Below are 65,248 nucleotides of genomic sequence, written 5' to 3' on the forward strand. Positions count from 1 at the left end.
TATTCCTTCCCTTCTCTTTGTTCTTCCATGGCCCAGCCGGCTTCACATTTCTCAGGGAAGAGCGCCACCTGCAGGATCATTTTGAAAAGTTTTATATCCAAATACATTTTATTCCTTCTCCTGTTTCCGTCTTCCTTTAAACCAGTGTTTCTCAACCTTGGTAGCTTGAAGATGGGTGGACTTCAACTCCCAGAATCCCCCAGCCAGCGGCACTCAGACAAAACGGCCATCAACGGGCACATAGAGATGGACCACATTTACACACCATTCAAAAGAGACAATCCAAAAGCTAAAAGATCACTGCACTTCCTGGCCAGAAATAAAATACCCACAAGAGCAGAGATTAACACAGTGTTTCTCAACCTTGGTAGCTTGAAGATGGGTGGACTTCGACTCCCAGAATCCCCCAGCCAGCGGCACTCAGACAAAACGGCCATCAACGGGCACATAGAGATGGACCACATTTACACACCATTCAAAAGAGACAATCCAAAAGCTAAAAGATCACTGCACTTCCTGGCCAGAAATAAAATACCCACAAGAGCAGAGATTAACACAGTGTTTCTCAACCTTGGAAGCTTGAAGATGGGGGGACTTCAACTCCCAGAATCCCCCAGCCAGCAACCCAAACCTAATCCACATATCGAAGGAGAAGGGGAATGGAGGATAGAACATACGAAGGACGGTTGCAGGAATCAATGGTGGGATTCAACCGGTTCGGATCGGTTTGGGTGAGCCAGTAGTTAAATTGCTGGCTGGCCCCGCCCTGGTCCGCCACTTCCAGGAGTCCCCATGCTCTCCATTTTGGCTCCCAGGTAAGTGCAGGGAGGCCTCCTAGGCCCAAAATGGAGTACGGGGTGGTGGTGGTGCAGTGCGCCCCCCCCCACCCTGTTTTCGCTCGCAGGAGGCTGCAGGAGGCCTCCTAGCAGGGGTGAAATCCAAAATGTTTCCCTACCGGTTCTGTGGGCATGGCAGGGGAAGGATATTGCAAAATCTCCATTCCCACCCCACTCCAAGGGAAGGTTACTGCAAAATCTCCATTCCCTCTCTTCCTGGGGGAAGGATACTGCAAAATCTCCATTCCCACCCCACTCTGGAGCCAGCCAGAGGTAGTATTTGCCGGTTCTCCAACTACTCAAAATTTCCGCTACCAGTTCTTCAGAACCTGTTAGAACCTGCTGGATTTCACCCCTGCCTCCTAGACCCAAAACGGGGTGCGGGGAGTTGTGGCGCAGCCCCTCCGCAGCCTGTTTTTGCTCCCAGGGGGTTGGGTGCAGGAGGCCGGGTGCTGCCTGTCACACCCTCTGGCCACGCCCACCATGGCCACGCCCACCCAGCCGGTCCTTAGGGCAGAGAACCGGTTGTTAACTTATTTAAATCCTACCACTGAATTGGATATGTCTAGTTTAATGAAAAGACTAGGGGGAGGACATGAGAGCATATTCCAATATTTGAGGGGTTGCTCCGAAAAAGAGGGAGTGGGGGTCAACCTATTCTCCAAAGCGCCTCCATGTAAAACAAGAAGCAACGGATCGAAACTAATCAGGAACAGAAACAGCCTAGAACTGTGATGGCGAACCTAAGCCACGAATGCCACAGGTGGCACGTCGAGCCATATCTATGGGCACACGAGCGTTGCTCTAGCTCAGGTCCAGCCGTGCATGGGCACGTCAGCCAGCTGATTATTGGGCCTTCTGGGCCCACCGGAAGTTGGGAAACGGGCCGTTTCCGGCCTCCTGAGGGCCTCGGTGGGGTGGGGAGGCTCTTTTTGCCCTCCCCAGGCTCCAAGAAACCTCTGGAGCCTAGGGAGGGCGAAAAACAGGCCATTGCATGCCAAAAGCGGGGAGAGCATGGGGGGGTTGCACGTGCATGCGCGGGGGGGATGGGGCACGGGGGGCATTGAATTATGGGTGTGGGCATGCATGCATGTGACCGCCCCCATTCTCCCCTCGCTTTTGGCACGCAATGGCAAAAAGGTTAGCTATCACTGGCCTAGGATAAAGGAGAAATTTCCTGGTGGTTAGAACAATTAATCAGTGGAACTCCTTGCCACCAGAAGTTGTGGGAGCTCCATCACTGGAGGTTTTATAGGAAGAGATTGGACAACCATTTGTCTGGAATGGTGGAGGGTTTCCTGCCTGAGCAGGGGGTTGGACTAGAGTTAGGGTTAGGGTTAGAGTTTGGAGGATTACGTAACCCTAACCCAGGAATGAAATCCAGCAGGTTCTGACAGATTCTGGAGAACCGGTAGCGGAAATTTTGAGCAATTTGGAGAACCGGTAGCGGAAATTTTGAGCAATTTGGAGAACCGGTAGCGGAAATTTTGAGCAATTTGGAGAACCGGTAGCAGAAATTTTGAGCAATTTGGAGAACCGGTAGCGGAAATTTTGAGCAATTCAGAGAACCGGTAGCGGAAATTTTGAGCAATTCAGAGAACCGTTAGTGGAAATTTTGAGCAATTCAGAGAACCGTTAGTGGAAATTTTGAGCAATTTGGAGAACCGGTAGCGGAAATTTTGAGCAATTCGGAGAACCGGTAGTGGAAATTTTGAGCAATTTGGAGAACCGGCAAATATCACCTCTGGCCATCCCCAGAGTGGGGTGGGAATGGCACGCCCACCAAGCCACACCAAGCCACACCACGCCCACCAAGCCGTGGGCCCAGAACCGGTAGTAAAAAATTTGGATTTCACCACTCCCTTAACCCTCCAAAGCCCCTTCCAACTCTGTTATTCTGTTATTCTCTTTTTTTACTTTTACTTTTGCGATTGTCTTATCATCCCTTGACTTTTCTGTTCCATTTTATCCAATAAAGGAAGCAAAAGGGGTTTTGTAACGCTAGACGTTTTTGCTGCCAACTCCGGGACGGACAGAGGGCACCATCTCAGCCAGGTTTAATCTCTGGAAAGGATTGAAAACAGTTTCCGCTTTCCTCATTTCCCTCCTCACTCCTAACAAGGTTCAAACTTTTTCTCACCTCCACTCTAATTAACCAAGGAGAAATATTTTGTGCTACTGTTTTTCTTAGTTCATCCTCCGGGGAGATTTAGTGCTTCGGGTAGGGGAGCAATGGATCCATTACTCCGCTAATGAGTAAATTGGAGTCACCAAAACAAACAGCTCACCATGACGCCAAGGAACTTGGCACCGGCGTTCTGGCTGCCTCTTCTTCTCCACCAACCCAGGCCAGCCATGGGGCAACCGTTAACGCTTAAGCGTGAGTCCTGCCAAGACGAACCGGCCCATCATCCTTTGCAGGTGCCGAGGGGGACACTCGGCCTTCTCAATTTAACTGCTACGCCAGTGGCAAGTTACACCAAGGATGTGTGAAGAGTCGGCTGCGGGGTCCTGGGTGCTTCTCTGGGTTTGGGGCAGGGGTGGGTTCTAAATTTTTTTACTACCGGTTCTGTGGGCGTGGCTTATTTTGTGGGTGTGGCTTGATGGTCATGTGACAATTCTTTAGGATTTAGCAGCGGTACTGGTCTTCCAGGCTTTTAACTGCTTGCAGAGCTGTACCAGTCTACCCATTTGTTTTTGCAGGCATCGGTCTACTCATTTGTTTTTGCAGGCACTGGTCTAGTCATTCATTTTTGCAGGCACTGGTCTAGTCATTCATTTTTGCAGGCACCGGTCTACCCATTTGTTTTTGCAGGCACTGGTCTAGTCATTCATTTTTGCAGGCACTGGTCTACCCATTTGTTTTTGCAGGCACTGGTCTAGTCATTCATTTTTGCAGGCACTGGTCTAGTCATTCATTTTTGCAGGCACCGGTCTACCCATTTGTTTTTGCAGGCACTGGTCTAGTCATTCATTTTTGCAGGCACTGGTCTACCCATTTGTTTTTGCAGGCACTGGTCTAGTCATTTATTTTTGCAGGCACTGGTCTACCCATTTGTTTTTGCAGGCACTGGTCTAGTCATTCATTTTTGCAGGCACCGGTCTACCCATTTATTTTTGCACGCACTGGTCTACCCATTTGTTTTTGCAGGCACTGGTCTAGTCATTCATTTTTGCAGGCACTGGTCTACCCATTTGTTTTTGCAGGCACTGGTCTAGTCATTCATTTTTGCAGGCACTGGTCTACCCATTTGTTTTTGCAGGCACTGGTCTAGTCATTCATTTTTGCAGGCACTGGTCTAGTCATTCATTTTTGCAGGCACCGGTCTACCCATTTGTTTTTGCAGGCACTGGTCTAGTCATTCATTTTTGCAGGCATCGGTCTACTCATTTGTTTTTGCAGGCACTGGTCTAGTCATTCATTTTTGCAGGCACTGGTCTAGTCATTCATTTTTGCAGGCACCGGTCTACCCATTTGTTTTTGCAGGCACTGGTCTAGTCATTCATTTTTGCAGGCACTGGTCTACTCATTTGTTTTTGCAGGCACTGGTCTAGTCATTCATTTTTGCAGGCACTGGTCTAGTCATTCATTTTTGCAGGCACCGGTCTACCCATTTGTTTTTGCAGGCACTGGTCTAGTCATTCATTTTTGCAGGCACTGGTCTACCCATTTGTTTTTGCAGGCACTGGTCTAGTCATTTATTTTTGCAGGCACTGGTCTACCCATTTGTTTTTGCAGGCACTGGTCTAGTCATTCATTTTTGCAGGCACCGGTCTACCCATTTATTTTTGCACGCACTGGTCTACCCATTTGTTTTTGCAGGCACCGGTCTACCCATTTGTTTTTGCAGGCACTGGTCTAGTCATTCATTTTTGCAGGCACTGGTCTACTCATTTATTTTTGCAGGCACTGGTCTAGTCATTCATTTCTGCAGGCACCGGTCTACCCATTTGTTTTTGCAGGCACTGGTCTACCCATTTGTTTTTGCAGGCACTGGTCTAGTCATTCATTTTTGCAGGCACCGGTCTACCCATTCGTTTTTGCAGGCACTGGTCTAGTCATTCATTTTTGCAGGCACTGGTCTACCCATTTATTTTTGCAGGCACCGGTCTACTCATTTGTTTTCTTTTAACACTGATCAGCTGTAGGGCGGCCCTTTGAAGCCCCGCGGCAAGAGTTTAAACAGTTTTTTTCCCTCTAGCCATCAGCTGGGACTCAGGAGGCAGCACTAGGTTGGGGGTGGGGCCAAATAAAAGATAAGAATAATGCAGGGAGGCCAGGAAGGCGGGGTGGGGGGCAGTGGGGGCAGAACTGGTTCGGTGACGTCATATCGTCACCGCTACCGGCTCGGCCGAACCGGACCGAACCGGGAGGAACCCACCACTGGTTTGGGGGGTTTTCTTGCAGACATTTCTTTACCCAGCTAGTGGACCTCATCAGTACTAGAAGGGAGCGGAGTCTTGTTCTCCTGGAAGATCCTGGATAGGGTTAAAGGGGTTGGTCGGACTAGAACCGTGAGGGCGAACCTATGACACGCGTGCCCAAAGTGGCATGCGAAGCCATGTCGCCCGGCAATCGCGGCCTTGCCTGTTTGTCTTCCGGGTTTCTGTCGTACATGCGCGCGGGACAATCAGCTGTCCTTGGCGCGTGCCGCAGGGCCAAAAACCAGTTTGCATGGCGCGTGCCGGCCAGCTGATTTTCAGGTGCGCATGTGCACCAGAACCCGGAAGTTCGGCTTTTCTGTAGCGCGATCCCTTTGTGCGAGCAGCAGTGCCGAAAACCAGCCTGCACATGCGCGCCAGCTGGCTGATCGTCACGCACACATGCATGCCAGAACCTGGACGTTTGGCTTTTCTGGAGCGCGGTCGCAAAGAGCGTGCATGTTTCCATGTGACTTTCCCACCAACCCTATGATTCTGTTCTATTCTATTCTATTCTATTCTATTCTAATCTATTCTATTCATTATCTATCTATCTATCTATATCTATCTATTTCTATTCTATTTTCATTCTGTTCTATTCTATTTTATTCTATTTTCTATTCTATTCTAATTCTAATTCTAATTCTATCCTATTCTATTCTATCTGATTCTATACTATTCTATTCATTATCTATCTATCTATCTATCTATCTATCTATCTATCTATCTATCTATATCTATTCTATTTTCATTCTGTTCTATTCTATTCATTATCTATCTATCTATATCTATTCTATTTTCATTCTATTCTATTCTATTTTCTATTCTATTCTAATTCTATCCTATTCTATTCTATCTGATTCTATACTATTCTATTCATTATCTATCTATCTATCTATCTATCTATCTATCTATCTATCTATCTATCTATCTATCTATCTATCTATCTATATCTATTCTATTTTCATTCTGTTCTATTCTATTCATTATCTATCTATCTATATCTATTCTATTTTCATTCTATTCTATTCTATTTTCTATTCTATTCTAATTCTATCCTATTCTATTCTATCTGATTCTATACTATTCTATTCATTATCTATCTATCTATCTATCTATCTATCTATCTATCTATCTATCTATCTATCTATCTATCTAATTCTATTCTATTCTATTCTATTTTTATTCTGTTCTGTTCTATTGTATTCTATTTTCTATTCTATTCTATTCTATCTGATTCTATCCTATTCTATTCATTATCTATCTATCTATCTATCTATCTATCTATCTATCTATCTATCTATCTATCTTATTCTATTCTATTCTATTCTATTTTCATTCTGTTCTATTTTATTCATTATCTATCTATCATCTATCTATCTATCTATCTATCTATCTATATCTATTTCTATTCTATTTTCATTCTGTTCTATTCTATTCATTATCTATCTATCATCTATCTATCTATCTATCTATCTATCTATCTATCTATCTATCTATCTAATTCTATTCTATTTTTATTCTGTTCTGTTCTATTGTATTCTATTTTCTATTGTATTCTATCGGATTCTATACTATTCTATTCATTATCAATCTATCATCTATCTATATCATTCTCTTCTCTTCTCTTCTCTTCTCTTCTCTTCTCTTCTCTTCTCTTCTCTTCTCTTCTCTTCTCCTCTCCTCTCCTCTGCTCTGCTCTGCTACACTACACTACTCTATTCTATTCTATTCTCTCCTATCTTAACCTAAATTTATATTCCCGCATAGAATATAAATATAATGTGACTTCCTTCCGCAACAAAATCAAATCCTTCCCCACCCCCCAACCCCTCACCCCCAAAATGTCTCTCTCCTTGGAGAGATTAACTTGATAGGGAATTCAAATTTTACTTAATTATATGTTGTCATAATCAAGATTAATCAAGTCAACCTATTCCGAGACACAATCAGGAGGCAGAGGTTTTAGTTCATTCGCTCCACATACGTACTTCCTAGAAGTTCATAAACCGTGTGGTGCCCGTTTGGCAAGGGGGAGAAACTATTATTCTTGAAATACATTTATCAGTATTCATAACTTGTTACTAGGGGGACAATTTACATGTCTGTTCTTTCTTTTTATGCACATTTATTTTCTTTCTTTTTTTTCCTGTTTTGTCTTGCCAACTTCTGCTTTGCTTTTGAAATTTCTTTTCCCCTCCCCTTTTTTGGAACTTGTATTTTAATATTTGGAATTTTTTTGAAAAAAACACCAAATGGTTCACTCATCCACACCACATATAATTACAGGGAGTCCTCGACCTACGACCAAATTGACGCCAACCTTTCTGTCGCTAAGCGAAACATTTGTTGAGTGGGTTTTGCCCCATTTGATGACCATTTCTTGCCACCGTTGTTAAGTGGATCGCTGCAGTGGTTAAGTTAGTAACACCATCGTTAAATGAATCCAGCTTCCCCATCACACTGCAATGGTCGTAAGTACATGCCAGTTGCCGAGTCCCTGAATTTTGCTGCAACGGTCGTAAATCTGAAAAAAAAATGGTCATAGATCTCATTTTTCAGTGCCATTGTGACTGGTCACTAAATGAACTGTTGTAAGTTGAGGACTTCCTGGACTTCTATTGGCCCAAGAGATCCTCTTTGATCCTACATTTGATAAATTACCAGATTTTAGTTCATATTTTGTGGTGTTGCGTAATAGCGGTGAACTAAATCACATTGGTCATAGATTTGGAGAGTCTGAATGTGTCCAGTTTAATGAAAAGAAGGACTTGGGGTGACATGTTAGTAGGGTTCCAGTATCTCGGGGGCTGCCCCAAAGAAGAGGAGGGGGTCAAGCTATTCTCCAGAGCACCTGAGGATAGGACAAGAAGCAACGGATGGAAGCTAATCAAGGAGAGAAGCAACCTGGAATTAAGGAGAATTTTTTCTGACAGTGAGGACAATTAACCCGTGGAACAGCTTGCCACCAGAAGGTGTGGGTGCTCCATCACTGGAAGTTTTTAAGAAGAGACTGTGGACAGCCATTTGTCTGAAGTGATATAGCATCTCCTGCTTGAGTAGAGGGCTGGACTAGAAGACCTCCAAGGTCCCTTCCAATTCTGTAATTCTGTACCAGGACAAGGGTTGACATGACAGCACGCTTGAGGGGCTGCCCCAAAGAAGAGGAAGGGGTCCATTTAGCCTCCAAAGCCCCTGAAGGCCGAACAAGAAGCAATGGATGGAAAGTCATCAAGGAGAGAAGCAACCTAGAACTAAGAAGAAATTTCCTGACAGTGAGGACAGTGGAACAGCTTGCCACCAGAAGCTGCGGTGTGCTCGAACACCGGAGGTTTTTAAGAAGAGATTGGACAGCCACTTGTCTGAATGGTAAAGGGTCTCCTACCGGAGCAGGGGGTTGGACTAGAAGACCTCCAAGGTCCCTTCCGACTCGGTTATTTTGCTATTCTGTTAAAAGATTTCTGATGCCAGAGGCAAGGAACAGCTGTTGGGGAGGGGGAGGCAGACAGTTTTCCTTCCTCTCCCCCTCTTATCCTCTCAAGTCCCCCACACACTCCATTCACACTCAATTCCACACTGGTGTGGAATCAAAAAAACATCCAGGCTATCATCTCCTGGTGTCTTCCCGAAGCGCCGAGATCCGACAGGCATCTGCGTCTCCAGATGTGCCAGGTTGCCGCGAGGATATCAGGCAAGGATATTGATTCGCTATCCCATCTGGGCTCCATCATTAACAGATTAACAGAGTTGGAAGGGACCTTGTAGGTCATCTAGTCCAACCCCCTGCCCAAGCCGGAGACCCTTCACCATTTCTGACAGAGGGCAGTCCAGTCTCTTCTTGAAAGTCTCCAGGGATGAAACTCCCACAACTTCTGAAGGCAACTTCTGCTCCATTGAATATAGAATAGCAGAGTTGGAAGGCACCTTGTAGGCAGGGGTGAAATGCTCCCGGTTCACTCCGGATCGCCCGATCCGGTAGTGATGGCGGCAGGTGGTTCGGAGAACCGGTAGCAAAAATCCCTGCCCCCCCCATGCCCAGCTGAGCTACGTCAGAGGCTGGTTTTTTTAAGTTTTAAAAGCATTTTTTCTACCACCTCTTCAGCCGAAGAGGTTGTAGAAAAAATGCTTTTAAAAGTTAAAAAAAAAGCATCTGACGATCACACTACTCAGCTGGGATCATCAGAGGCTTTTTTTTTTTTAAGTTTTAAAAGCATTTTTTCTACCACCTCTTCAGTCGAAGAGGTTGTAGAAAAAATGCTTTTAAAAGTTAAAAAAAAAAAAAAGCATCTGACGATCACACTACTCAGCTGGGATCATCAGAGCTTTTTTTAAAAAAAAAATTTAAAAGCATTTTTTCTACCATCTCTTCGGCTGAAGAGGTGGTAGAAAAAATGCTTTTACAAGTTTTTTTTAAAAAAAGTTGGCCACGCCCACCCAGTCACATTACCCCCCCACATACACCAAGCCACGCCCACAGAACCGGTAGTAACAAATTTTACATTTCACCACTGCTCGTAGCACCGTTGCTTCTAGTCCAACCGCACCCCCATCCAAGCAAACTTCGCTGTTTCCAGGGCGGCCCCGCAGGCCAGATCTAAGCCCCCAGCAGGCCGGATGCGGCCCGCGGGCCTTGAGTTTGTCACCCCTGGACTAGAAGACTTCCAAAGTCTCTTCCAACCCTGTGATGCTAGTGGGAACGATTCCTCTCCAATTCGGATCGATGGCACCCGATCGATATTTCAAGGCGAGAGGCTGACATTTCCTGGCCCTCAAAGAAATTCCTCGCTGGCTGCGCCAGCTTGTCGCTGGTTCCGCGCAAGAGAAACGGTGGCGTTAATTGCTTTAATTTACTAGCTTACGGCTCAGGCCATGTGGCACTCAACAATTTTATGGGGAACATATGGAGGTAATTTATCACCATTTGGTGCAGCGGGACAGGAGGAGAAGAGGAGGAGGAGGAGGAGGAAAAGGGAGGCGCTAAAGACTTGATTAACTCAGCCATCATGTTAAATTTTTCTAATCGAGCCGTGTGCTGCCCTAGATCTTGGGGGGAAGTGGGCGGGGACTGGTGAGCTCCATCTTTTGCTGGCAGAGCAGTCTATCTCAGATAAGGTTCATCCAGAACCACAAAGCCCCCACCTCCGTCCTGCCTTAGAGCAGGGGTCGGCAAACTTAAACACTCAAAAGAGCCACAAAGGTCCTAACCGGAAGCCCCCCTCCCTCCGTTCAATTCTGGAGCCGACCGGAAGTCCGGTTCCCCCACCATAGAGTCTCCTCCTAGCGCGCCGTCCTTTTTCCTCTACCTGTCTGTTCTGTCCCTGTCTCACACACGCACACAAACAGATAGCCAGGGGTTAAATAAAACTTGCAGACAACAAATTCTTTCGATAAGAGGATTGGCAGCAACCCAGTAGCTGCTTGCCAAGAACTTTACTCATAAAGGGAGGGGTTGTTCCTCCGTCAGATAAACCCAAACAAGATACACACAGTTCAAGAATTGTCAAGTCCAGTCCGTATTAAATCCAAGGCAGATAACGTTGTTTCAAAGATACAATGTGACTCGATAGTAGTTTAGTTTTGTCCGTCACAGAGTCTGAATGGCCACCTCACCCCCTTTTATCCCCTGTGGGGTGTGGTCCAGTGACTCAGCTTAATCTCTGGCACGCCTCCTTTTCTGCTGCATGCACTTGTCTCTCCGATGCTGGCGTGGATCCAGCCAAGACTTATCTCCTTCACTTTCCGACTGCGAGGAGATACCTGGCTCCTGGCCAATCTCTTCTCCTACGGGAGACACCTGAGGCATTGCCAGAGAGGAGGGTCCTGGAGAGGGAGGCCTGGCCAACTCCTCTCCTTCACTTTCGGAGCCTTCTCCCTCTGATAAGTCAGTCTCGGGGGTCGGAGTCACAACACTTCTCCTAACCAAAAGCCCTATCAATTGTGGAGCCGACCGGCGACAGGGAGCCGCAGCAGAGGGATGAAAGAGCCACATGCGGCTCCAGAGCCACGGGTGGCCGACCCCTGCCTTAGAAGGAACAGGACTCCAATAACCTGGGATGAAACAATTTTGAGCAACTGCAGCTAAGATTAGAAGCAAAGTCTCAGAGCAGCATCAAAGTTTCCGCTCTATAGTCGTTGCCAGAATCACAAAGTGAGAAGCCTCTCTCGGGGGCTTAATTTAGTAAAGAAATAAGTTCTTTTGTGCTCAGCCATGTGCAATTATTATCCTTATGATGGTTGGTTGCTCAGTCAATCAGATATTTAGACAGGATTTGGGATTTTTACCTACCTCTGGCGTCCTTGCCAACATAGGCAGATGTGGTGGTGGTTTGGTGGTGTCAAAGGCATTCTTGCAAGATGTAAGCTGTTCCAAATGGAGCTGCCTTTGGCAATTGACGGACAGGGATTTTATCCAGGCCGACGGTTTATTATTATGATTTGTTGCAAAGTCAGCCAGATGTTCAGGATGGATTTGGCATTTTCCCCCCAACCTATTGAGTCCTTCCCAAGGATCTGGGATAGACAGGTGTGCATATTTAACAGACTAACAGAGATGGAAGGGACCTTAGAGGTCTTCTAGTCCAACCCTCTGCTCGAGCAGGAGACCCTAGACCATTTCAGATAAATGGTTGTCCAATCTCTTCTTAAAAGCCTCCAGTGATGGAGCTCCTACAACTTCTGGAGCAGTGTTTCTCAACCTTGGAAGCTTGAAGATGGGTGGACTTCAACTCCCAGAATCCCCCAGCCAGCGCTGCTGGCTGGGGGATTCTGGGAGTTGAAGTCCACCCATCTTCAAGCTACCAAGGTTGAGAAACACTGTATCTGGAGGGAAGATGCCTCACTGATTAATTGTTCTCATGGTCAAGAAGTTTCTCCTTAGTTCTAAGTTGCTTCTCTCCTTGATGAGTTTCCACCCGTTGCTTCTTGTCCTACCCTCAAATGCTTTGGAGAATAGCTTGACTCCCTCTTCTTTGGGGCAGCCCCTGAGATATTGGAAGACTGCTCTCATGTCTCCCTTAGTCCTTCTTTTCATCAAACTAGACATACCCAGTTCCTGCAACCGTTCTTCATCTGTTTTAGCCTCCAGTCCCCCCATCATCCCTTAATCTAATTTGATGGTGTTAAAGGTTAAAGAGCCTTGGTAGTACAGTGGTCTAAGGCACCCTGTTATTAAGCTGGTTATTAAGACCAGCTGCCTGCAATTACTGCAGGGTTCGAATCTCGCCAGGCTCAAGGTTGACTCAGCCTTCCATCCTTTCTAAGGTAGGTAAATTGAGGACCCGGATTGTGGGGGCAATAAGCTGACTTTGTATAAATATACAAAAGTATGAAGGCTATTGCTTAGCGCATTGTAAGCCGCCCTGAGTCTCCGGAGAAGGGCGGCATATAAATCAAATTTAAAAAAAAAAGGTACCTTCACTGGATGTCAGCTCTTCCAAGTCAAGCTGCCTTTTGCAATTGACTGATGGTAAATTTGTCAACGCCGATGGTACTCAAGAGGTGCTCCAGTTGTTTTGGGATTGTACCCAAGGTGCTTGCCTGCCTGCTTTTTGGCTTGCTTGCTCGCTTGCTTAGTTAGTTAGTTAGTTAGTTAGTTACTTACTTAGTTAGTTAGTTAGCTAGTTAGTTAATTTAGTTGTTTGTTTAGTTTAGTTTAGTTATTTTATTTATTTAGTTTAGTTGTTTAGTTATTTTATTTATTTAGTATTTGCTTATTTATTTATTTTATTTATTCATTTATTTAGTATTTATTTGTTGGTTCGTTCATTTGTTTATTTAGTATTTATTTGTTGGTTTGTTTCTTTGTTGGTTTGTTGGTTTATTTAAGATTTCTATAGCTGCCCATCTCAGCCAACCACTCTGGGCAGCTCGCTATTCAAAAACACGTATTTAAATTTAAATTTTAAATCCGTTTCGACCCCGAGCTACAAATACGATTGTAGCCATCGTATTGGTTCTCAACCGTATTTCGATCAAATAGGCTTGCAGCGATCGTTATCACACAAATACGAATGGTTGTGATTTGGCTGCTTCTGCTGTTTGCTGAGAGGAGACTCTGGGCCCAAAGCGTGGGGGATGGAAGGGAAGGGGCCCGTCGGACCCTCCCTTCCCAAATCTTGCAGCCTGCCACCAACGAGCCCCCTCCTCTCATACACACACCCTGCCCACCTGCCCCCCATCCGTGCAAGGGGTGCCCAGCTGCTCCTTGGTCAAGCTCCCAAACCAGCATCGCCCAAGCTGGCTTGTCCATGTAGGGATGCTCACCAGAGCTATCGTGGCCACCACGATTCCACCACCCCCCCACTCCCCGCAGCTGTTGTTTCCCTCCTGGCCAATCTTCCGGGCCTTGTTTTTGGGTTTCTGCAGTTTTTCCTTGGGGAGGAATCCAGGAAGCCCCCCCAAGGGAAAGGGGAGGAGGAGAGGGGGGGACAGGCCCCCCAGAGATCTCCTGGCTGCTTTGCTGAAGTCACCCCGACCTTAATGAGCCCCTGGAGGGTCCCAATTAGAGGGCTGTAACTTAATCTGCGGCTGGGGAGGGGGGAAGAGGCGTGAGCCAGCTGCGACCCTCCCCCCCCCCTTTCCACCCCCAGTTTTGGGGTGGAAGCGAGGCTGCTTTGAAGCATCCATTCGGGACCTCGGAGAGAGCTGCAAAGTGACTCGACGCTGCCCTCTGCAGGCCCTGCGCCGAAACAGCGCCTGCTGTTTATTTTATTTATTTTTATTTTATTATTTTATTTTATTTATTTTATTATTTATTTTATTTTTATTTTATTTGTATTAGTTTATTTTTTATTTATTTACTTATTTTTTATTTTATTATGTTATTTTATTTTAATTTAATTTAATTTAATTTTTATTATTTTATTTTTATTTTCAAAAGCTAAGCAGGGCCCAGCTTGGTTGATTATTTCAATGGGAGACACCCGAGGATACGTGGAAAGTTTTTTTTAAAAAAAATATCTCGGAAGATGTTGCGAACAAAGAAGTACGTGGATGAGGTCATGCAAGAGAATCTCTCTTTAAACCTAGCTGACGTAGATTAACAGCTAGAGATTTGGGCAGATGTTGCCCAAATAGGCTTACCTCCTCCATGCTTTAGATCAGCGGTTTCCAAATCTTGTGGACTTCAACTCCCAGAAATCCTTAGCCAGCCATGTCTTTAAAAAGGCCAAGTTTGGAGACCCCTCCCTTCGGTAAACGAGTCTTAGACCAGATCAGTACAGGGAGTCCTTGACGTAACGACCACAATTGAGCTCAAACATTTGTTAAATGAGTTTTGCCCCCATTTTACACCCTTTCTAAACCAACGTTGTTAAGTGAACCACAGCAGTTTTCAAGCTAGTGACGTGGTTGTTAAGTGAATCAGGCTTCCCCGTTGACTTTGCTTGCCGGAAGTTCGCAAGAGGAGATCACACCAGTGGTGAAATCCAAATTTTTTTACTACCGGTTCTGTAGGCATGGCTTTGTGGGCGTGGCAGAAGGAGGATACTGCAAAATCCCCATTCCCTCCCCACTCCTGAACGAAGGATATTGCAAAATCCCCATTCCCTCCCCACTGCTGGATGAAGGATATTGCAAAATCCCCATTCCCTCCCCACTCCTGGACGAAGGATATTACAAAATCCCCATTCCCTCCCCACTGCTGGATGAAGGATATTGCAAAATCCCCATTCCCTCCCCACTCCTGGACGAAGGATACTGCAAAATCCCCATTCCCTCCCCACTCCTGGACGAAGGATACTGCAAAATCCCCCATTCCCTCCCCACTCCTGGACGAAGGATATTGCAAAATCCCCATTCCTTCCCCACTCTGGGACCAGCCAGAGGTGGTATTTCCCAGTTCTCTGAACTACTCAAAATTTCCCCTACCGGTTCGCCAGAACCTGTCAGAACCTGCTGGCTTTCACCTCTGGATCACACGACCCCAGGACACTGCGACCGTCATAAATATTATGAGTCCAACTGGCCAAGGGTCTGAATTTTGATCAGGTGGGGATACCGCAACGGCCACCTGTGTGAAAAACATCCTAAGTCACTTTTTTCAGGGCCGTCGTAACTTCGAACGGTCACTAAATGAACTGTCATAAGTCAAGGACTACCTTGTCAGATAGTCATGACATACCTATAAATTAGGGGAAATTTTTTTTAAAAGACCATAATTAGTTAGTTAGTTAATTAAATTTCTATACCGCCCTTCTCCCGAATTGTCGGCCTCCTTCCATTTAACCACAAAATATCAATGAAATGACAAAGACTCAGGTGTAATTAGGAGGCTTTACCTTAAAAGGAGCATAATGGCAATTAGGATGTAGAGAAACACTGCTCAAATTAGGATAAAATTAAGACACGTGGATTGAGGTGATCGCCGTAATCACCTAAAGAATTGGTGGGACTTCTTCTGCCGTGGCTGCAGGTTCCCAAGCCCCGTGGAAGGGAAAACCCGCTGGATTCGAAAACGCTTCCCGGTTCCCCTTGAAGAGCGTTGGGCATTTTCACCAAGTGAGCTGGAAGACTTTGATGGAAATGGGCACCAAGACATGCTTCGTGAAGAAGAAGATGATGACCGGAGGGATCAGGGAGAGGACGAAGGCGAAGAGCGATGGCAGCAGGCGTCCGAAGAAAGCGTCCAGGATGGGCCGAATCGACTTGATGAAGAGGAAGGTGGAAGGGATCACGTGGTCATAGATGATGAAGAAAGGGAGGAGGATGAAGAAGAGGAGGACAAAACTGACCCGCAGGAGGATGTCGCAGAACAGGAGTGTGAAACCGATGGACAGTAGTTTGCGGAGACAGCGAAACAGGCCGCCTAGGGTGAAGGCCATGTTCTTGCCGGAGGTCTCTCCGAGAAGGTTGGACTGGTTCCCCACCAACTGGTCCTGTTCCTTGATACAATGTCTCTGGAAAGAAGGAGCAGAGGTGGAGTTGTTTGCTCATTCATTCTTTCATTCATTCACTCACCCATCCATCCATCCATCCATCCATCCATTCATCCATCCAACCATCCGTCCATTCATTCAGCCATCCAACCATCCATACATCCATCTGTCCATCCAACCATCCAGCCAGTCAGCCATCCATCCATCCATCCATCCGTCCGTCCGTCCATTCATCCGTCCATTCAACCATTCAACCATCCATCCATCCATCCATCCATCCATCCATCTGTCCAGCCAGCCATCCAGCCATCCAGCTGTCCATCCGTCCGTCCGTCCATCTGTCCATCCATCCATCCATCCAACCATCCACCCATTCGTCTGTCCAGCCAGCCAGCCAGCTGTCCATCCATCCATCCGTCCGTCCATCCGTCCATCCAGCCAGCCAACCATCTATCCAGCCAGCCGTCCATCCATCCATCCATCCATCCATCCATCCATCCAACCGTCCATCCATCCATCCATCCAACCATCCATCCATCCATCCATCCATCCATCCATCTGTCCGTCCAGCCAGCCAACCAGCCATCCATCCATCCATCTATCCATCCATCCGTCCGTCCGTCCGTCCATTCATCTGTCCATCCATCCATTCAACCATCCATCCATCCAACCGTCCATCCATCCAGCTGTCCATTCAGCCAGCCTTTAGTCCCCAAAGTTTCCACCTTGGCAGTCTGCCCGGGGTGGTGGTCCTGGGGACATATGAATGGAAGGCTCATGCGTGTGTGAACAGCTCCATTGGTGCAAATGGAGCTTTGCACTTGAGCAGAAGGTGCTTCTGCTTGTACTCAATAGGTAGACAAAAATGCCAAAATGTCCTGTCTGAACATCTGGCTGACTGATCCAATCTGAGTCGGTCCCCAGGACCAGAGTTTTCTTCTTCCAAGCTTTCAGACTCATGCTGAAGCCCATTCTCAGGGAACGTGTCTCTCTCTCTCTCTCTTTCCAGAATGTGTGAAAATGTGACACACTAAGTTGGGGGAGAGGTTCCCTGAGAATGGGCTCCAGCACAAGTTCAAGAACAAACCTCTGGTCCTTGGGACCAATCCAGATTGGATCAGTCAGCCAGATGTTCAGTTGACTGTGAGCTCATGGAACGCGGCGACATTCCCACCAAAGTGGTACCTATTTATGTACTCGCATTTGCATGCTTTCAAACTGCTAGGTGGGCAGGAGCTGAGCCAAGAAATGGGAGCTCACCCCCATCGTCACATGGCGCTCAGGTCTCCTAACCCAGGTTGTCAGCTTTCCAGTTGACAAGCTCAGTGTCTTTAACCATCGTGCCCCCCTAAAATGTTTTCTACCGTGCCCCAAATTTATCAGTAGATTAAAAGGTAAAGGTATTCCCTGTCCAACTGTGCCTGATTCTAAGGCATGGTGCTCAGCTCCGTTTCTTGGCTGAGGGAGCCAGCATTGTCCGAAGACCCTTTCCGTGGTCATGTGGCCAGCAAGACTATACATCGGGATGCACAGAACGCTGTTACCTTCCCACCAACAGTGGTACCTATTTATCTACTCACATTTGCCTGCTTTCGAACAGCTAGGTTGGCAGGAGCTTAGGCAAGTAACGGGAACTCACCCCTTCTCATGGAGCTCAGGTCTCGAACCCAGGCTGTCGGCTTTCCAGCTGACAAGCTCCGTGCCTTTAACTGCCGAGCCATCATGCCCACCCCCCCAAAAGGTCCTCTGCTTTGCCCCAAATTTACTAGTAGATTAATCTACTGTCAGTCGTGTCTCACCTCCAGGCACAGTGCTCACCTCCGTTTCTTGGCCGAGGGAGCCGGCGTTGTCCGAAGACAATTTCTGTGGTCATGTCGCCAGCATGGCTATATGCCCATAGCGTATTTTAGATTAGGCCTCCGTAAATGTGTGTGGCTAAGAGGCAAGTAAAGTCAAAGCTTTTGCTGGAGTGATTTCGCCCATAGCAGCTAAACTCACCTTTCTCTTGTCTGTCCCACCATCTGACTGTCTCTTGTAGTTCCATTGGGCCATGTGCCCAGGGTTACTTTTGCCCGCCGTCTCTCCTCCAGAGGACAGTGGCCACTTCTTTAGCCATGTCTTCCCACCAGCCATGTGCCATGGGGAGAGAAGCTGGCTTTGCTTCCTTCCGGTGATGTCACAAACAGGAGTGGGTGGAGACTCCTGGCTCCGAGAAAGGAGAATATTTGTAGCTCAGGGTTGAAATGAGGGGCTCTCTGAGCTTGGCTGTTTTCTTGCAGACGTTTCCTGAACCAAAGTAGGTAATATTATCAGTGCTGGAAGGGAGGGGATTACACATAATGGAAGAGGGAGGAGGAGGAGGAGGGCTGTGGAGTCCTTTGCGCTGTCCGAGCTTGGTGGTTTGCAGACGTTTCATGACCCACCTAGGCAGTGGTGGGATTCAAGTAATTTAACAACCGGTTCTCTGCCCTAATGATTTCTTCCAACAACCAGTTTGCCAAACTGCTCAGAAAGTTAACAACCGGTTCTCCCGAATTGGTGCGAACCGGCTGAATCCCACCACTGGTGGATTCCACCAAACTGGCTGAATCCCACCAGTGCACCTAAATAACATCATCAGTGACACGCAAATTCGTGAAGCGTTCCATATTTTTATTAAGAGCCTGGTGGCGCAGCAGACTAATAGCCTGTTATTATCATCCAGCTGCCTGCAATTACTGCTAGTTCGAATCTCGCCAGGCTCAAGGTTGACTCAGCCTTCCATCCTTTCTAAGGTAGGTAAATTGAGGACCCAGTTTGTGGGGGCAATAAGCTGACTTTGTATAAATATACAAAAGTATGAAGGCTATTGCTTAAAAGCATTGTAAGCCGCCCTGAGTCTCCGGAGAAGGGCGGCATATAAATCAAATTTAAAAAAAAAAAAGTGCTAGATATTGCACTAGATATCTGCACCAAGCCTCACTTCCTTTCTAGCACTGATGATGTTATCTAATTGGGTAACGAAATGTCTGCAAAAATACAAGCAAGGTCAGAGAGCACCAAAGACTCCTCAGTCCTTCTCCTCCTAAGCCCCACTCCCTTCTAGCACTGATGATGTTCCTCAGGTGGGGGATGAAACATCGACAAGGAAACCACCAAGCCCAGAGAGCATCAAGGACCCCACGACCTGCCATTGCTTGGATTCATTCGTTTTTCTGATCAGCCATGCTCCCCTCGTGACCTTGAAGGATCAGAGCGGGGTGGAGAGAAACCATTGTTCCATCTAACAAGAAGCCCCTTACTTTTTTTTTTTTTTTGGTTACTATTTGAGGAGAGATGACGGCGTTTGAGACCAAAGAGATCCCTTAGGAACAACCAAGATGCCACCCCTCTGTTTTAGTGCTTAATTTATTCGAAAAGAAGCCCCAAACATTCGCCAGGACCACCCTAGAGATTCCTGGATAGGGACAAGAAAGTGGCAAGCGTTCTCCCACGCAGCATCCAAAGTAGGCGTTCCTCTTTTGCACCAATTCTGTTGGCCCATTTGCAAGACGTTCGAGTTTTGCTCCAATGAATCAACACAACTCTCTTTGGGGGAAAGCATGTGGCGGTGGTGGTGGGGAAACAGGGCTTACTAAAGGTCGGAAGTATGACATCCCTTGCGCATCTTCAGCAAAGACGATTCCAGCCATGGATCCAGGCGAGAGACACCCTAACTTGGAAGCTTCAGAGAGAAGAAGGGCAGAGCTGCAACGGGGAACCGAGCCAACACAAAAATAACAAAACGCCAACCGGAGCCTCTGTTGCATCTTTCTACGGCCTCCACCTCCGCTCACCAGGTAAGCTTCACTAACTTGAAATAACTGGGGAAGAGGAAGAGATGCAAACAGCAGCCGGCCGTCAGCGGAAGGAGGAGAGCGCTGAAGAAAAGCAGGAGGGCCCCCAGGACGTCATTGTAGAAGATTTCGCTCGCCGGCGCTAAGGAGTCAAGAAAGATCAGCGAGGCGGGCACCATGTGGTCGCGCAGGATGGCCAGAGGGATGGAGAAGGAGACGATGACGTGGAAAAGGATCTCGGCCAGGAAGATGCTGTAGATCAAGACGGCCAACATCAGCACCGTCTGCTCGACAGCCCCGAGACATTTGCTAGCGAGGGAACCCAGGGCGAAGACCAGCCTGTGTTTCGGAGTCAGGGGTGACTTGGGAAGGGCGGTCTCCCCAAATCTTCCTTGGTGCCTGTAAGGGAGAAAGGGGAGACAGGTGTTGAAGGATCTACTTGAGGGACCAGCTGTCCCGTTCACTCACACACACACAAAACGGTGGTTTAGTGGGTTTATTAATATTCCCCAGCAATTCCGTTCACCCCGAACCCCAGAACTTTCCCAATTAAATCCAGCCAAAAGCAGATCGATGCTAGTAGGTGCTTGAACATTTCCCACACAAAATAATCCTACCAGGCAAAATGAAATCCACAACACAAGAGAGTTCACAAGGCAAGAAAAACTGAGCATTTACAATAGCAATAGCCCTTAGACTTTATATATCGCTTCACAGTGCTTTTACGGCCCTCTCTAAGTGGTTTACAGAGTCAGCCTATCAACCCCCCCAACAATCGGGGTCCTCATTTTACCCACCACGGAAGGAAGGGAAGGCTGAGTCTTGAGCTGCCAAATTGCAGGCAGCCGGCAGGCAGCAGAAGTAGCCTGCAGTACTGCACTCTAACTCCTGCGCCACCACGGCTCTCAAGGCACGATCCAAGTCAAGGCACGGTGTCAATCCAAAAAGCAAGGCAGGAATCATGACAACCAGGAAACACACAGCTAGGAAATGAACACGTCGTTCCCAGCATCGCTTTCCCCTCTCTCTCTGTGGTGCTAAATAGGCAGCTTCCGGTGCAGCCCATCAAGAAGGGACGAAGCTGCCTCTTCGCGAGCAATCTGGCCGACCTTCGCTGCTCCTGCCTCTTCTCTGCCCTACGTGTTCTTGGATCAAGGGCAGAAGGCAGTTCCTCCTCCTCATCGCTGGCCAGCTGCAGCTGCGTTCTTTCGGTACCTGAAGCCTCAGGGCTGTCCTGCTGCAGCTGAGCTTCAGCCAAATCCCACTCGGATGACTGGTCCTCGGAGCCATTGACCAACTGCCCTCCTGATGTGACCAGGACTGGTTCATCCACCTCCGAATTGACATTTAGAGAGGTATCTGGGGAAGCGTTTGGGGGAGTCATCTCAACATCAGCTATGCAGAGCCAATCATGTCCCGGCCATCTCTCAGCTGGATTACTGCAGTGCACTTGCCATGGGGCTGCCCTTGAAGAGTACAAGTAGTCCTCGACTTATGACCAGAATTGAGCCCGAAATTTCTGTTGCTAAGTGAGACAACTGCTTAAAATGGAGTTTTGCCCTATTTTAGTCTTTCTCGCCACCGTTGTTAAGGCAAGGGATTGGACTAGAAGACCTTCAAGGTCCCTTCCAGCCACATCGTTGAATTCTGGGGTCTTTGGTGCCCTCTGAGCTTGGTTGTTCTCCTTGCAGACGTTTCATGACCCAACTAGATAACATAATCTGTGCTAGTAAGAAATAGTTGGGTCACAAAATGTCTGCAAGAAAACAAGCTCAGAGAGTACCAAGGATCCCAAAATCCTCCTCCTCCTCCTCCTCCTCCTCTCTACAAACCTCACTCCCTTTTAGCACACATGATGTTAACATGTGAACATGTTATGAAACGTCTGCAAGAAAATGTCTAGTTTAGGGCAGTGGTGGAATTCAAATTTTTTTACTACCGGTTCTGTGGGCGCGGCTTGGTGGGCGTGGCAGGGGAAGGAAACTGCAAAATCCCCATTCCCACCCCACTCTGGGGCCAGCCAGAGGTCATGTTTGCCGGTTCTCCGAACTACTCAAAATTTCCGCTACTGATTCTCCAGAACCTGTCAGAACCTGCTGAATAGCACCCCTGGTTCAGAGGTTGGCAACCTTAAACACTCAAAGAGCCACAAATAGCTAACAGGAAGCCCCCCGTTCAATTCTGGAGCCGACCGGAAGTCCAGTTCCCTCACCATAGAGTCTCCTCCTAGTGTGGCATCCTTTTTCCTCTACCTGTCCTAACCGAAAGCCCTATCAATTGTGGAGCCGACAGGTGGACAGGAAACCGCAGCAGAGGGATGAAAGAGCCACATGCGGCTCCAGAGCCACAGGTTGCCGACCCCTGGTTTCTTTTAATGAAAAGAAGGACTGGGATGACATGATAGCAGTCTTCTAAAAGCACCTGAAGGCAGGACAAGAAGCAACGGGTGGAAACTAATCAAGGAGAGAAGCAATTTAGAACTAAGGAGAAATCTCCTGACAGTGAGAACAATTAACCAGTGGAACAACTTGCCACCAGAAGTTCATTGGAAGTTTTTAAGAAGAGATTAGACAGACATTTGTCTGAAATGGTATAAGGTTTCCTGCCTGAGCAGAGGGTTGGACTAGAAGACCTCCAAGCTCCCTTCCAACTCTGTTATTCTGCTAAATTAACCAAGCTCAGAGAGCAGCAAGGATCCCACGGTTCAACCCTTGAGCCACAAAGATTCTCTTCCATCAAAAAAACAATGGATCTGTTTTCTCAGATGTTGGCTTCCTCGACTTTGATCCTTGCTTTCAATTCCGTTGTCAAGTTTCCGAAAGATGCCCTAATTAATTCATGAGCCATGATCCAAACTTCAAAGGAAATATAGTCATTTATTAGGAGCAACATTCCGGCAATACTCGGATGCAGTTAGGACTGATCCTACGTAGATTTACGTTCCCCTATGACCCCGTCTCTCCCCTCCTCTCTGGCCATGTCATAAATCACCTTCTCCAATTACCCACTTTGGCTGGCTGTGAAACCTAACACCCTCCTTCTGATTGCGGTCAGGAAGAATGTATGGAATTCACTTCAGTTCTCCCTCCCTCCTGCTCATGGCAACTTGAAAGCTTTGCAAGTTGACACCCGTTTAGTTTTATTCGTCCACCCAAGAGGTCTGACGAAGGTCAACGGCGGGTGAAGAAGGAACATCTCGCCACTTCACAAAGATCTGAACTCAGCACATCTGATCTTAGGGCAGTGTTTCTCAACCTTGGTAGCTTGAAGATGGGTGGACTTCAAGCTTCCAAGGTTGAGAAACATTGTCTTAGGCCCTCTTGATCTGTTGGGTTTACAATTCCCATCCCATCTCGCTTGACCAAACACCTTCTCCAGATGTCAACAGAGGTCTCGGTCTTACCGGCTGCTCTCCATGCTTGTCCTTAGGAGCTGCCCTTCGACTCCAGTTCTGTCTTCATTCCTTCTCCTAGATCTTCCCCCAATTGGTGACGCTCTCTCCCCAGGTGTTCACATCCAAAGAGTTGTGGCCTTGTAAGGCCCACTAACCTGAGGGACAGCAACTTGTGACCTCATGCTGTGGCCGCTGATGTCACAAATTAGCTTGGCCATCAACCGAGTAGCATCTCTTAGGAGCAAAACTTCTCCATTAGATCGACAACAAAAATATCTTTTCTCTCTCTCTTTCTCTCTCTCTGTACCAGTTGCTCGTTAGAACTCTTTTCTTTAGCTCCCATTTTTCTCCCTCTTCTTTTATTCGGGAGTTGAATAAAATCGGAAATAGCTTGATAAAAGAGGTGGAAATCTATAAAGGAGGGAGAGAAAGAAAACAGCTTACAATTCTTGGTCTGTAGATAGTCCAAGACTAGGGTTACTCAACGGCAGTGGTGAAATTCAATTTTTTTTACTACCGGTTCTGTGGGCGTGGCTTGGTGGGTGTGGTGTGGCTTGGTGGGCATGGCAGGGGAAGGATACTGCAAAATCTCCATTCCCACCCCACTCTGGGGCCAGCCAGAGGTAGTATTTGCCGGTTCTCCAAACTACTCAAAATTTCCACTACCGGTTCGCCAGAACCTGTTGGATTTCACCCCTGCTCAATGGTGGGGTGTTGGACTCAACAACTACAATGCCAATAGAGTGCTGGGAATTATGGAGCCAACGATTTATAAGACTGTAAGCATCAGAAAGGACTTTGGGGATTATCTAGATCACTATTTCTCAACCTTGGGAACTTGAAGATGGGTGGACTTCAACTCCCAGAATTCCCCAGCCAGCTTGTAAAAAGGGATAGAGCTGGGAGGGATCTTGGAGGTCTTCTAATCCAGTCCCCTGCTCAAGCATAAACGTGCATGAACGTGACTTATGGCCGTTTTTCACAGTTACGACCTTGGTCACGTGATTCAAAATCCAGATGCTTGGCAACTGGTTCCTATTTATGACGGTTGCAGTGGCCCCGGGCTCATGCCATCCCCTTTTGCTTAAACTTCTGACAAGCGAAGTTCCTAAAACATTTTATTCAAACATAATTGGAAAGAGTTTTTTGGTCAGTATGATACGAAAAAGACGTGGAGATTCTAGAAAGAGCGCAGAGGAGAGCAACAAAGATGATTAGGGGGCTGGCGGCCAAAATATATGAAGAACGGTTGCAGGAATTCCATTCGTTTAATGGAAAAAAAGGGGATAACAGGATAGCACTGTTCCAATATTTGAGGGGCTGCCACAAAGAAGAGAGGGACATCTTATTCTCCAAAGCACCTCTAAAGACAGGACGAGAATGATGTTGGATTCTGTCACTGCGTTTTTTTTATTTACCAGCTGAGCTCTCATTTCTGGACTATCAGACTTTCCGTAGCTTGCCAAGAATCCTTATCAGTAAGCTAAACTACACATGTCTCTCCACCCACATTCCACATTTTCACATTTCTTTTCTTTCTTCTCTTGCCAAGAGATGTCCGGCTGCTGAGAAGTAGCCGATAAGAACTTTTTCAAAAATGTCACAATTAATTTTAGACAGTTAGATGTTTTATTTTCTTTACAACAAATAAATGAGTTTATTAGAAGATATATCTTCGGGTTTTGTTTTCTTAAAGTATGCTCGCAAGGAAAAGTCTCGATCCACTCCACTTAATCAAGGCGCGATTATCCCAAAGGCAGAATGGGATTAATCAGCGCCCTGACAGATTCTTCAAACAATTGGGTTAGAAGGGACCTTAGAGGTCTTCTAGTCCAACCCCTTGCTCGAGCAGGAGATCCTATATCATTCCAGACTGATCTCTTCTTTGAAAAAGCCTCCAGTGATGGAGCACCCACAACGTCTGGTGGCAAGTCGTTCCACCGGTTCGTTGATTTGTTTCTGGCCAACCATAAACCCAGGAAGGTGGTCTCATTTGGGCAGCTTAAGGTTTGATCTGGACATGAAATAAATATTAACAGAGGGAAAGAATCAAGATCACGTGAAATGTTAAGACCGCTTTATAAAACTTTAGTAAGACCACACTTGGAAATATCGCGTCCAGTTTTGGTCACCACGATGTAAAAAAGGTGTGGAGACTCTAGAAAGAGTGCAGAGAAGAGCAACCAAGAGGATTAGGGGACTGGAGGCTAAAATATATGAAGAATGGTTGCAGGAACTGGGTATGTCTAGTTTGATGAAGAGAAGGACTAGGGAGACAGGATAGCAGTCTTCCGATATCTCAGGGGCTGCCCCAAAGAAGAGGGAGTCAAGCTATTCTCCAAAGCACCTGAGGGTAGGACAAGAAGCAATGGGTGGAAACTAATCAAGGAAAGAAGTGTTAAGATTATTGTTGTTGTGTTACCAACCAGCAGAGTGTATGCACAAGGAAACATTGCTGAGAGCAATGAATAAGAGATGTGCAAACTGGTTTATCAAAAGCTTACTTTATAGTAGAAAAACAGTCTCATAGTCTTTAAACAAATTCCAAGTCTTTGCCAGTAAAATCAGTCCAGTAGTTACAGATATCTTCTTACCAAACAAACCGTAGTTGGTTAGAATAACAAACTCACTCTGGTTCACAAACCACGATGGTTGCAGATCCATCCAACGATGATTAGCAGATAACAACTCCTCTCAATGGTAGCTTATCATATCAGCTTCATCATCAATGGCAGCATAGCATAGCAGTAATTGAACACGTTACCATACCTTGCTTAAATACTCTCACAACCAGACATTACCTAATTACAGCATGACTCAGCATTACAATGACTCAGCAGGAAAACCTTTAAAGTAACGTAATACATTTACAGATTAAAGTTACAGTACACTTATATTGCCTGGACAACTTGTTAGGCTCAAACCATATCCTAACAAGAAGCAACCTGGAATTAAGGAGAAATTTCCTGATGAGAACAATTACTCAGTGGAGCACCTTGCCTCCAGAAGTTGTGGATGCTCCATCATTGGAGGTCTTTAAGAAGAGATTGGCCAACATTTGCAGACCTCCGAGATCCCACTCAACTCTATTATTCTGGTGTTCAGAACCGCCTCCATGATCCTCACCCACACGGTTGAGTTGCCCAAGCTTGGAGCCCCCTCTCCCTTCCCTTCCCAAGAAATTCAGCCTAGGACTCTGTCCTCCAAGGTGCTCTATTCAAGTTAGGCTCATCAAAGAGGTTCATTGCAGCGAAACTGTAGGGTCAGGATCTCCCTCATCCACTGCAGGCAGAAGAGGAGAAGCAGGGCAGACAGCAAAAACTGGAAGATGAGCAGCGCCGATGGGACGAGGGTGCTGAAGAAGACCTGGAGGGCGGCAAAGAAGAGTGTGGTGCAGAGCAGGGCCACGTAGGCGGTGAAAGCACAAAGCCCCAGGAACACGACGATGCTTATGAGCATCCGGAGGCCACTGAGGACGGCCTCCAGAAATCCACTGTCACTCGGTGCTGCCTCGACTTGGCTACTAGGAGATGACAGGAACGGGGACAATTGCGGTGATGATGGTAGAGGTGTCTCCAGGAAATCCATGGCGGTGGCCCTGGAGAGGAAAAGAAACGGGGCATACTTTCTACAGCGGCACTGGTGGGACACAGAGGTAGGGCTGGCACTGAGCAGAAGACCATTCAGAAGGTATGTGAGAACCCGGATCTATGACAGTTTGCCACAGCCAATTCGCCATGGCCAACTCACCATGGTCAATTCACCATGGCCAACTCATTGCAAGACAACTCACCATGGTCAACTCACCACGGTCAACTTGCTCTGATCAACTCGCCATGGTCAACTTTCCATGGCCAACTTTCCATGACCAACTTTCCATGGGTCAACTTTCCATGGTCAACTCATCATGGTCAACTCACCATGGCCAACTCACCACGGTCAACTTGCCATGGTCAACTCACCACAGTCAACTCACCATGGCCAACTCACCACGGTCAACTTGCTATGATCAACTCGCCATGGTCAACTCACCATGGCCAACTTGCCATGACCAACTTGCCATGGGTCAACTTGCCATGGTCAACTCACCATGGTCAACTCACCAAGGTCAACTTGCCATGGTCAACTCACCACAGTTAACTTGCTACGGTCAACTCACCATGGTCAACTTACTATGGCCAACTCATTGTAGGACAACTCATCCCGGCCATCTTGCTACAGGATAACTTGATTCGGGACAAGAGTTACACTAATATCAAAGAAAGGATGGAATAGAATCATTATAGAAAGGATGCAAAAGGAGGGACAGAATGAGAGGTGAATGGCAAACATTAAAATAATTTTTATTCGTTTTCAATAATTAAATAGAAATGTTAAATTGTCCCGTGGCGAGTTGGCCGTGGTCAGTTGTCTCACAGCGAGTTGGCTACAACAAGTTGGCCATGGCGAGTTGTCCCATTGGCTGGAAAGCCATCTAAGATCGCTTCCTCTTTGCAAGGCCCACCGTTGGCTTCAGCTCTCCAACTTTCCGGAGCCAAGAGAGACAATCGTTTGACTCGGTCCCCCTCCCACATGGCTCAGCCCCTAGCAAAGTTTGGTAGATCTTGGAAAAAGCTAAACCAGGTCAGGCCTAAACAACTTGAACGACAAGTTCTCAAGAAAACTCAGGACTGTCCCCAAAGCTGCTTTTTCAAAAGTCAGTGTTTTCCTTGACGACATTTTGCTTCTTCTGCTGAAAGCTTCAGCAGTTGCAAGAAGGTTCCACGCGCACCATGCAGGGGTGAAATGCTCCCGGTTCAGACCGGATCGCCCGATCCGGTAGCGATGGCGGCGGGTGGTTCGGAGAACCGGTAGCAGAAATCCCTGTGCCCCCCCACCACCATCACCATGCCCACCTGAGCCGCACGATCATCAGAGGCTTTTTTTTTTTTACTTTTAAAAGCATTTTTTCTACAACCTCTTCCGACGAAAAAATGCTTTTAAAAGTTAAAAAAAAAAGCCTCTGATGATCGTGCGGCTCAGCTGGGATCATCAGAGGCTTTTCAAAGCATTTTTTTCTGCAACCTCTTGGCCGAAGAAGTGGTAAAAAAAAATGATTTGAAAAGTCTCTGACGATCCCAGCTGAGTTGCCTGATCGGCAGAGGCTTTTCAAAGCATTAGAAAAAATGCTTTGAAAAGTTTTTTTTTAAAAAAAGTTGGCCACGCCCACCCACTCACATTACCCCCACCACCACCAAGCCACGCCCACAGAACCGGTAGTAACACATTTTATATTTCACCCCTGACACCATGTGCACGATTTGGGTGAACCTGAAGGCAGAGTTCAACCTCCAAGTGGCCTCAACAACTCTCAGAGAGAATGCAAACAGCCAGATGACTGTGTAAGGCATAGCCGTCTTTCATTTTCCGCCATTCCTCAGGCAGAACTGAGGAAGCTTCCTGGATGAGGAGCAAAACGTCTTCAAGGAAAAACAAAGTCCAGTTGCCTTCTGAAGAAGCAACTTTGGGACAACCAGGATCTGGATGACAGAGAATCTCTGTAAACAAAAATCTCAGGACTGTGAGCTGGATTTGAGGACTGAAGAAATTCTTCCAAATAGTCCATCAGAACCACATCTGCCTTGGGACCAAAAAATACGTTCAAGAGTAGAGCTAGACTTAAATTTTATTCTGCTTTTGCTTCATTTTAAATCTCTCAGAAAAAGGTCTCCCATTCCTACGCTGTCTTCACAAGTGAAGGCCAGTGATTTAACATGAGAAATATCACTTAGGATCAAAAGATATCGATCCAAAAACCTCTCTCTTTTTGCTAATAATCACAACTCTCTGTGATTGGAGTGTATCGCCTGATTGCCACCCAGTCCCAATCTAAAGTATCACCCCAAGTGGGCACCTTCTGGATAGAAGTGGCACCTTGGCACTCAACTGCTTCTCCAGAACTGAAGAAGCTTCCTAGATGAGAAGCGAAATGTCTTCAAGGAAAAACAAAGGACGTCCAAATTGCCTTTTGGAAAAAAACACCTTTGCGATTGGAACTCAGGATAAATAACCTTACTCCAGCGGGATAATGCTACCTTTCAACCTCAACGACGTTAAGATGGGTGAGCCGAGGTGGCGCAGTGGTTAGAGTGCAGTAGTGCAGCTACTTCAGCTGACTGCTAGTTCAGCAGATCAGCGGATCAAATCTCACCGGCTCAAGGTTGACTCAGCCTTCCATCCTTCCGAGGTGGGTAAAATGAGGACCCAGATTGTTGGGGACAATATGCCAGTTAGTATACTGTCTTTGGTGTAAGCCGCCCTGAGTCCTCGGAGAGTGGGCGGCATAGAAATATGACTAATAAATAAATAATAATAAACTTCAACTCCCAGAATTCCCCAGCCAGCTTGGCCCAAGGCCTCTTTCCTCTCAACCTTAGGAACTTTAAGACGGATGGACTTCAACTCCCAGAATTCCACAGTCCACCCATCTTAAAGTTCTTAAGGTTGAAAGGCCTTGGGCCAAGCTGGCTGGGGAATTCTGGGAGTTGAAGTCCACCCGTCTTAAAGCTACTAGGTTTGAGAAATACTGCTGTAGAAATACAGTATTTTCTCTCATTTTAACCCTTCAAACTAACCATAACTTACCTTCGGCCCAGCCAATGGTCTAATTACGTTCAAACTAGGATTGGAGCTTTTATACCTATTCCAAACCACCACCACTACCCCGATATCTGGGTCCAGGAAAGCACGATGGGCGGGACTCATGTGCCCCACAAGCTCATCTCTTGGAGAGGGCCAAGCATTTCGGTCAACTGTAAACCATCCCGTTCAATAATTGGGCGAAGACCATCAGACTCAACGCTTGCAATGAAGTTCAACCATCAAGCTCAACCATCAAGCTCACCAGAGCTTGGATGAAATTTTCTGAAGGTCCCTGAAGGCACCTGTGAACCATCACACCTGGATGGTCTCACCTCGGACAGCCGTCCTACCTGTTTCCGTAAAGTCAGTTCAGCATTTGATGTTTTCTTCGCATCCGGCCTTGTGCGTGAAACCTGGACCCATTGATGGGGCGAGGTATCTCCCCTTCCCCATCCCATCCAAAGGAGACTGCCCACCTTAGGAGGGGCATCTCTGCTTGACCACTGATGTCACAAACCGAGCTAGGTCCACAGCTGACCCTACAAGTCAAGTTGGGTGTTGTTGGTTGCAGTCAATGGGGAAGAACTGGTCAGATTGCCAAATAACAACAACGACAACAACAGGAAAAGATTCGAATATTTTCACTTGGTGAGAAATGCCCAGGTAACCCTCAACTTACGACCGCCAAAATTTATGTTGCTAAGGGAAACATTTTGTTATTTTTACCACCTTTCTTGCCTCAGCTGTGAGGTAAAATCCCGGCAGTCGTTAAGTCAGTAACACGGTTGTTAAATGCATCTTGTTTCTCCGCGGACTTTGTCGGAACGTCGCAAAAAGGGGATCGTGTGACACACACACACACACCCCGGGGGCACTGTCGTAAATGTGAGTCAGTTGTCAAGCATCCCGAATGTACGTGTATCACGTGACCCCCAGGGATGCTGCAATGGTCATAAGTGTGAAAGATGGCCATAAGTCAAGTCGTAAGTGCCATTGTAGCTTCAAAGGGTCGCTAAGTGAATTGTTGTTAAGTCGAGTCTGTCGGGAAACAGCTCGAATGGAAAAATTGACCAAAAATGAAGACGCTGATATGAAAATAATGCAGAAGATTTTCGTTTTTTTAATCTCATGAGGTTTAAACTCATGAATTATGCAAACGAAAAATATGGTTGTTTACTCCCGGATCCTACATTCCTTGCTAATTTAATTCAAAAAGGTTACGTGCATTTTGCCTCTATATTCTTTTCACTGCATTGTAAATAAAATTAAATAACAGCGTTCTATTCCTTAAACCATGGAATTTGTCACATCAGGAACTGTTTGGGGTTATCAAGCCTTGAGTACGGCAAATGGGATATATATGCTTGTGTATAGCATGTGTATATGAGTATTATATTATGTGGGGGTAGATAATATATACTTTTGAGAGCAGGCAAGAGAATTTCATTGTTAATGTGGGCCAGTGTGCGCCCAGAAAAAAAGGACAAAAGGTTATCTTATCTCTTATCTCTTATTTCATATCTTACTTATCTCATCTCATCCTATATCTTACATTTTAAATCTTATATCTATCACTTCTTATATCTATCATATCTTATATCTCTTACATCTTATATGTATCTTATATCATATGTATCATATCTTATATCTAATATCTTATATATCATATTATATCTATCATAAATCTTACATGTATCTTATATTTTCTATCTTCTATCTAATATCTTCTATCTATCTTATATTATATCTATCATAGCTTATATCTCACATCATATATCTATCATAAATCTTATATCTATCTTATATTATATCTATCATAGCTTATATCTCACATCATATATCTATCATAAATCTTATATCTCTTATATTTTATATCTATCATATATTTTATCTAATATCGTATATCTATATCTTATATCTCATATCTATCTTATATCTATCATATCTTATATCTATCATATCATATGGCTGACGCCATCGCTGGCTATTGGGGGCGAATCACTCGCCCCCACGGAGAGGGCTCGTAACTTGGGCGTCCTCCTGGACGCACGGCTGTCGTTAGAAGATCATTTGGCGGCCGTGGCCAGGGGGGCTTTTTATCAGGTCCGCCTGATACGCCAGTTGCGCCCCTTTCTAGATCGGGACTCCCTACGCACAGGCACTCAGGCACTCGTCATTTCCCGCCTGGACTACTGCAACGCTCTCTACATGGGGCTCCCCCTGGGGTGCACCCGGAGGCTCCAGCTGGTCCAGAACGCGGCCGCGCGGGGGATTTTGGGGGCGACGAGGCGCTCCCACGTGACACCTCTCCTGCGCGAGCTGCACTGGCTCCCGGTGGTCTTCCGGGTGCGCTTCAAGGTGTTGGTGACCACCTTTAAAGCGCTCCATGGCTTAGGGCCGGGGTACTTACGAGACCGCCTTCTGCCACCAATAGCCTCCCACCGGCCAGTACGCTCGCACAGAGTGGGCCTCCTCAGGGTGCCGTCCGCCAGACAATGTCGGCTGGCGACCCCCAGGGGGAGAGCCTTCTCTGTGGCGGCGCCCACCCTCTGGAACAACCTCCCCCCAGAGCTACGTACAATAACAGACCTCCGGATTTTTCGTCGGGCCCTAAAAACCCATTTATTTCAACTAGCTGGGCTGGCTTGAGTCAAATTTTAAACGGATTTTAAATTGGAATGTTTTAATTACGGCCAAAATTATTTAATTATTTTAAACAGTTTTTAGATTTTGTATGTTTTGTATGTATGTCTTGTTTTTACTTTGGCTGTTCACCGCCCTGAGTCCTACATTGGAGAAGGGCGGTATAGAAATTTAAACAAATAAATAAATAAATATCATATCTATCATAGCTTATATCTCATATCTCATATATCTATATTCAATCATATCTATCTATTATATCTATTATATTATATCTATCTATTATATATATTATATCTATCTATTATATCTATCTATTATATCTAATTTCTGTCATATCATATCATATCATATCTGGTCTGACCTGGTCTGATGATGGGGTTTTAAGGGTTTTAATGGGTTAATTTTAAATTTTTTAGATCTTAGTCTTTGTTTTTATTGTGGCTTGTGTTTTATTGTTGTGAGCCGCCCTGAATCCATTCTGAGATAGGACGGCATATAAGCCGAATAAAATAAATAAATAAAATAAATAAATATCTAATATTATCATATATCTCTTACATCTTATATCTATCTTATATCATATCTATCATGATTTTATATATCGTATGTTATATCTTAAATCTTATTTCTATCATATCTCATATCTATCATATCATACATCGTATATTTATATCTATCATATCTTATATTTTATATTGACAATATCTTATATGTATCATATCGTATCTAACTTATATCTCATCTTTTATCTCATCTCATCTCACCATTTGCAGCCTTCCCAGCTGGCTTCCGACAATCAAGCTCAACGTGGGAAAACAGATTCATTTAACGTCCGTATGATTTGCCTAACAACTGCATTGATTCGCTTAAGAACTGTGCCAAAAAAAGGTCGTAAAAGGCGGCAAACCTCACTTAACAACTGCCCCGCTTAGCGATGGATAACAGCTGTGGGCTCGAGCGTGGTCGTGAGTCCAGACTTACCTTTAACCAGCTGTTTTTTACTTTCTTTTTCCCAACCCCTGTCTTTTAATCATTGTATTCAGCTTTCTTTCTGATTTAGGGTGGTTTTTTGTTTTGTTTTTTAACGCAGTATAAATTCCATTTATCTTTTTGGGGACCGGATCTGGTCACATGCCTTTTTTTTTTTTTAATCTGAAAAATGTAAATTTAAACCAGGGGGAAGGGGGAGAAGACCACGAAAGCGTCTGGTGACTTTATTACCACAAGTAAGGCAAGTTCAGTGTCCCCGATGGGCACCTGGCGTCCCACCAGGACCCCAGGACTTGGCCTCCTAGTCCCGGGAGAAGACGGCCGAGAGGAACACAAGGAGCAAAGCCGAGATGATGTAGTAGAAGATGCGGAGTCTAAGGTGGGAGCTGACGCGGAGCAGATCCACAAAAGGGAAGGCCAGCGGGTCCATCCCTAAGTTGCTGAAGAACTGTTCGTGGACCCTCTCGTTCCCCAAGAAGTAGTAGACGGACCAGACCAGGAGGCAGAAGTTGAAGCTGGTCATTATTGTTTCCCACATGCTGTTGCTCCTTCTGGGCTCCTAAGATGGACCGGACCATTGCGGATCAGCAAGCAGCAGCTTCCCTAGAAAAGACCAGAATTGGATGGTTGTCCCAGAAAGACATAAAGTTAGAGATGGTCTGGAGGGAATGGGGACAGGATGGGTGGGTGGATGGAGGGATGGAGGGATGGAGGGATGGAGGGATGGGTGAATTGATAGATGAATGAATTGCTGGAGGGATGGCTGGATGGGCAGGTGGATGAACTGATGGATGGATGAATTGATGGACAGATGGATGGATGGATGGATGGATGGATGGATGGATGGATGGACGAACGGATGAATTGCATGATTGGACAGATGGATGGATGGATGATAGACAAGAGAGAGAAAGATAGGTGATGATAGGTAGATAGATAGGTAGATAGATAGATAGATAGATAGATAGATAGATAGATAGATAGATAGATAGATAGATAGATAGATAGATAGATAGATATGGATGGACAGATGGATGGGTGAATTTTTTTTTTTTAATTTTGATTTATATGCCACCCTTCTCCAGAGACTCGGGGCAGCTTACAAGGCGTTAAGCAATAGCCTTCATCCTTTTGTATATTTATACAAAGTCAGCTTATTGCCCCCACAAACTGGGTCCTCAATTTACCTACCTTAGAAAGGATGGAAGGCTGAGTCAACCTTGAGCCTGGCGAGATTCGAACCTGCAGTAATTGCAGGCAGCTGGTCTTAATAACAGGGTGCTTTAGACCACTGTACTACCAAGGCTCCTATTGCATGATTGGACAGATGGATGGATGATAGACAAGAGAGAGAGAGAGAGAGAGACAGAGAGACAGAGAGACAGAGAGACAGAGAGACAGAGAGACAGAGAGGGATGGATGACGGATGAATTGATTGATGAATGAATTGCTGGCCGGCTGGCTGGCTGGAGGGAGGGATGGACAGATTGATGGATAAATTGATAGATGCATGGATGGATGGATGAATGGATGGATGAATTGATGGATTGTTTTTCAATCTTGACAACTTTAAGATGTGTGGACTTTAACTCCCAGAGTTTCCCAGCCATCAAGCTGGTTAGGGAATTCTATGAGTTGAAGTCAGATTGATTGATGGCTGGATTGATAATTGATTGATTAATTGATTGATTGATTGAAGTAGTGTTTCCCAAACTTGGCCTCTTTAAAATGTGCAGATGTCAAGCCAAGGACTACCTGTATTATTATGTAAAAATTGGAAGTTGAGGTTGTATGTTGTTAATTTTATTCTGCTGCCCCCAAAAGAGTTGGAGGTCGATGTTTTCCTTTTCCTTTTCCCTTTTATCCTACACTTTTTTCCTTTTTCCCTTGCCCTTCCCTATTTTCCCACTACTCTCATTTTTCTTTCTATTTTTCACGTTTAAGATCTTGACAAACCAATAAAAATTTGATCGGGAAAAAAAAAAAACCCACAACATTCTAAACCTCAGTTAAAATGTTACGCTTGGCAAGATAACGGGGATAGAAGAAGCCGAGTGAGTGAATCCAGCTTGTAGGGCTATCGTAGTCAGATGAAGAGTTGTGTCTAAGCAGATCGACTAAGTCCTTGAAAACAAAGCCATGATCTAGCCGAACTTACCACACTGTGTGAATGTAGTTCTTTGCCGCTTTATCTGACCTGGTTCAGTCTGTGGTGTGAATCGAGCCTCTTGTTTGGCATCTCCTAGGATCTCAAGAGCTGACCCATTGCCTAAAGTTGACTGAAAGAACAGAACAACAGAGTCGGAAGGGACCTTGGAGGTCTTCTAGTCCAGCCCTTTGCCCAAGCAGGAGACCTCATACCAGTGTTTCTCAACCTTGGTAGCTTGAAGATGGGTGGACTTCAACTCCCAGAATCCCCCAGCCAGCGGCACTCAGGCAAAACGGCCATCAACGGGCACATAGAGATGGACCACATTTACACACCATTCAAAAGAGACAATCCAAAAGCTAAAAGATCACTGCACTTCCTGGCCAGAAATAAAATACCCACAAGAGCAGAGATTAACACAGTGTTTCTCAACCTTGGAAGCTTGAAGATGGGTGGACTTCAACTCCCAGAATCCCCCAGCCAGCAGCACTCAGACAAAATGGCCATCGACGGGCACATAGAGATGGACCACATTTACACACCATTCAAAAGAGACAATCCAAAAGCTAAAAGATCACTGCACTTCCTGGCCAGAAATAAAATACCCACAAGAGCAGAGATTAACACAGTTTTTCTCAACCTTGGTAGCTTGAAGATGGGTGAACTTCAACTCCCAGAATCCCCCAGCCAGCAGCGCTGGCTGGGGGATTCTGGGAGTTGAAGTCCATCCATCTTCAAGCTACCAAGGTTGAGAAACACTGTTCTATCCATTGCTTCTTCTCCTGCCTTTAGGTGCTTTGGAGAATAGGTGGACCCCTTCTTCTTTATGCAATCCTTCAGATATTTTAGCTTTTTTTAAAAAAGTGTTTTATTTAAGAAGCATTAAAAACATTGGACACAGTGTGACCATCCTGGTCTTAACATATCCATACATATTCTTTCCATAACAACAAATACAATTACTATTTAACATACATTGCTACTTTGTTCTCATATACATAACCCTTGTCTTCATTTACTATCTATTTACTATTTGTTTACTATTTACATTTATTAATACTATCCAGCATTAATTCTACAAACCCTAACCCAAGACAAATTCCTTGTGTGCCCAATCACACTTGGCCAATAAAAAATTCTATTCTATTCTATTCTACTCTACTCTACTCTACTCTACTCTACTCTACTCTACTCTACTCTACTCTACTCTTCTCTACTTCTACTCTACTCTACTCTACTCTACTCTACTCCTATTCTATTCTATTCTACTCTACTCTACTCTACTCTACTCTACTCTACTCCTATTGTACTCTACTCTACTCTACTCTACTCCTATTCTATTCTACTCTACTCTACTCTACTCTACTTTACTCCTATTCTACTCTACTCTACTCTATTCTACTCTACTCTACTCTACTCTACTCCTATTGTACTCTACTCTACTCTACTCTACTCTACTCTACTCTACTCTACTCCTATTCTATTCTACTCTACTCTACTCTACTCTACTCTACTTTACTCCTATTCTACTCTACTCTACTCTACTCTACTCTACTCTACTCTACTCTACTCTACTCCTATTCTATTCTACTCTACTCTACTCTACTCCTATTGTACTCTACTCTACTCTACTCTACTTTACTCCTACTCTACTCTACTCTACTCTACTCTACTCTATTCTATTCTTATTCTATTCTTATTCTATTCTATTCCAACTCCTTTCCTCCTTTCCAACCAATAATACACTTTATTCCAGATTTTATAATATTCTGTGCATAAACCATCCTTACTGCTGTTATTACATGAAGCATTAAGTATATTGATTCTTTGCTACGATTCCCTTTTCTGATTCCTAGTAAGAATAATTCTGCTTTTAAATCTTACGTTTTGTTCTAATATCTCCTCCAGCCATGCCTTCATTTGGTGCCAGGACTCTCTGGCTTTTTTTACATAACCACCACATGTGGTAGATATTTTAGCTTTTGACCTGGGGGCTCCAGACCTCTCAACAAGCAGGCCCAAATCTCACCTGTAAAATGAAGACGCCGAAAGCTGGCGGGAGCCAAAGCTCCCTCCAGCTGATTTGCTGGTCCTCAACGGATCCATCTTCAACTTCCCAACTTCTCTCCGAGAAACTCCATTGTGAAGCAGAGAGCGAAGCCCCCGCCCATCTCTGAGGTCACTGACCAATCGAGTGGAACCTTCTGTGCCATTGACCTCTCCTGTCACAGGGATAGAAGCTTGGCTTCCTCTACTCAACCCATCCAACAGGTGAGAAGGAACTGAGGGGCTACAGAAGACGATATTCCAGTGCAGGGGGGTCTCCAAACTTGGCAAACTTTAAGACTTGGTAGTACAGAGCCTTGGTAGCACAGGAGTTTAAGGAACCCTGTTATTAAGCTGGTTATTAAGACCAGCTGCCTGCAATTACTGCAGGGTTCGAATCTCGCCAAGGCTCAAGGTTGACTCAGCCTTCCATCCTTTCTAAGGTAGGTAAATTGAGGACCCAGTTTGTGGGGGCAATAAGCTGACTTTGTATAAAATATACAAAAGGATGAAGGCTATTGCTGAGCACATTGTAAGCCGCCCTGAGTCTTCGGAGAAGGGCGGCATATAAATCAAATTAAAAAAAAAAAAAAAAAGACTTGCGGACTTCAATTCCCAGAATTCCCCAAACACATGGGAGCTGAAATTGTCAAGTCTTAAAGTCGCTAAATTTCGAGAGCCCTGTTCTAGTGGCTTGGCCCCAAGGAATATAAACTGACAGCAAAGCCCACTCCCTTCTAGCACTGATGATGTTACCTAGTTTGGTAATGAAACGTCTACAAGAAAATCACCAAGTTCAGAGAGCACCAAGGACCCCTCATTTCAACCCTGAGCTACAAATATTCTTTCACTGGTACAGAAGACCATTCCACTTTCAACAGCATAGAGGGAGGTCCTTTGACTCTTCAAAGACTGGATTGATTGATTGATTGATTGATCGATCGATTGATCGATTTAGCAGCTGCATATAGCTCCCCATCCCACAAATGTAATTGGGCCGCTTTGCTCTTTACAGTGATGACGTCAGCCTGGGAAGTCCGTGTGCGGCTGTCGCAACTTCGAACTTGGGTCACCAGCACGTCCGGGGAGATCTGTCGTAACTTGGAACCATGACTAAGGAACCAGTCGTTAAGGGAGAACTACTTGTGCCACCTTGACTGTTACCTCAATGGCAGAAAATGCAGGTGGTCCTTGACTTACAACTACAATGGAGCGGAGGTTGAGAAACACTGCCCTAGTGTAAACTACATAGGTATCTACGTGTAACTATGTGTAGTTATCCATCTGTGAATAATTAGAATAGAATAGAATAGAATAGAATAGAATAGAATAGAATAGAATAGAATAGAATAGAATAGAATAGAATAGAAAATCTGGAATGGAGAAGAGAAGAGAAGAGAAGAGAAGAGAAGAGAAGAGAAGAGAAGAGAAGAGAAGAGAAGAGAAGAGAAGAGAAGAGAATATTGGAATGTAGAATAGAATAGAATAGAATAGAATAGAATAGAATAGAATAGAATAGAATAGAATAGAATAGAATAGAATAGAATAGAATAGAATAGAATAGAACTCTTTATTGGCCAAGTGTGATTGAACACACAAGGAATTTGTCTTAGTGCATATGTTCTCAGTGTACATAAAAGATACATTCATCACGAATCATAAGGTACAACACTTAATGATAGTCATAGGGAACAAATAAGCAATCAAATCATATTAGGAAACAGTCAATATAAGTCATAAGGATACCAGCAACAAGGTTACAGTCATACAGTCATAAGTAGGAGGAGATGGGTGATAGGAACGATGAGAAGATTAATAGTAATGCAGACTTAGTAAATAGTTTGACAGTGTTGAGGGAACTATTTGTTTAGCAGAGTGATGGCATTCGGGAAAAACCTGTTCTTGTGTCTAGTTGTTCTGGTGTGCGGTGCTCTATAGCATCGTTTTGAGGGTAAGAGTTGAAACAATTTATGTCCAGGATGTGAAGGGTCTGTAAATATTTTCCCAGCCCTCTTTTACAGACGCTAAGGCAAGATTTCTCCACTTCACCAACTTTAAGATGTACAGACTTCAATTCCCAGAATTCCCCAGCCAGTGCTGCTGGGGAATTCTGGGAGTTGAAGTCCGCCCAACTTAAAGGGCTCAAAACCCAACTCTAAGGAGTTGTCCTCACTGCTTTCTAGTTCTCCTTCAACCTCCGCAGTGCTAAGGTCTCGTTGTCCCGTGGTGTGCCAAACAGAGATCATAATACCTGCTCAAGAGTTTTCCTTTTATTCATGGTTGCTCCTCAAGGACAAGTGAGATCCTTGAGGAAGAAAATCAGGGGCAGGATGAAAATGAGGTTGCAGAAGATGAGCCCAGCACGGACCAGGAAGTAAGCAATTGCCATGGAAATGAGGATGTCCTCGACCCCCTGGAGATAAGGGAGGATGGCCCTGGGCTGAACATTCTCTCCGGCCCCTTGACCCAAGTGATGTCCTACTTGCAGTTGGTCAGAAGAATTGGGAGCCACGGTATTCCCCCTGGAATGGAAACGAGAGGTTTTGTGGAGCTTGCAAGCTTAAAAGTTAAAGGATATGGTGTTAAAAGTTAAAGGATATGGTGGAAATGATGAGTTTTTAGATGGAGGTCCACCCTACTTTTGATGGCCAATTGGGAGCCATGATGTTCCCCCTGGAATGGAAACAAGAGGTTTTGTGGAGCTTGCAAGCTTAAAAGTTAAAGGATATAGTGTTAAAAGTTAAAGGGTATGATGGAAATGATGAGTTTTTAGATGGAGGTCCCCCTACTTTTGATGGCCAATTGGGAGCCATGATGTTCCCCCCTGGAATGGAAATGAGAGGTTTTGTGGAGTTTGCAAGCTTAAAAGTTAAAGGATATAGTGTTAAAAGTTAAAGGATATGGTGGAAATGATGAGTTTTTAGATGGAGGTCCACCCTACTTTTGATGGCCAATTGGGAGCCATGATGTTCCCCCTGGAATGGAAACGAGAGGTTTTGTGGAGCTTGCAAGCTTAAAAGTTAAAGGTCATGGTGGAGATGATGAGTTTTTAGATGGAGGTCCACCCTACTTTTGATGGCCAATTGGGAGCCATGATGTTCCCCCTGGAATGGAAACGAGAGGTTTTGTGGAGCTTGCAAGCTTAAAAGTTAAAGGATATGGTGGAAATGATGAGTTTTTAGATGGAGGTCCACCCTACTTTTGATGGCCAATTGGGAGCCATGATGTTCCCCCTGGAATGGAAACGAGAGGTTTTGTGGAGCTTGCAAGCTTAAAAGTTAAAGGTCATGGTGGAGATGATGAGTTTTTAGATGGAGGTCCCCTGTACTTCTGATGGCCAACTTTGGAAGTTGGGTATGTATGTCTAAAATGGGAAGCAAAGAAGTTACTGTAGAACTCGAATAGAGATAATCCTTGACTTATGACCGCAAATGACCCCAACATTTATTTTGTTAAGTGAGACAGTTTTGCTTCATTTTACGACTTTTCTTGCCACAGCTGTTAAGTGAAACACTCCAGTTGGTAACACTGTTTTGTGAAATGTCACTTCCCTCTTTCAGGAAATCAGCTGTGGAAAAGATCGTGCTATGCTCTTGTTCAAGGTCTCTGCTCCTTTAGCGTCTGGGACCCTTTAGCTGAAGCGCTTCGATAAACGTTTTGCGAAAGTCCGTCGCTCGTGTCTGGCTCTGATGGGCTTCTGTGCCAGGCGGACCTATCTTTTGGGGACAACATGGCCATCAATCATAGCTTTCAGTACTGCTGTCGCTTCAAACGGACGCTAAACAGATGGGTTTTAAGTCGAGGACCAACTGTGTGTATTTTAAGTTTCTAAGGTTCTGATTTGGGTGGAGGTGAGATGAAGACTGCTATTATGTCAACCCTAGTCCTTCTCTTCTGACCTTTTACAGAATACAGAATAACAGAGTTGGAAGGGATCTTGGAGATCTTCTAGTCCAACCCCCAGGAGACCCTAGACCAGTGACGATAACCTTTATGGCACAGAGTGCCGAAATTGGAAGGCGCATACATATGCCAGAGCGCTGGAAACCCGACGACCAGCTGGCTGAGCTGGGGTCAACAGCCCGTGTGCCCACAGAGAGGGCTCTGTGGGCACACCTCTGGCATGCGTGCCACAGATTGGCCATCACAGCCCTAGACCATTTCAGACAAATGATTGCCCAGTCTCTTCTTGAAAGCTTCCAGGGATGGAGAACTTCTGGTGGCAAGCTGTTCCACCGGTTAATTGTCCTCACTGTTAGGAAGTTTCTCCTTAATTCCAGGTTGCTTCTCTCCTTGGTTAGTATCCATCCGTTGCTTCTCGTCCTGCCTTCCGGTGCTTTGGAGAATAGCTTGACCCCCCCATGTCTTCTTTAGGGCAGCCCCTTAAATATGGGAAGACCACTATCATGTCACCCCAAGTCCTTCGTTTCGTTAGACTAGAGATACCCAATTTTCAAGCGTAGAGACAGCCACACCAAGGGTCCCCAACTCACAGGCTGTAGCCCACTATCAAGCCGTGGTCTATTTGGAACTGGGCTGTGCGAGAGGTGGGCCTCTGTGCACACGCATGTGGAACTCCACTCATGCACACGCACCGGCCTGCTATTCACACGAGTAGAGCTCCGTGAGCACGTGTGCATGCTGGCCCACTGCTCGCATGGCCCAGTTCCCCTCTCCCCCCCAACTCCAGCCGGACTGCCTGGTCCCAAAGTTTGGGGACCTCTGCCCCATGCCACAGCAGTTGTGCAGGGTGCCTGGTGTCTCCTTGGCTTGCAACCAGTGGTGGGTTGCCTCTGGTTTAGACCGGTTCGCAAGAACCGGTAGTAAAACCGGCGGGAGGCTCCGCTCACTGCCTCGGATGTCGTCATCAGCGATATGCGCATCCGCAGAAGCGATCCCGTTGCGAACCAGTAGTAAAGGTAAGTAGAACCCACCCCTGCTTGCAACCTACCCCGTGATGACGTTGGAGAAGGCGCAACTCATGGGAAGGATGAAGTAGAGGCAGGAGATATAGAGGGCCGTCTGGAGGAGGAAGTGGACAGTGGCAAGGAGCAACAGGATGTTCAGCAGGCGTTCCATTTGCGGAGCGATGTCCGGTCGGACCAGGGCATCGCCGGCTCCCTGGATGTGGCGTGGCTTCTGCATCATTGGGGACGCCTGCGGGGGATCAAACGCCCCGTCAGAGACAGAGATCCTTAGGGGTCTCTGTTGGAGCCTGTCCTGATAGCTTCCGGGATGCTTTCTATGGGGCCTTTCTTGGAAAGATCTGCATGCATTTCCAGGGATTATATCTCCATCATCTCCCGGGAGGCAAAAGTAAGCCTCCAGCATTAGGGACAGGATATCTATCAGGAGCCTGGATAGCTCTGCAGACAAGGCACTGCAGTTTAACACCAGCTGTCTGCAATTAAAATAAGTTCGAATCTTGCCAGGCTCAAGGCTGACTCAGCCTTCCATCCTTTCAAAGGTAGGTGAAATGAGGACCCGGATTGTGAGGGCAATAAGCTGATTTTGTATAAATATACAAAAAGGATGAAGGCTATTGCTTAACGCATTGTAAGCCGCCCTGAGTCTCCGGAGAAGGGCGGCATATAAATCAATTTTTTTAAAAAAAAAATCTTTGGCTACTGAAAGTCAATTTGGTGCAATGGTTAAGAAAGCAGGTTAGAAACTGGGAGTCGGGAGAGGGTGAGTTCTAGTTCATCTTAGCCCTGAAAGCCAACTGGGTGACTTTGAGCCAAACCCCAGGAGACGGTGAGTTCTAGTTCTGCCTTAGGCATGAAAGTCAGCAGGGTGGCTTTGGGCCAATCACCAGGAGACAGTGACTTGTAGTCCTGCCTTAACCATGAAAGCAAAATGGATGACTTTGGGCCAATCACCAGGAGACAAGAGAGTTCTAGTCCTGCCTTAGGCATGAAAGCCGGTTGGGTGACTTTGGGCCAATCACCAGGAGACGGTGAGTTCTAGTCCTGCCTTAGGAATGAAAGCTGACTGGATGATTTAAGGCAATCACCAGGAGATAGTGAATTCTAGTCCCACCTTAATCATGAATGCCAGCTGGGTGACTTTGGGCTAAACACCAGGAGACGGTGAGTTCTAGTGCTTCCTGCATTCTTGAATTACCTTGCCTACTTCCAAAGTTGATGATTCATGACAGGACGGGTCTTCTGGAGGGTGGCAAGTCAATCATACTGCAGTCCCAGCAGACCACAGATAATGGATGAGGTCCAGGAACCTCCAGAGTTTCCTCCAAAGCTCAGCTCCCAACCTGGGTAAACCTTCGCTACACACCTAGCTCTTCACCGCATGGCTTCTAGCAGTGGCTGCGGTGTCCTGCCCAGTCCCACCTCCCAACCCAGACCTCCCCCGTCGGCCCCACGGAAGGTTGTAAGTTGCTCTTTCTTGGCCTGCCCTGAAGCTCATCTTAGCTAGTGTCTAGTTGGCTTTTGATGTCATAAATGGAGCAAAGGAAGAGTCATGGGCCTCAAACCCCAGCTGTGGGCACTCAATCCCTTGGGCGACCTTCAGGCGAGCCAAGCCAATGGGGAAGCCAGACTCACTTAACGACCATCTTGCTAACTTAACACTGACCATGGCTAGAGAAGCGGGAGGGTCAGCTCCCAACATGAAATCGTGTAAAGCACGGGTGTCAAACTCAATTTCATTGAGGGCCTCATTAGGGTTGTGTTTGACCTCAGGGATGGCCAGGGTGGGTGTGGCCAGCATGATGTCACTCATGTCAGGGGGAAATCTGTGGTGGCCCAAGCACTCTACCAGCAAAAACAGGTTCCCGAGCTCCGTTTGCGACTGGGACGGCCTCCTGCAACCCTCTGCCAGCGAAAACAGAGCTCGGATGGCTGCACGTGGCTCTCGTGAGCCCCGTTTTCAGCTGGGACGACCTCCTGCAGCCCTCTGCCAGCGAAAACGGAGCTCAGGTGGCTGCACGTGGCTCTCGTGAGCTCCGTTTTCAGCTGGGATGGCGTCCTGCAGCCCTCTGCCAGCGAAAACGGAGCTTGGATGGCTGCATGTGGCTCTCATGAGCTCTGTTTTCAGCTGGGATGGCCTCCTGCAACCTCTGCCAGCTAAAACGGAGCTCGGATGGCTGCATGTGGCTCTTGTGAGCTCCGTTTTCAGCTGGGACGGCCTCCTGCAACCCTCTGCCAGCGAAAACGGAGCTCAGGAAATCTCAAGCTCCAATTTTGCTGGCAGAGGCACAGTGGGCTGGTCCTTCGCTGTTTCCAGGGTGGCCTCGCGGGCCAGATCCAAGCACCCTCTGGACCGGATCCAGGGGTGAAATCCAGCAGGTTCTGACAGGTTCTGGAGAACCGGTAGCGGAAATTTTGAGCAGTTTGGAGAACCGGCAAATACCACCTCTGGCTGGCCCCAGAGTGGGGAGGGAATGGGGATTTTGCAGTATCTTTCCCTTGCCACACTCATCAAGCCACGCCCACCAAGCCACACCATGCCTACCAAGCCACGCCCACAGAACCGGTAGTAAAAAATAATTGGATTTCACCACTGGCCGGATCCAGCCCCCAGACCTTGAGTTGGACACCTCTGGTCTAAAGGAAACAGGGAAACAGGTTCAACTCCCCCGTCAATCACCTTTACATCAGGACCATATCACCACCCCTTTCATTAAAAAAAAAGCTTTTTTGCAGCTGGCCAGCTGCAAAAGAGGTGCCACATCTGTACAGGTAGTCTGTGACTTGCCACAACTCCTTTAGCGACCGTTCAAAGTTACAACAAAACCGGGAAAAAAAGGGACCTGCGACCATTTTTCACACTTAACAGCATTCCCAGGATCACACGATCAAAATTCAGATGCTTGGAAAACTGACTCATATTTATGACGGTTGTAGCATCTTGGCAGCTCCCGCGATCCCCTTTTGGCAAACTTCTGACCCGCAAGGTCTGCAGGGAAGCTGGATCCGCTTCACAGCCGGGTTGCCAACTTATCAACTGCGGTGACTCGCTTAACGACGGGGGCGAGAAAGGCCATTCAACAAGGAAAAGCTCACTTCACAAATGTCTCGCTTAGCGACAAGGAATTTGGGGCTCGATTGTGGTCATAAGTCGAGGACTGCCTGTATGAGGCGGTTGAGAGTCCTCGTTCTCTTTTCTGGACAACCGGTGAAGCACCTCTGGGAGGGGAGGTACCGGTAGCCAGGAGGGGTGAGGACCAGTGGTGGATTGCCCCCGGTTCAGACCGGTTCGGAAGAACCAGTAGTAAAACTGGTGGGACGCCCCGCCCACTACCCCGGATGTCATCATCAGCGATCTGCACATGCGCAGAAGCAAGGCACGTGCGCGCAATCCCGTCGCAGACCGGTAGTAAAGGTAAGTAGAACCTACCACTGAAAATAGAGCAGGGTAGTGGTGGGCTCCAACCGGTTTAACAATCGCGCAGCGTTCAAAATACAGCAATTTGAAGCTCAGCTGCTTACCTCCTAAGGCAACCCCGGTAAATAGAACAGCGGAGGTGCGGAAATCAGCTGTGCTACGCGAGTCAGCTGAGCCAGAAAGAAGGAATTATAGGACGGGCCAGCTGATCGTCGGAACTTACCGGTTCGCCTGAACCGGCTGAATCCCACCTCTGGAGCAGGGAGGCAGCCGGCAAGCAGGCTTGGACTAGAAGACGCAACCCATCACAAGAGGTTCCACTGCCTTGTTTATTGAGTTTCGGGTATAGTTTGTTCCTCCTCTCCTTCTTCTTCCTCCTCCTCTTCCTTCTCCTCCTTGAACACAAAGGCCAGGGGTAACAGGAAGTACAAATACAGAAGGAAGAGAGAACTCTGGGAGAGGAAGTAGAGCATGGCCAGGCACACCACCACGTCCAGGAGCTCCTCAAATCTCTCAAACAGATCCATGGTGGAGAAGACAACAGCAGCAGCGGGATGGAGCTTCTCCGAAGGCCGAGGGACGGCTCTGGAGGAGAGACAAGGAGAGAGAAGGCCTCTTAAAGCACGCAAGCTGGGGGATTCTGGGAGTTGAAGTCCTCCCTTCTTAAAGCATGATGCCTGAGGGATTCTGGGAGTTGAAGTCCTCTCCTCTTAAAGCCTGCCGGCTGGGGGATTCTGGGAATTGAAGTCCTCCCTTCTTAAAGCATGATGCCTGAGGGATTCTGGGAGTTGAAGTCCTCTCCTCTTAAAGCCTGCCGGCTGGGGGATTCTGGGAGTTGAAGTCCTCCCTTCTTAAAGCATGATGCCTGAGGGATTCTGGGAGTTGAAGTCCTCTCCTCTTAAAGCCTGCCGGCTGGGGGATTCTGGGAGTTGAAGTCCTCCCTTCTTAAAGCATGATGCCTGAGGGATTCTGGGAGTTGAAGTCCTCTCCTCTTAAAGCCTGCCGGCTGGGGGATTCTGGGAGTTGAAGTCCTCCCTTCTTAAAGCATGATGCCTGAGGGATTCTGGGAGTTGAAGTCCTCTCCTCTTAAAGCCTGCCGGCTGGGGGATTCTGGGAGTTGAAGTCCTCCCTTCTTAAAGCATGATGCCTGAGGGATTCTGGGAGTTGAAGTCCTCTCCTCTTAAAGCCTGCTGGCTGGGGGATTCTGGGAGTTGAAGTCCTCCCTGCTTAAAGCCTGCCAGCTGGGGGATTCTGGGAGTTGAAGTCCTCCCTTCTTAAAGCATGATGCCTGAGGGATTCTGGGAGTTGAAGTCCTCCCCGCTTAAAGCCTGCCGGCTGGGGGATTCTGGGAGTTGAAGTCCTCCCCTCTTAAAGCATGCCAGCTGGGGGATTCTGGGAGTTGAAGTCCTCCCTTCTTAAAGCATGATGCCTGAGGGATTCTGGGAGTTGAAGTCCTCTCCTCTTAAAGCCTGCCGGCTGGGGGATTCTGGAAGTTGAAGTCCTTCCTTCTTAAAGCATGATGCCTGAGAGATTCTGGGAGTTGAGGTCCACCCCTCTTAAATCATTCTTGCTGTGGGATTTTGGGAGTTGAAGTCCTCCCCGCTTAAAGCCTGCCGGCTGGGGGATTCTGGGAGTCGAAGTCCACCCTGGGAGTCGAAGAGCCTGTTTTCAATTCAGTCTCAACCAGTGGTGAAATTCAAATTTTTTTACTCCCGGTTCTGTGGGCGTGGCTTGGTGGGCGTGGTGTGCCTTGGTGGGTGTGGCTTGGTGGGCATGGCAAGGGACGGATACTGCAAAATCCCCATTCCCTCCCCACTCTGGGGCCAGCCAGAGGTGGTATTTGCCGGTTCTCCGAACTGCTCAAAATTTCCGCTACCGGTTCTCCAGAATCTGTCCGAACCTGATAGGCAGTTCCCGCCTTCAGTTCCAGCTAAAAGCTCAAAGCGAAGGTTGTTCAGGAAAGGGGGCCATGGGTCCATTCCTGTACCTTCATCTTTGTGAGCCCAGCCAATCCTCTCTCTTGTCCTTCATCCCTTCCTCCTTTCCTCTGATTGCACGTAATGTCAGGATGGGGATACTCAGAGCTTGGGGCTTCCTGTTTCCCATTCAACCTCCAAGGTTTGGTTGAACCTGCCAGAAAGAGACAGCAGGGGTCAAGTCATTGTCCACAGGGGTGACACCAAAGTTCACTTTTGAGGGCCATTTGGAGCCTGCTTGGAGCCAGACCTTCTTCAATCTTTCTGACCCCTCCGTCCCTCCCTTTTAAGGTCATCCTGTCAAAGTCTTCCCTACTTCTGATGTCATAAATCACCTTGATGGCATCACAAGCAGGGAATTCTTCTGGCTTCCTATTAAAGTTCGGTTCTATAGAATCATGGAATCCTAGGGCTTGGATGGAAGGGATCTTGGAGGTCTTCTAGTCCAGCCCACCCACCCTCCTGCCCAAGGCAGGAGTCCTTCTACCAACCCAGAACAAATGGTTGCCCCGATCTTTTCTTGAAGACCTCCAGCGATGGAGCTCCTCCAGCTTCTGGAGACAAGCCATTCTGATCAACAGAGTTGGAAGGGACCTTGTAGGTCATCTAGTGAGAACTTCCTGCTCCCCGCTCCCCCTTGACCCCACGTGGAACTCCCACAAAGTTCTCAGAATTTGACCACGTCTGGAAATGACTGCATCCAGTTTCCGTCACCATATTCTGAAAAGGATGTTGAGGCTCGGGAAAGAGTGCGAGCGGTGCGGTGCAGGGGTGAAATGCTCCCGGTTCGGACCGGATCGCCCAATCCGGTAGCGATCGTGGCGGGTGGTTCGGAGAACCGGTAGTGATCCTGGTGGAAGGCTCCGCCCACCCGCTCGGTTGTCGTTACTTCCTGGTTTTAACCAGGAAGTCGTGTGGTTTGTACCCTCTACACATGCAGGGGTCCATGCCAGAATTGGTAGTTAAAATAAAGAAAGGAGGAAAGAAAGGAGGGAGGGAGGGAGGGAAAGAAGGAGGGAAGGAAGGTAGGAAGGAAGTTAGGAAGGAGGGAGGGAGGGAAGGAAGGAAGGAGGGAAGGAAGAAGGGAGGGAGGGAGGGAAGAAAAGAGGGAGGGAAGGAAGGAAGGAGGGAGGGAGCGAAGGAAGGAAGGAAGGAGGGAGGGAGGGAGGGAGGGAAGGAAGGAAGGAGGGAAGGAAGGTAGGAAGGAGGGAGGGAGGGAAGAAAGCAGGGAGGGAGGGAAGGAAGGAGAGAGGGAGGGAAGGAAGGAAGGAGGGAAGGAAGGTAGGAAGGAGGGAGGGAGGGAAGGAAGGAAGGAGGGAGAGAAGAAAGGAAGGAGGGAGGGAGGGAGGGAGGGAAGGAAGGATGGAAGGAGGGAATGAGGGAGGGAGGGACAAAGGAGAGGAAGGAAAGACTACAAACCTGGCACCAGACGCAGCTTCAGAGGATAATCCAGGATTGGAAGGGACCTGGAGGTCATCTAGTCCAACCCTGCTCCAGCAGGACATTGTTAGTGAGTTTCTGTCTTTTGATCCCCCGGTCACACGGTTATATAGCCACACCCATCCAGTGACATGACCCCCACTACCACCAAGCCATGCCCACCAAGCCACGCCCACAGAACCGGTAGGAAAGAAATTTAGATTTCACCATTGGTGCGGTGGCCTAGAGGTGGAGCTCTTGCCTCCTCCAATCAGGAGGCACAATCAGGAGGCTGCGAGTTCGATCCTAGGTAGAGGCAGATATTTCTCTTTCCGGGCACACTGAGAATATATCTGCTGAACAAAACTCCGCATTGGCGACAGTAAAGGCATCCGGCCATTAAAACTCTAACATTAAAACCTTAAGACCTCCAAGGTTCCTTCTAACTCTGTTGTTTTGTTAACCTGCCGAAAAGTTGGAAGAATTGTGGGGCACATCTTTGTGGTTCTTCTAACCTACCTGTTGTGGCTCCGTTACCTGAGCCTGTGTCATCGGCAGGAGAGGACTCTGAGAGTGAAGGAGAGGAGTTGGCAAGGCCTCCCTCTCCAGGACCCTCCCCTCTGGCAATGCCTTCAGTGTCCGCCGAAGGGCAAGAGATAGGGCCGGGGCCAAGCACGTCCACGCAGCCACAGATGGACAGTGATGAGGGTAATGAGTCTTGGCTGGATCCACGCCAGCGTCGCAGAGATAAGCGCGCACAACAGAAGAAAAGGCGTGCCCAAGATTAGGCTGAGTCACTGGACCACACCCCACAGGATATAAAAGGGAGCGTGGTGGCCAATCAAACCTTGTGACGAACAAAGCTGAAAGCTTCCACGCCATTCTGTATTGCCGGACTTTTGGCTATAGACTTTGCTGGATTATCTCTGGACTTGATTGACTCCGTAATTATTGAGCTGTTTCTTTTGATGTACCAGGAGTGGGGAGAAGTTATCTCTCCTCTTCGTAAATAATAAACTCTTGGCAGGCAGCCACTAGGTTGTTGCCAAGTTCCGTTATCATAAGGAAAAGGATTTTGCCGGCTGGTTTGGTCTTTAACTCTTGAACGTCTGTTGGTGTGTGTGCGTGTGGTTGGGGACAGAACATCACCCAGGAATGGTATTCACTTACTTTCCCTACCGATTCGCAAATGTGAGCGCACGCCTCCACGCGTGCGCCCGGCCTCAAAAACATGCCTAAATAGGATGGCATTGGGTTGGCAGGGTAGCGGGGAAGGAGCACCCATGATTTCCGCTACCGGTACCGGTAAACCAGTCCAAACCGGCTGAATACCACCTCTGAACCTACCTAACCGGTGCTTACAGTCGGAATCCAAACAGGATCAGAAGTCTCCCTTTGCCCACTGACTGCAACTTGCCCATTGATCTCAATCTCGTTCTCTTGGAGCTCCAGAATTAAGTCTGGAAAAATAGTTTCTCTGGCCTCATTCAGCACTTTAGCCACCAGGTGGCGCCAACGTTCTACACATCTTTCTAGATCAGTGTTTCTCAACCTTGGTAGCTTGAAGATGGGTGGACTTCAACTCCCAGAATCCCCCAGCCAGCAGCGCTGGCTGGGGGATTCTGGGAGTTGAAGTCCACCCATCTTCAAGTTTCCAAGGTTGAAAACACTGTTCTAAATCTTCAAAACTCCAGCCTTTCAAGTAGGCCTCGATGACTTACGACCGTTTGTTTAGTGACCATTCAAAGTTACAACCGCACTGACTATAGATTAACAATGGCAACTTCTTATAAAGAAAAATCTATATAAGATGTTTTATAGATGGCCTTTACCACCTGCTAGGTTAGCTAAAATGTTTAAAAATACGTCTAGCAAATGTTGGAAATGTCATCAAAAGATGGGCACAGTTTATCACATGTGGTGGACTTGTCCTAAAACAAAATAATGTGGGGCAAAGCTACAGAGGCGGCTAGAAAAGATGATAGGGAAACGAATAAGTTTTAAACCTGAACTGTTTTTAATTAGGTATCATATCAGAAAAATCACGTAAGAAAAGTATGTATTTAATATTACATGTTGTCACAGCAGCGAGGATTCTCTTCGCACAATATTGGTAAAATGAAGAAACACCGCGAGATAAAGAGATAATGAAGAAGATGCTAAGATGTGCAGAAATGGATAGATTGACATTGAAAATTCAGCAGAAAGAAGACACAGAATATGATCAAACATGGAATCTATTTTACCAATGGTTGGGAAAAAGGGGCGGAGATTAAGAATATAATCAGAATTGTTAAGCAAATTAAATACCCAGACAACACGATGTTTGTTAAGCACTAAGACAGTGTTTCTCAACCTTGGTAGCTTGAAGATGGGTGGACTGGCTGGCTGGGGGATTCTGGGAGTTGAAGTCCACCCATCTTCAAACTTCCAAGGTTGAGAAACACTGCACTAAGAAATGTAATTAATTAAAAATTCAATAAAATTTGTGGGTAGGGGAGGAACAAAGTTACAATGGCACGGAACAAAGTGACTTAGGACCATTTTTCACACTTATGACGCTTGCAGCCTCCCCACAGTCACATGATCAAAATCCAGACGATTGGCAACGGAATCATATTTATGACAAGGGAGGTCTCATGTGTGACCTTCAGACAAGCAAGCCAATGGGAAGCCGGATTCACTTAACAGCCATGTTATTAACTTAAAAACTGCAGGGATTCACTTAATGACCGAGGCCAGAAAGTTCATAAAACAGGGCAAAACTCACTGAACAAATGTCTTAGTTAACAACAGAAATGTTGGGGCTCGGTTGGCGTCATAAGCTAAGGGGCCTACCTATACTTCAACATCGGCATGGCTAGAGATCATAGGGGAGAAGGAAGGAAGGAAGGAAGGAAGGAAGGAAGGAAGGAAGGAAGGAAGGAAGGAAGGAAGGGGAAAGATTGGAGGAAGGAAAAATGAAAGGAGGGAGGAAGGGAGGAAGGAAGGAAAGGGAGGGAGGGAGGAAGGGGAAAGACTGGAGGAAGGAAAAATGAAAGAGAAGGGAAGGAAGGAAGGAAAGGAGGGAGGGAGGGAGGAAGGAGAAAAATTGGAGGAAGGAAAAATGAAAGAGAAGAGAGGGAAGGAAAGTAGGAAGGAAGGAAAGGAGGGAGGGGAAAGATTGGAGGAAGGAAAAGTGAAACGAGGGAGGAAGGAAGGAAGGAAAGGAGGGAGGGAGGGAGGGAGGAAGGAGAAAAATTGGAGGAAGGAAAAATAAAAGAGGGAGGGAGGGAGGGAAGAAGAAAAGGAGGGAGGGGAAAGATTGGAGAGAGAAAAACAAAAGAGAAGGGAGGGAAGGTAGAAAGGAAGGAAAGGAGGGAGGGAGGGGAAAGATTGGAGGAAGGAAAAATGAAAGGCGGGAAGGAGGAAGGAATGGAGGGAGGGAGGGAAGGGAAAGACTGGAGGAAGGAAAAATGAAAGAGAAGGGAGGGAGGGAAGGAAGGAAGGAAGGAAAGGAGGGAGGGAGGGAGGGAGGAAGGGAGGGAGGCAGGCAGGCAGGCAGGAAGGAAGGAAGGAAGGAAGGAAGGAAGGAAGGAAGGAAGGAAGGAAGGAAGGAAGGAAGGAGATCTGGAGAGAAGGCATCCTGGTTAAAGGACCAGATTCTTCTACCAAGAGGACCCACCCTGTTCTCCTTCTTCCATGGTTGTCCTCCGTCAAGAGCCGGGCTGGCAGGTCCTCTGGGCAGACTGCCTTGGTGGTCACCGGGCCTGCCACCCCCATGTTTGCTTTGGCCTCTGAGGTCTCCCTGACCCCCTCCCTTCTGGCTCTTGGCTAGTTGTGAAGCTGAGTGCTTGGCAGAAGATTCCCCACTCCTGCTACTACTACTATTACACACCCAAACACACAACTGAGCAAAGAAGGAGTCCATGGTGGCCAGCGCTGGCCTCACTGGAGAGAACCATCCAAAAGTTCATGAGAACTGAAGATTAAACATCCGCCTGAAACCTGATTCTATCGCCCACTTTTGCAAAGGAGCCTGTCCATGACTGTAAAGTTCATGCCTGCAAGGATGTACTCCATCTCCCATCATCCCCGGGTGCCAGGAGGGAGAAGGGCACTGTAGCACCGTTCATCAGAAGACCCTTGGGTTGGAGATGATGGCTTCATCACTGGAGGCTTTTAAGAAGAGATTGGAGAATTTGTCCAGAACAGCATAGTATCTCCTGATCAGGCATGGGGTTGGACTAGAAGACCTCTAGAGAAAAGTCAAGTCCTACACTTAGGCAAGAAAACCCAAAAGGACACATATAGTCTGGGTGAAACCAGGCTTAATAGCAGGAACTGTGAGAGGGAGCTTGGAGAATTAGTGGACAACCAGTTAAATATGAGCTAGCAGCCAAAAAAGCCAATGCAATCCTAAATTGCATTAACAGAGGGATACAATCAAGATCAAGGGAGGTACTAATACCACTCTATAAAGCCTTAGTAAGACCACGCCTGGAATTCTACATCCAGTTTTGGTCCCCACACTATAAAAAAGATCTGGAGACCCTAGAAAGAGTGCAGAGAAGAGCAATAAAGAGGATTAGGGGACTGGAGGCTAAAACATAGGATTGTTGTGGAATGATGAGACCAAACAACATTCCTGGGTCAGCCAGAGACAGTTTTATTGTGCAAGGTTCAGAGCCAGTTTTGTACCTGAAGCTTTGAACAAGGAGAGAACTCTGATACAACTGGTTTTATACATTTCTAAGACAAAGGATTCAGTGAGATCATACATTTTCCATATATGGTTAACATGAGATCATACATCCGATTTTCCCTATGTGGTTACATACATTGGATAATATGTTCATCTAATTACTTAAATCATTAATTTTAGTTTATAAAATTATCTTAGCCACACAACTTTTCCTTAAGTGCTCGGAGTTGCTAATGGGAGATTTACTACTGTCCTTGGGTAAGTTTATTGGATTAAGTAACTCTCTGTAACCTATAGGTCTTTGTGTCATTCATAGTGAGGTCACTCAGATGTTTTCCATATGGCTGTCCTTTCGTGACATCTAGGTCTCAGAAGATATATTACCACTTAATGGGGTTTAACTGTTTGTTAATGTAATCTCCAACAAGCACTTTCCTCTCTTATAATAATGTGAATAGAGAGGTTCTCTCAGAGTTCATGTATCTAAGCACGTCTTCCCCTTATAATAATGTGAATAGAGAGGGTCCCCCAGAGCCCATATATCTGACTCTGTATGATTCCTATTTTATTCACATTATTTCTTTTATCTACATTAGGATGAACGGTTGCAGGAACTGGGCATGGCTAGTCTAGGGAAGAGAAGGACCGGTGAGACAGGATTATTATTATTATTATTATTATTATTATTATTATTGGTTAATCTTTAGTGAGATTCACAGCCTTTGAGGCCGGTTAATAGCTCAGCAGCTCGAGTCCTAACCAAGGACCTAGGAACTGTTAAGGTATCGTCGGAGGATGTAAGCTGTTCCGAGTAAGGTGGTTTTTTGTAGAGTCAAAATGTTCAAGTCCGGCAGATTTAGAATTTCTAAATAGCGGGGTAGCCCTTTGGGTATTGCTCCAAGGGCTCCAGTTACAATCGGGACAACACACGATTTCTTTTTCCACAGTCGCTCAACTTCAATTTGCAAGTCCCGGTACTTTGTGATTTTTTCTTGCTGCTTATCTTCAATCCGTGCATCACCAGGTATTGCAATGTCAATGAACCACACTTTTTTCTTTTCAACTATTGTTATGTCAGGTGTGTTGTGGACCAAGTGCCTGTCAGTCTGAATCCTAAAGTCCCACAAGATCTTGAGTTTCTCATTCTCTAAAACTTTCTCAACCTGATGTTCCCAGTGGTTTTTGCTGTACTCAAATCCAAACTTCTGGCACAATTTCCAGTGAATGATTTTAGCAACACGGTCATGGCGTTGTAGGTAGTCAGTTTGTGAAATATTGCTGCACCCACTGATCAGGTGGTCAACTGTCTCTTCTTTTTCATTGCAGAGGCGGCATTTGCTGTTGGAGGTAACATGTTGAATTTTTGCCTTCATACAGTTTGTGGCTAGGGCTTGTTCTTGAGCTGCCAAAATAAAGCTTTCTGTTTCTTTTTTCAGTACTCCTGATCTTAACCAGTTCCAAGTTAGTTTCTGGTCAGCTTTGCCTTCAATACTTTTCAAGTATTGGCCATGCAGAGCTTTGTGTTTCCAATTTTCAGCTCGCTGCTCAATTACTTCTTTCTTATATTCTGCTTTTGTTTTAGTTGTCTTTAAAAGGCCTCCTTTATTTACTTCCTTAATCATTGGTTCTTCACTTTTCTGGATGTAACCATTCAAGCTGCATTTTTCTTCTTCCACAGTCTGCTTTACTTGTAGGAGTCCTCGACCACCCTCTGCTCTTGGTAAATATAATCGGTCAACATCACTTTTAGGGTGCAAGGCATGATTCATTGTCATAAGCTTCCTTGTTTTTCTGTCCAAATTGTCTAACTCCATCTGGGTCCAGTCAATTATTCCTGCAGAGTATCTAATCACAGGTATAGCCCAGGTACTTATGGCTTTTATGATGTTTCCTCCACTCAATTTGGACATTAATATCAATAATTAACAATAATTAACATTATTATTATTATTATTATTATTATTATTATTATTATTATTATTATTATTATTATTATTATTATTATTTCAATTTATATGCTGCCTTTCTCCGAAGACTCAGGGCGGCTCAGGATAGCAGTCTTCCAGTATTTGAGGGGCTGCCACAGAGAGGAAGGGCTTGGTTAGTCTAGTTGTGAGAAACAAACTCACCAGTCAGAAATTTGACAAGAATCGTAAAGTGAAGCAGCAAGCAGTTTATTGCATGTAAAATACGTTCCTCCAAGAGCGGCTGGCTAACAGATAGGCAGGAATAAATTTCTTCAACTTTTTATTCCCTCCACCCAAACCACAAATCCCTCCCTTTGACAAAAGATCACAGGGTTGCAATCTTCCCGGAACGCCTGTTTCTCCGTGAATTTCCCCCAGGCTTCATCTGTTTCCCCACCTTTTGCCCAGTTCCCCCTTTTCCAGACTGCCTCTTTGTCCCTTTTTTTTATTTCTTAACCTATATTTCTTGTTTTCTTACCATCCTTGCAGCAGAAGCATAATAAATTGAGGCAAGCGATTAGTTAATTTCTCCGCTCTATTACTAGATTGTGTGGTTAAAACTATTAACGAATCTGCTTGACCGAGTTTATCGGAATAACCGCTTCTTCCAGTTTTCCAGTCTTGAACTTTTTACCTTTAATGTTCCAATGTCCTTCTGAACTTTTGATAGGACCCACAACTCTTAAAAATTGCTTTCTTTGCAAAAACATCCTTAGCTCCATCAGTTTCTTACATATGTTTTGTTACTTTGGGGCCAAATTTATATATATCTTTTTAAATTGTTTTTAATGTTTGTATCTATGTTTTTTACTTTGGCTGTACACCGCCCTGAGTCCTTCCGGAGAAGGGCGGTCTATAAATTTGATAATAAATAAATAAATAAATAAATAGTGAAGAGAAGGACCAGGAGAGCAGGGTTCCAATATTTGAGGGGCTGCCCCAGAGAGGAGGAAGGGGGTCAAGCTGTTTTTCAAAGCACCTGAAGGCCAGACAAGGAATAATGGATGGAAACTGGACAAGGAGAGATTCAACCTGGAAATAAGGAGAAATTTTCTGACAGTGAGAACAATCAACCGATGGAACAGAAGTTGCCTATGGAAGTCGTGGGAGCTTCATACCTGGAGGCTTTCAAGAAGAGACTGGACTGCCATCTCTCAGAAATGGTGTAGGGACGTGATGGCAAACCTATGGCACGCATGCCACAGTTGGCACGCGGGGCCATATTGGTGGGCACACAAGCGTTGGCGCTAGCTCAGCTCCAGTGCGCATGTGCGCACCAGCCAGCTGATTTAGGGGCCTTCCGGTCGCACCGGAAGTCGAAAAACGGGCTGCTTCCGGCCTCCAGAGGGGTGGGGAAGGCTGTTTTCGCCCTCCCCAGGCTCCTAGAAAGCCTCTGGAGCCTGGGGAGGGCGAAAAACGGGCCTACTGGGCCCACCGTGCCATTGCGTGCCAAAAACGGGGGGGGTTGTTCGTGCACGCATGGGGGTGTGTGTGGGCACATTGAATTATGGATTTGGGCATGCGTGCTCACAATCCCCCCCCGCAACGCTCCCCCTGCTTTTGGCACGCGACGGCAAAAAGGTTAGCCATCACTGGTGTAGGGTCTGCTGGTTGGATGGGGGATGGACTGGATGACCTCAAGGTCCCTTCCAACTCTATTAATCTGTAATTAATCTATTATTCAGAAGTGGTGGGAGCTTCATCCCTGGAGGCTTTCAAGAAGAGACTGGACTGCCCTCTGTCAGACATGGCATAGGGCGTCTCGTGCTTGGGCAGGGGGTTGGACTAGATGACCTCCAAGGTCCCTCCCAACTCTGTTATTCCAATCTGGTCTCAGTTCTTATTAAATGTGATTCCAATTGACTAAGTTCCCAAGAAGCCGGCAACTATTATGGGGTCTTTAATGTCTGTTTCAGCTCCTGCTGACTCCTCTTTAAGCAACTTGCAGTGGCCGGAGAGGAAACCTGGGGACAAATAATAAGAATTTTACAAGGCAGGAAAGAGGCTGAACGGTGGGGAAGCCGGAAAATCCTACCATAAATTAAGTTGCTCCAAAGCGGGAGTGTGGGGGGGAAATGTTTTGCATCGGGAAGGGAGGGCAATGAAACAGGACAGCTCACTCCAATTAATTCCAGATGGTCTTCATTTTTTTGTTATCTGCTGGAGTAACGGGAAGGGCAAGAAGGGATAATAACCCCTTCCTGTCCGAAAAGCCTCCTCCTCCCAGGATCTGACAAAACATGGATTTACGCATAAACTACCCTCCTTCCAAAGTCATTCTGAACATCGAAATTTGATTACAGATTAACAGAGCTGGAAGGGACCTTGGAGGTCATCTAGTCCAACCCCCCGCCCAAACAGGAAACACCCTACACCATGTCTGACAGAGGGCAGCCCAGTCTCTTCTTGAAAGCCTCCAGTGATGAAGCTCCCACAACTTCTGAAGGCAACTTCTGTTCCATGGGTTGATGGTTCTCACTGCCATGAAATTTCTCCTTAATTCCAGGTTGAATCTCTCCTTGTTCGGTTTCCATCCATTGTTCCTTGTCTGGCCTTCAGGTGCCTTGGAAAATAGCTCGACCCCCTTCCTCCTCTCTGGGGCAGCCCCTCAAATATTGGAAGATGCTCTCCTGTCTCCCCTGGTCCTTCTCTTCACTAGATTAGCCATGTCTTCTGTCCAACTATGATTCACTCAGATTTCTTTCTTTCTTTCTTTCTCTCTCTCTCTCTTTCTCTTTCTTTCTTTCTTCCTTTCTTTCTTCCTTCCTTCCTTCCTTCCTTTCTTTCTTTCTCTCTCTCTCTCTTTCTCTTTCTTTCTTTCTTTCTTTCTTTCTTTCTTTCTTTCTTTCTTTCTTTCTTTCTTTCTTGTACTTTGGAAAACAGCTTGACCCCCTCCTCTCTATGGCAGCCTCTCAAATATTGGAATATTACTTTATGTCTCCCCTGGTCTTTCTCTTCACTAGACCAGCCATGTCTTCTGTCCAACTATGATTCACTCAGATTTCTTTCTTTCTTTCTTTCTCTCTCTCTCTCTCTTTCTTTTTCTTTCTTTCTTTCTTCTTTCTTTCTCTCTCTCTCTCTTTCTTTTTCTTTCTTTCTTCTTTCTCTGTCTCTCTCTTTCTTTCTTCTTTCTTTCTTTCTTCTTTCTTTCTTTCTTTCTTTCTTTCTTTCTTTCTTCCTTGTGCTTTGGAAAACAGCTTGACCCCTTCCTCCTCTCTATGGCAGCCCCTCAAATATTGGAAGATGCTCTCCTGTCTCCCCTGGTCCTTCTCTTCCCTAGACCAGCCATGCCCAGTTCCTGCAACCGTTCCTCGCATGTTTTATCCTCCAGTCCCCTAATCCTCTTTATTGCTCTTCTCTGCACTCTTTCTAGAGTCTCAACATCTTTTTTATAGTGTGGGGACCAAAACTGGATGCAGGACTCTAGGTGTAGTCTTACTAAGGCTTTATAGAGTGGTATTAGTACCTCCCTTGATCTTGATTGTTTCCCTCTGTTAATGCAGTTTAGGATTGCATTGGCTTTTTTGGCTGCTGGCTCATATTTAGCTGGTTGTCCACTAAGACTCCGAGAACCTTTCACAGTCACTGCTATTAAGAAACCTGGTTTCACCCAGTCTATATGTGTCCTTTTGGGTTTTTCTTGCCTAAATGTAGGACTTGACTTTTCTCTACATTGAATTTCATTTTGTCAGAATTCTTGAACACTGGGCCCTATCTGACAAAATGAAATTCAGTGTGGAGAATTCTTGAACTCAGAACACATTTTGAAGCCCTTTCATGTTTGCAGCCGCCAAATTAAGGTACAAACTTTGAAACGCCAAAAACTTGGGAGTTTCAAGTTTCCCAACTCCTATTCATCCTGGTTTAGCCAGCTGGGCTGCTAAACTGTGGTTTATGAAAGGCAGGAAGTTTGGTGGGTTTTATCGTTTCCCTTAAAGCAGAGGTCTTCAAACTTGGCAGCTTTAAGACTTGTGGACTTCAACTCCCAGAATTCTCCAGCCAGCTGGCTGGAGAATTCTGGGAGTTGAAGTCCACAAGTCTTAAAGCTGCCAAGTTTGAAGACCTCTGCCTTAAAGTGATCCCCCCCCAACCTATTTCAACCATAATTCATGAATGGAAGAATCTGGTTGAAATACAGGTAGTCCTTGACTTACAAACGGTACTTAGAAAAAGGGGACTTATGACCATTTTTCACACTTACAACCACTGCAGCATCCCTGTGGCCAAATGGTTTGTAACAGAAAGTATATTAAAATTTGCCGACCGATGCTTATTTTGCATAAATCCCTTAATCCGGCCCAATCCAATCCAGCTTTTTTCCTTCCACACCTCGTTCTTCAAATCCCGCAGACCAATTTTGCCATAAGGCCTGCCCACTTCATACACTCGGCTCAAAAGAACCTCAAAAAACAGAGTTTATTTGTTCTGTTCCAAAGAAATCCATTCCCCAAGGCAAAAATGCAAAACAGAGGGTGTGTCTGCCTCATAAAATGATACCCAAACACTTTGGCTGCCTAGATTTTTATATATATATATATATATTGTCGATGTGATTTATTTGGTTACGAAATCTACCCATAAACTTTTATCTGTGCTACCAACCTCCGAAAGGATGAATAAATGAGAACAGAAACAGATGTCCCTCGAAAACAATAGCCGTGACTCAAAACTTTCTTAGAAACAGAATCTTGCGGGGTCCTTTAGCCCAGAAGCAGCTCCATTTTCTGGAATCGGTGATCTTGGATGCTCTCCGAGTTGTTGACAATTTTATTCGCAAAAGAAGTGAGCCCTGAAACCTTAAGAAAATTCCCTGGTCAGTCCAGGAAGTGCTCAGATCAGGGTCCCTCTACTTTTTCAACAATCCTGTTAACCAAGAAAAGAGAATATTTATTTATTTGTTTGTTTGTTTGTTTGTTTGTTTGTTTTATTTTATTTTATTTTATTTTATTTTATTTTATTTTATTTTATTTTATTTTATTTTATTTTATTTTATTGAATTTATATACTGCCCTACTCCCGAAGGACTCAGGGCGGTGAACAGCCATAGAATAAAACATATAAATACAAAATTTAAAAAATTTTAAGCTCGGGGTTGAACTGTGGGGCCCTTAGTGCTCTCTGAACTTGGCAGTTTTCCTGCTGACGTTTCATGACCCAACTAGATAACATCACCAGTGCTAGGAGGGAGTGGGAAAGGAGGAGGAGGAAAAGGAGGAGGACTGTGGGGTCCTTGGTGCTCTCAGAGCCGCGTGGGTTTTTTTTGTAGACGTTTCGTGACCCAACTAGGAAACATCATCAGTGCTGGAAGGAAGGAGAAGGAGGAGGACTGAGGGGGCCTTGTTGCTCTCAGAGCTGCGTGGGTTTTTTTGCAGACATTTCGTGACCCAACTAGGAAACATCATTTTTTTTTTTATTGAAAAAGTTTTTCAAATACAAATTTTTCCCCCTTTCCCCCCCCCTCCTCCCTAACCCCCCCTCCCCTCCCCCCTGTGGCTTCTTCATAATAAAACCCAAATTCATAACAGATTACATAATACTTTACCATCCCCTTACTCCATCCCCATATGCTGACCCTTTCTTTCTAATAATATTATTATATCCCCCTTATACTATACATTTCAAAATGACATTCTACTATAACATTATATAATAACTCCTAATTTAGCATAATAATATTATTATATCTCCCAGTTTAGCGATTTCTGCTCATAATCTACCCTTTTTCTACCCCCCCATACATATATCTCTTAAATCAAATCTTTTATGTATATTAATATTGTTGCAATATTTTCAGGATCAGACTCAATAAAGATAATAGGAGTTAGAGCTTTAAATATATTTCTTTTTAATTATGATAGGCATTCTATATTCACTGAATATTCAAGGTAGAAGCAGTGAGAATGGTGAGGGTAGCTCCTTATATATACAAGGGGTGGAGCTAGGAATGGGAGTGGTAAGTTATGAATACATTAAAGTCCAAAGAATAAGTTAACCTCTGATGTTCCATATATACATTATTTACACATTGGAGAATAAGGCATTTACATCTGACAAATCCCCCTCTAAATGCCGGTTCGTTACACAACACCAATTACATTCTGATTCAGGACAATATAATACATATAATTTAGAAGTTAAATATTTGTGTTGTTTAGAAGGTAAGGGTTTTGTTAATATGTCAGCTAATTGTTCAGAAGTATCGCAATGTATTGCTTTAATGAATCCGTCTTGAGACAGTTGTCTCACATGCTTAAACTTTATATCAATATGCCTGGACCTTTGTCCAATTGCATCGGATCTGGATATTTCAATGGCTGCTTTATTGTCTTCATGCATAATAAATGGTAAAGTGGGTTTCTTCCAAACATCAGTGATCAGATCATTGAACCATACAAGGTTATTTGCAGCCTTGGACAAACAAACATATTCCGCTTCTGTAGTAGAAGTGGCTACTAGTTCTTGTTTACCAGTATACCAGTAAACTGGACAATCATTCAATAGAAAAACATAACCAGAAGTACTCTTTCTGCATGATGTATCACCAGCCCAATCTGCATCAGCATAACAAGTAATTTTTGGTTCTCTGTCATTATTGGGTTCCAACATTAAACAAAAATCTAATGTACCCTTCAGATATCTTAGAATTCTTTTGACAGCTTCCCAATGATACAAGGTTGGTTTACTAACATATCTTGACAATAGATTGAGAGGTAATGCAATATCTGGCCTAGTCCAATTAGATATATAAAGGAGTGAACCTATAACTGATCTGTAAAATGTGTTGTCTTTAAACTCAGGGGAAGATTCATCGGTGTTTCTAAGAAAATCAGTTTGCATAGGGGTGTCACAGGTTTTGGCATTATTTAAGTTACATTTGTTTAGGAGTTCGATGATTTTATCTTTCTGTGTAAGTTTGAATCCCCTTTTAGTTTTGTTAATTTGCACACCAAGGTATTTATTCACTTTACCCAGAGATTTCAGTGAGAAGTGTTCATTTAACTTATTTACAAAGATTTCCCTGCTCTCTTTATGCTTTCCAATGTATAAAATATCGTCCACGTAAATTAATACAAATTCAATATGATCATTACTCTTTTTTACAAAGAAACAGTTATCAGCAGTGGTGGCGTTGAAATCCATGGTCTTAAGTACTTTTACCAAGCAATCGTACCATCTTTTGCCGGATTGCTTTAATCCGTACAGACTCTTATTTAATAACCAAATTTCGTTCTTATTAGTGTATTGACTGTGTGGTGCTCTTACATATATTTCCTTATCTAATTTTGCATGTAAGTATGCGGTCTGTATGTCATATTGGAATACGTCCAGATTGAGTGCAGATGCTACTACAAGGGCTGTTTTGACACTCTCTGTTCTCACTGTGGGTGAATATGTATCAGTATAGTCTTCTGGATATTTTTGTGCATAGCCTTGTGCAACTAGTCTAGCCTTGTATAAGGTATTGCCTCCTTCTAAGTTCTTAATTTTATAAATCCACCTGGTACCTATAATTGTTTTATCCTTAGGTGCGATCGCAGGTGTGAATACATTTAATCCTTGTAAACTTTCCATCTCTTTTTTCATAGCTAGTTCCCATTTTTCCCTTTCTTCATGTGGAAGTTTCAATACTTCTCCATATGTATTAGGTGTTATTTGTTCTCCATTCATATGCATTATGTAATCTTTGTATTTATTTGGTATTTGGTTTCTATTGTTTCTAATAGTTCTTTCAGGCTTGCTATGGTTATCATGCAAATATCTAGCTTCCTTTTTTGTTAATGTGTCTGTCTTTATTTTATGCTGACTATTAGTCCAAGTTTTGGTTTTGTTCTTACTTTTGTTAATATTTTGATTTTCTGTTGTTCCTTCCTCGCAAGATATCGTATCTTTACATTTATTAGGAAATATTTCATTAAGGTGCAATTTTGACCAATTGGCCTGTTCATGGAACACAGCTGTTCTGGATACTATAAATTTGTTATTACTATCAATAAATCTGTACCCTTTGGTTCCAGTTTCGTATCCCATGAATCTTAATCTCCTGGATACGTTTTCTCCCTTTCTCCTCAATTGTTTAGGTATGTGTACGTCTGCAGTGACTCCAAATATGTGCATGTGTGATAATTTGGGTTTTCTATTGTACATCACCTCATATGGTGTCTTATTCACAATACTGGACCAGGTTCTATTTTGAGTGTAATTTGAATAATGTAATGCCTCTGACCAAAATTGTTTGCCTAAACCAGCATCCTCTAATGTGCACCTAATCATGGTTTGTAGTGTGGAATTTTTCCTCTCTGCAACTCCATTTTGAAATGCAGAAAAAGGATTGGACGTGAAATGTAACATTCCTCTATCCTTTAACCATTGGGAGAATTCTTTAGACATGAACTCACATCCCCTATCTGTCATAATTTGCTTTATTCTGATATTATGTTGTGTTTCTATACGTTTGTAGAATTCCTTAAATTTCTGAAATGTTTCATCCTTGTGTTTTAATGTGTAAACAAAACCATAGCGGCTGTAGTCATCCACTATTGTTAGGAAGTAACGTTTTCTATAGGTAATTGAGGGACTTAATGGACCAACTAAGTCCATATGTACCAAATCAAAAATATTGTTAGTTGATCTGTTAGATTTTTTTGGTCTGGGACTGGTTTTTAGTTTGGTGGATTTACATACTGAGCATTCCAAATAATTTTCACAATTTTTTATTTTGACACCTTCTGCGTGTTCAGTCATTTTTTGTACTACAGGAAAGCTTGCATGTCCTAACTTCCTGTGTAAGATGTGAGCACACTCATCATGAATTGGTTTACCTATTTTTGGTTTCTTTTCCTTGTATGTATTTTTGTGATCATGAGTTATTCTACACTCATCATTGTCACTGTTACTGACATTTTCATCATCTGCTTCAATACAATCTTCCATATTTGAATCAATGTTATGTAAACATCTTTCTTTAGTTATCAGATAGGGTAGACCTCCTTTTATCATTACAGTACCTACATTTGTTTTGTTCTTTTCTATAGTTGCTTTCCCCTTTGAGAAAACTATATTGATATC

The 65,248-nt window shown here is 45.5% G+C and overlaps 3 protein-coding genes and 2 long non-coding RNA genes across 6 annotated transcripts; 1 reads left to right on the forward strand and 4 right to left on the reverse strand.

Moving 5' to 3' along the window:
- Positions 1–15,516: 15,516 nt before the first annotated feature.
- LOC148112535 (uncharacterized) lies at positions 15,517–18,296 on the reverse strand. The gene is made up of 2 exons (XM_087874799.1): positions 18,131–18,296; positions 15,517–16,153 (listed from the first exon to the last, which is right to left on the reverse strand). The coding sequence occupies exons 1-2, from the start codon at positions 18,263–18,265 to the stop codon at positions 15,749–15,751; spliced, it is 540 nt and encodes a 179-aa protein (XP_087730925.1). The 5' UTR covers positions 18,266–18,296; the 3' UTR covers positions 15,517–15,748.
- Positions 18,297–19,503: 1,207 nt separating this feature from the next.
- On the reverse strand, positions 19,504–23,752 carry LOC148112536 (uncharacterized). Its single transcript, XM_087875087.1, has 2 exons — positions 23,351–23,752; positions 19,504–20,346 (listed from the first exon to the last, which is right to left on the reverse strand). Exons 1-2 carry the CDS (start codon positions 23,362–23,364, stop codon positions 19,944–19,946), a joined length of 417 nt encoding a protein of 138 aa, XP_087731213.1. The 5' UTR covers positions 23,365–23,752; the 3' UTR covers positions 19,504–19,943.
- Positions 23,753–26,540: 2,788 nt separating this feature from the next.
- LOC117658514 (uncharacterized) lies at positions 26,541–30,437 on the reverse strand. The gene is made up of 2 exons (XR_004589290.3): positions 30,313–30,437; positions 26,541–26,939 (listed from the first exon to the last, which is right to left on the reverse strand). It is a non-coding gene; the product is annotated as an uncharacterized LOC117658514 (long non-coding RNA).
- A 7,518-nt stretch (positions 30,438–37,955) lies between these two features.
- LOC132711973 (uncharacterized) lies at positions 37,956–41,590 on the forward strand. The gene is made up of 3 exons (XR_009622677.2): positions 37,956–38,018; positions 38,809–39,045; positions 41,354–41,590. It is a non-coding gene; the product is annotated as an uncharacterized LOC132711973 (long non-coding RNA).
- On the reverse strand, positions 40,051–48,390 carry LOC148112537 (uncharacterized). 2 transcript variants are annotated; one of them, XR_015729126.1, is made up of 3 exons: positions 48,124–48,390; positions 46,360–46,721; positions 40,051–40,315 (listed from the first exon to the last, which is right to left on the reverse strand). XR_015729126.1 is itself a non-coding variant. In XM_087874800.1 (3 exons), exons 2-3 carry the CDS (start codon positions 42,939–42,941, stop codon positions 40,081–40,083), a joined length of 432 nt encoding a protein of 143 aa, XP_087730926.1. In that variant the 5' UTR covers positions 42,942–42,950; positions 43,917–44,226; the 3' UTR covers positions 40,051–40,080. The 2 variants fall into 2 exon arrangements, 1 of the variants encoding a protein (XP_087730926.1); XM_087874800.1 differs by lacking the exons at positions 46,360–46,721; positions 48,124–48,390 and adding exons at positions 42,745–42,950; positions 43,917–44,226.
- Positions 48,391–65,248: the final 16,858 nt, after the last annotated feature.

The sequence above is a fragment of the Pantherophis guttatus genome, chromosome 8, assembly GCF_059756535.1.
Source record: "Pantherophis guttatus breed Tessera chromosome 8, ASM5975653v1, whole genome shotgun sequence".
NCBI classification, from domain to species: Eukaryota; Metazoa; Chordata; class Lepidosauria; order Squamata; family Colubridae; genus Pantherophis; species Pantherophis guttatus.

Excerpts from the sequence above, each read along its gene's own strand:
- LOC148112535 (XM_087874799.1), bottom strand. The coding sequence starts at position 18,265 with ATGGCTGGTGGGAAGACATGGCTAAAGAAGTGGCCACTGTCCTCTGGA. Across the intron at positions 16,154-18,130 it reads GTGGGACAGACAAGAGAAAG|AGACATTGTATCAAGGAACA; the intron begins GTGAGTTTAGCT and ends CCTTCTTTCCAG.
- LOC148112537 (XM_087874800.1), bottom strand. The coding sequence starts at position 42,941 with ATGATGCAGAAGCCACGCCACATCCAGGGAGCCGGCGATGCCCTGGTC. Across the intron at positions 40,316-42,744 it reads TTCTCCAACGTCATCACGGG|GGGGAATACCGTGGCTCCCA; the intron begins GTAGGTTGCAAG and ends TTTCCATTCCAG.